Below are 71,346 nucleotides of genomic sequence, written 5' to 3'. Positions count from 1 at the left end.
TGTTCGACCGGGCCGTCACCTGCGTGGCTTTCTCCAAGTCGGTGAGTTCACCGCTGATTCTCAACAGGCGGGTCGCCGCCCGAAAGCAGGTCTTCTCTCATCTTCTTTGGCTCCGTCTTTCAGAACGGAGGCTCCTTCCTCTGCGCCGTGGACGACGCCAACGACCACATCTTGTCAGTCTGGAACTGGCAGAAGGAGAAGCAGCTGGCCGACGTCAAGGTCTGCTCGCCCTGCCCGTGGTTTTCTCACGCGTTGGGTCAGTAATCGGGTGGAAGCACACACTGAACGCGCCGTGTGTCTGCAGTGCTCCAATGAGTCGGTCCTGGCCGCCGTGTTTCACCCCACGGACGCCAACCTGATCGTCACGTGTGGAAAATCTCACATCAACTTCTGGACCATGGAGGGAAACACTCTGACCAAGAGGCAGGGCCTGTTCGAGGTGCGAGCGTGAACTTGTGAACTTATGAACACATGAACGCAGTGGATCCAGGAGCACATCCTTCATATTCTGTTTTTTTTTTTTTTTTTTGTTCCCTTCAGAAACACGAGAAACCAAAGTACGTGTTGTGCGTGGCCTTCTCTGAGGATGGAGACGCCATCACCGGAGACTCCAGCGGGAACATCTACGTCTGGGCCAAAGGTCCGTCTCCAAGGCCCAGTCTGAGCGTTCCGTTTTCACTCTTTCATCTGAGACGTCAGCCCGCATCACGGGACGGTTCAGTCATAATCCAGGACTGAGACCCGAACCGAGCAGCAGGTGGCAGCGTTGCTCCAAAGCAAGAGACGAGCCAAGCCTCACTGTTCCCGCTTTGCTGCTGAAATGCCATGAAGATGAAAACACACAGTAATTCTGCTGAAACCTTTCGTTCTGAGAAGCAAATACTTTTTTTTCTAACTTCCAAGATCTGAAAGTTCTTAAATCATACTGTGTTTTGAATATTCATAACGCTAAACTCCTGCTGCCCACTGGAACAGCTGGTACAGGTGAAAGCTCCGTCTGCTTTCTGGGAGTTTTTTCCAGACATCATAAAACAATATAAGTAATGCTGTCAATCGATTAAAAAAATGTAAAAAAAAAAAAGTAAAAAAATGTAACTAATTAATCACAACTTTGACCATAGTTAATCGCGATTAATCGTGCAATTTGTGAGTTTGTAACCAACACAGAAAATCACCAAAACATAAATGTCCACAAGAGGATATTTGTAACACTTTCAAGCTTCTAATGAAGAATCTAATTCTCATAATGCAAAACAATGTCCCGTAATGCACCAGTACTGAACAGGAATGGAAAAATGTCCCATAATGCACTTGTACAAAAAGAATGTCACATTATGCACCTGTGCTGCACAGGGATGGAAAAATGTCCCATAATGCACCAGTACTGCACAGGGATGAAATTACCTCTCAATGACAGTAAAATGAGTTTTGTCTCCGAGCCAACTGCTGACCTTAATTCTGTGGTTAATCATGACTTACAAAAAATTAATCTTTGACACTCCTCCATGAATTAATCGCGATTTAATGCGATTAAAATCGACGGCACTAAATATAAGACAAGAGTCTTAAACCTTAATGACTAAAAGAGCCGTTTTTGTGATTTTTTTTTTTTTTTTTTTTTTTTTTTTTCCCACCAATTCAAATTTACCTGGAGTCATGTTGCATTTATAAGGTTTCAATTAGAGTTTAGGAAGGCAAACATCTCATTGGATATTCTGCTGTTTTTGTGCCTGATTTTAGCAGCTTCATGTTTCTTTTCCAGCATTTTTCAGACAATTTTGACAATTTAGAAAAGAATGCTTAAGTTTATAGCTATTAAAATAAGAGTTCTTAGTGCCTGTCCTCAAAGTCTTTGTGCTGAAATATCCTGAATACTCACTTACAAATCCATTAAGCTGTATTTTGTGTTTGTTCTGAAATGTCTGGACCTGTACAGTGGGAGGAGTCAGTGGGACGGTGCTGCATTCACCTCCTGGCGTCTGTTTCCGCTCAGGTGGGAACCGCATCTCTCAGGTGGTGTCGGGGGCCCACGAGGGGGGCATCTTCTCCATCTGCGTCCTGAAGAACGGCACCATGGTGTCCGGAGGGGGGAAAGACCGCAAGGTGGTGCTGTGGGACAAGTACAGGAAGCAGTCCGAGATGGAGGTACGAACACCGGGCCAGTCAGATCCCCAGCCTCCTCTGAGTCTGTCTGATCGTGTGTGTGTGTGTGTGCGTGTGCGTGTGCGTGTGTGTGTCCAGGTGGGAGACTCGTTCGGGCCCGTCCGGGCTCTGACTGAAGGAATATCTGGAGAACTCTTCATTGGAACCACGAAGAACGCCATCCTGAGAGCCGCCTTCCCCGACACGCTCACTCCCATCGTCCAGGTAGGACCCTCGGGACACAGCGGAGTCGAACCCGGCGTCCTCCGCGGTGCCGGTCTGACGCCGACGCCTTGCAGGGCCACACGGACGAGCTGTGGGGTCTGGACGTCCACCCCTCCCTGGAGCAGTTCGTCACCTGCGCTCAGGACAAGCAGGTCCACCTCTGGGACACCAGCTCCCATCAGCCCCTCTGGAGCAAGACCATCGAGGTGAGGACCGCCGGAGGAGACGCGGCGCCCGGCGGGAGAAGGGGGCGGGGCATAACCAGCTGAACGACCTGATGATCAATGAGTGTTAATGTTCCAGGACCCGGGGAGGTCTGCAGGCTTCCATCCCAGCGGCGCTGTCTTGGCTGTGGGGACCATGACCGGGAGGTCGGTCTCTGGACTGTCACACACACACACACACACACACACAAGCTGGCATAATGAGGCACTCAGCAGCATTTTAACTCTTTAAGGACATTCATGAAGCAGAGTTACATTTGTTCAAGTGTCAAAACGTCCTTATTTTCACTATAAAAGATATTAAAACACACTGCTAACCAAAATCACACGTTTCACTACTTTTTTTAATCTTCTGAAGCCCTAAAGTTTCATCGATGGCTTTTGCTTCCACATAATGAGCACGACTGTCCTGCAGAATTTAAATAGAAAAAACATGGAAAGTGCTGCAAGTGTGGCTTTCTGAAAGTGTTTATGGTAGTTTATCATATGTCTAAGCTAAACGTATCAATGAAGTGAAACCAACTGGACAAAAAGATGAATTATTTGATAAACAAGCTGCTTACAGGCTTGTTTGAAGTCGAGATGTACTGTTTCACTGGAATGTGTGTGTGTGTGTGTGTGTGTGTTGCAGATGGTTGGTGCTGGACACTGACACCCGGGATCTTGTTTCTATGCACACGGACGGGAACGAGATCATTTCCAATGTGAAGTACTCTCCAGGTGAGGCGTGGGCCGCTGCCCTCCGCCCCCCCCCCCCCCCCCCCAGCCTCTCTTAACTCTGCTCTTGTTTCGTCTGCAGATGGAAACTTCCTGGCCGTCGCTTCCCATGACAACTTTGTTTACATCTACGCCGTGACGGAGAGCGGCCGGAAGTACAGCCGCGTGGGGAAATGCACCGTAAGAACGCACACGTTGACACACACACGTTGACACACACATTCACCCCATCGCTGCAGTCAGGAGGGTTCGGTGTTCCTGTCGTATCTTCTGCTCTGGTGGACTCGGTTCCGTTCCAGGCAGATCTCTGAGACTTCCTGTCAGTAACCCGTCCTCCTCCTGACCCGGGTGCTTTCTGCGTCCTCAGGGACACTCCAGCTTCGTCACACACCTGGACTGGTCCGTCTGCAGTCAGTACCTGGTCACCAACTCAGGAGACTATGAGATCCTCTTCTGTAAGACGGAATCTGGACACTTCACGCTCTGAGTGCAGCATTTGGACGCTTTCTGACCGATCGGCTGAAATAGGTGACGTTCGGGTGGAATCTTATCGTTTCAGGGGAGGCGTCCAACGGCAAACACGTGACCAACATGGACACGGTGCGCAACCTGGAGTGGGCCACGTCCACGTGCACCCTGGGCTTCAGCACCTTCGGTGGGTTCACTTCACTGACGGCTCTGTTTCGTCCGAGGCTGCTGAGACGAGCGGCGCCAGATTCCACACTCTGGTCTCACAGAACTCTGGTGCTCAGATTAAAAGGAGTGAAATAAAAGCATTGAAACTGCTCAGTGCACTGTGGCCTCCAGGGGGCGCCACAGAATCAAGAACAAAACTGTGGTTATTCAAATGACTTGATGTTGATTGATGTACACCATTTATTCACTTATTGACAGGATTTTTCAGTCCACCATGTGAATTTGATCACATGTTATAGATTAAAAACAATATTTTATTTTTTAAGTGCATGGATTCACCTTGAAGGAGGGCGCCATATTGGATTTAGGGTGGCTCTGCTGCTAGAATAAGCGAGTGTGGAGAGGACGAAACATCCATCAGAGCCGGAGAAGCGCTCTGCTTCAGCTAGTTGAAGTTCGGAGAGAAAACGCAGGAAAAAAGAACGGCAAAATGTCCAGTTTCAATACGCAGTGTGAGCGATGGCAGCAGGAAGCTCAGATCAAATTAGAGTCGACGTTTCACGCTCATATCTCATCTAAAGTTCATAAAGATGCATCACTGAGACACATCTGCAGAGAAAAAAGGCCAAATTGATCAAAATATACTTTATTCCTCAGAATGCTGCTTGTTTTCAGAGGCTCAGGCAGATTCTTCCTCTTCACGCGACTCATCCCAACACGGCTAACGGTGCTGCTGCATTGAAACAGTAGAGATTGTCTTTTGCTTCAGTTCACGGCTTCATTACAGGTTTTCCTCTGACGACTGGGCCTCAGGCTGAAACAGGCCACCGCTGAATATTAATGTGACACTCGCTCTCCTGCTGCCTTCCTCTCTCTTCCTGTGCGTCTCCCAGGAATCTGGCCAGATGGAGCAGACGGCACGGACATCAACGCCGTGTGCAGGTCACATGACGGAGCCCTGCTGGCGTCCGCCGACGACTTCGGCAAAGTGCACTTGTTTTCCTTCCCCTGCTCTCAGCCGAGGGTAGGTCTCACACCTCGTCACCTGAGCACATGCAAACAGCAGACAGAGAAGGATCCAGACGTCATTAACTCCCCCCCCTCCCCCCCCCAGGCTCCGAGTCACGAGTACGGCGGCCACAGCAGTCACGTGACCAACGTTGCCTTCCTGCACGACAACAGCCGCCTGATCTCCACCGGCGGGAAAGACACCAGCATCCTGCAGTGGGTGGTGGCCTAGACGGTGCTCGGCGACCCCCCCCCCCCCCCCCCCCCCCCCCCCCCCCCGTGCCTACCTGTGACCCCTGGCATGACCCCCGCCGGCCCGCAGACGTCCCGTCACACTGGATGAAATGAGGAGAAGCGTCCTGCTGTTTGCTGTAGATCATAGAGGAAATGAGTTTTTCTGTCACAGGAAGCGGCGCCGCTCCACACCGTGAGACCTGCGACTCTAGCGTTAGTATTGACCGTGCCTAAACTATTTATTTCAACTCCCTTTAACCGGGAATTCCATCTATTTTACACGACAGGCTTGTTGGTTTCTGAATGCATGTCACGTCGTCGAGTATTATCTATTTTACACTCAATGGTTTGAATAAAATGTTGAATTCAGTCATCAGGCTCGTAATGGAAGTACGAATTCACTCCACAACTCGGACATCTAAGATTCCTGGAAGCATGAAAACTGCGAAACACTGAGTTGTTTTCAGGTGGACCTTCAGCAGAATGTAACGCATGTTTGTCGTCACAGAACAAAGTGATTGTATTAGAATTCCTAAAATAGGTGGGATTCCCTCCTCTTAAAAAAAAAAAAATAACAGAGACTGGCTGGACTCCTGTTTGCCTTCTTATCGCTGTCCTCCGTCAGCTGCCCTCCGTCAGCTGCCCTCCAGACTCCTCCGGTGCTCGGCCCCTCGCCACTTCCCCTCCTGCTCCCCGGCTGCCGTGTTTCTGATTGTAACCCCGCTGTAACGTCCTCAGAACGAGCCGCCGCCGCTGTAGATGCCGTTCGTGTCGCAGATGTCTCTAGAGTAAATCTATATAATATGCAGTATATCCGAGTGGCTGTGTTATTTTAATATTGAACAGTAATCATGATGGACGTGGTCGTTGGTGTGGCGCTTTTAGCGACGAGTAGCTGCTTCGCCTTCTGTTTTGTTAATAAAGTTTTTACCCAACTGCTGAGAGGGATGTCCGTGGTTTTTATTCCAGCTGGACCAAACACACACCAGGCAGCAGAGAGAGACGGCGGTCAGCCGAGTAGGGAGAGGACAGAGTGGATGTGTGTGAATGAGAAAGCAGAGGACGAGTCGGAGCCTCCCAGATGGAGGGAAAATGGATTTTTCCCGATGACAGTCCGCATTAATGTGATGGATGGAGGGGAGTTAGTTCACTTCTATTCTCCTGAGGAGGCCGCTACTACCTGCTACTGTCCGCTGATAAATACGATCCTGCGTCGCTTTTTACAATAAATACACGTGTTAGTCAAACGGGCAGGAGCGTGTGGCGGTCGATACTCATAACAGGAAGTCTGTCTCAGGCTCAAACGTCCGTACAGAAGAAGAAAAGTCTCCAGAACAGCAGAGGAAGACAGGGAGGAAAGTGGTTTGAGTTTTTTTTTTTTTTAATTTTTACATCTGTTAAAGGTAAATTAGTGACTCTAAATTACCTCGAGCATCTTTAGGCATGACTGTCTCTCTGTCCTTAATCATGGGATAAAATACAGAAGCTTTTCTAAATTTAGCAGCATCCGTAAACCTTTTGATGAATGCCTATCATCTCTTCTTCAGTTTCAGGATATCGGTTAATCTGAGGATGCTACATCGCTGAATTATCCCCAGACAGCAGTGTGAGAGAGCACGTCCACACCCAGCCTGTGGAAGTGTCTCTCAGCCGTCGGTTCGGCAGCGGTCTCTGGGCTCACATGAAGCCCTCCCAGTCTGTTGATTCTCTGCTCCTCACTGTCTTCTGACGGCGTGAAGACAAACCACACAGAATAATTACGGTACATTCACACTCTGGGCTCTGTCAGCCTCTGCTTTCCTTTCAGCTTTCTCTCTTCAACATCAGTGCGGCGGCCGTTATTACAGAAGAATTCAGTGGATCAGAATAATCACTGTCAAAAGGAGAACGTGTATTTGCACATTAAAACATTTCAGTTTGTATTCAGACCACTGCGGAACTCTCAAACATCAGTTCTTTAATAATCCCTCCAGTTTTAATCTGTTCAATCCACAGAAATAGAACATCAACAGAAACAAACAGGAGTGTGGACTTTGTCTCACGTCCCCGCTCCGCCTCTTCGTCAGTAATAATGAAATCCTCCAGGGAATTCACTCTTTTTCTGCAGTTCAAACGGAACATGCATGATGGGAACGCTCTGTTTATTTTAAATTCATGTTCATTTCAGTCTCGGTTGTGTATTTTTCAGAGTTTCACAATAATAAAAACAGCAGTATAATGAAGGCTGGTATTGAATTCGCTTCCAGTACAGTTACATAACGGACGCTGTCCGGCCGGCGCGGCGCGCTCAGGGGTCTGCGACGTCCTCCAGTCTCAGGTTGATGGTTCAATCCCCAACAAGTTGCTCCCAGTGGTTCATGGTCACCTTCCCTTCCTTATTTCTTCCAAACTAACATTATTCACTAAACTGATCCATGAAAAATGTTGTGTCCTGTTGAAACATGTTTCCATTGGTTCACGTTTAGCTTTTTGGTGTTATTTACAGATATGAACTCTGTCTCTAGGTTCAGGCTCCCCATGTTTCTCCCTGATCTGATGCGTGTCGCCTGAGCCTGATTGAGTGACTGCCTTCACCTGCTGGCTTTTGGTTAATATTGAAGCTTTTCTTGTGTCTCTTGTTTTCCTCAGCTGTGCTTCAGCGTTGGTTGTTGTTGCTGTGATTTCTCTGTATTCTGTGATTTTCTCTGATATTTGTCTGGATAGCCTCGTTTTGTCGGCTGCTTGCTCCACCTTCTCTTTCCCCACCGCTTCTCATAAAGCAACATCCTGTAACGCAACCAGTGGTTTCTGACCCAATGATTCCTGACAGTGACATTTCGTCGACATTCTGATTTATGGTCTGTTTTCCTCTTTAAAGCAGATTTCATGATATATTGTTGAAGGATTAAGCACAATCCTGAATGTAAACAAAATTAAGATAACATTTACGGTGATTTTTATGTGCATGATGCTGATGTGCACCAATTCATTCATTCGTGTTCTGCACCAAATGAACTGTGGGAGAAAGCTCATGTGCACAGGGAGAACCAGCAGATCCAGCAGATCTTAACCTGGACTATAACTGAGTACCTTCTCAAAATTAGAATGCCTTGAAATAGGAAAAAAAAAACAAAAAACAATTCCTCTTGCACAAGCTTGAAGTCTCTTTTGTGTTGAAAGCAGAGGGGAAGTGTGTGTCATCAGACTGCTCTCCTGAGTGTGAGGGAGGAGAGTTTACAGCGGGGCGGCATCTGGAGTTTCCCTGTAATCAACCTGCATTGTGTGAGACGCTGCCTACAAGACAAAACTACTGTTCACTCTGAGCAGTGCAGCTTGTAAGAAGCTTTAGAGTCTCCTCCTCTGTAACGCCATCGCCCATAAAGCTCGAGGTTTGATAAAACACAGAAAACAAGGAGAAAGTAAATCTTTACAGTCATCAGATGGACAGAGAGATTTTTTGATGTTGAAGTTTGTATTTGACAGAATTCAGTACATCTAACAAACATTTTTCACTGTTTGTAAATGTCAAATTTTCATTCTGCATTTGTTTCAGGGCTTTTCTGAACATATTGCTGCAAGTTATTTAAATTGGGAGATAGAACAACATGTTAGGTGTCTGAGCAAATAATTCCACTTTATTCAAGGTGCAGAGACGTTAAAGTCGAGGACGTCTGGGTGAATTGGAGAAATGATCAAGTGGCCGCTTCGTCACTCTGCAACATTCACATCGTTCCATTATTGCAACAAAACGGAGTGACGAGCAGATGTCGCACTAACGAAATACTGGAGATGATTTAAGTTTGGGCTGATGGGAAGAAAAAAAAACTTCTGGAAATGCGGCAAACCTTGGTGTTTTTTCTGGTCGTGGATGAGCCGTGAGAACGAGAAAATGGCCCGAATGGTTCCCAGGGACAATTAATAGGAAAACACAGGATGGAAGATTCTGTCAGTCTGGAGTCCCAAAATGTACAACCCTGAGGCCACACACACACACACACACACACACACACACGTCCTGTTTCTCTGCTTAAATGTTGCTTTAATTAAACTCAAAGTAGTTATTGACCATGACCTTTCTTATCTCTAAAAAAAAAATCACAAATTGACACAAGATTTTATGTTCTTGCAACACGACATTAAAATACAAACACTTTATTGTTGTGAGAGCGAACCAATAAAGAAGAGGATGTGCCGCGGTTTCTCACTGTATTGAAGTCCAGAACTACACATTTACACACAAACACACAGTGAAGCAGTTTATCCTGTGGCCGGTTGGGCGGCCCTCAGCAGTAAAACTTTACGGTTCATCAGGGTATACGCTAACATCAAATTTAACTGGATTACCGTACTTAGTTCAAGAAATTCTGTTGGAAAACTCTGGAGGAAGAAACCATTCAACCAATCAACCAACATCAAACAAACCAATTAATCATCAATCTATCTATCTAGCTAGCTAGCTAGCTAGCTAACTAACTGAATCACTACCAACTGAACAAACCTGCAAAGACAAACAAACTCATCCACAATCAAACTAACCAACTAATCATTCATCCAAGCGACCAATGTGAATGTCATTGTCACCTTCATCTATATAACGTATTTAAAGAGGCCTATATGGCCAGCCAAAGTGCTTCACAGCACAAACAACCAATCAATCCACCAACCAACCGACAGATGTTCCAAATCGCCATCCCAACTCATTAACAATCAGCCAGACCAATACATTCTTAAATAACAGACCAACCCAATACCCAACAGACAAAACCTCCAAATTAAAGCTCCAACAGAGAAACTAACAGAACCAACACCACCAACACCAAACCACAAATTACTCCGCTTATTGTCCTGGATAAAAGCCAAACAACATGAATCTTTCACCAGCAAATCTGTGTGCAGACGCTCCACTGACATTTCTTCTGTTTTTCTGCTGCCCACCATGATACCTCTGATGACTGATGGTTCACAGTACATTTTTTATATCCTCCCACTCAGCACACTGCACACAAACTCCGTGGAAAGTCAGTTTTTTACCGATTCAAAGCTTCTGTGAGTTGTGCTCTTTTTTAGAGAAAACATGCTGCCCGAAGAGGCTGAAATAACCAACAAGCTGTGGAGCAGCGTACAAAAACCTTCAGCATTTCATGTTATATAACTGAAAGCAAATGACTTTCTGGATTTTAATAAAATCTTCATGTACAATGGCTGAACTTGACGGTTCAGTATCTTCAAACTGATGTTTCTCAGGACGCTGCCAGCATTCAATGCTATTCATCTGTATGTTTAAGTTAAGACACTGAAGCGTCTGCCAGATGTTCTGTTCTGAATAAAGAAAATATCAAACCAGAATCCAAACATAGTCTGAATATCACATCAGACCCAGACACAACACAGAGAAAGAAGAAATAGTAACAGAAAAATGACAAGTATCTGTGGTGCTCCAGATCAGGGTCGCAAAAAGTGAGAAAAAGACAAATAAACCGATCTTAACGATCTTAAAACTGCAGTTCCCCCTGGAGCCAGAGGAGGCAGACTTGAGATTAAGAGTGAACAACATGGTGGAAGTGCTAGAAAAGTCTGAAACGTTTCCTCCAACTGTACCTTTTTCTCTTTATTAACCTCTGATCTACTCATCGTCAGTGCTGACAACCTTCTTCTTTTTTTCTAGGAACTCTTCTATTCTTTGCATCTGGTCAGGATCTCAATTTAGAGGAGCGCCCTCTGGTGGAATTGACATATTGAATAAAAGATGGCGTTGACATTTTACACTGTTTGGAGTACATGGATGGATGATTCTGTTTACATTGAGAATAAATGAGTGTTTAAGACTTAATACAGCATCTAATTCTCAAAAGCCTCAACAGAGTTTAAAAAAAACCTAAAGACGGAGACGTGAAGCTACTGGCTCTCTGGTTCAAGTGGACGAAGCTTCAGACGGAGGGAGAGGAGGAGAGGAAGAGTTCAGAGAAAAGGTCAGGAATGTAGATTGTGTGGAACAGGCTATTCTCTGGACCGCCGGGGGTCCGGGCTGCCGCTGCGTCCCGCCGGTCCACGTGTTGACGTTCAGGGCGTCGCTGAATAGCTGCGGTTTGTCTGCTGCTCGTCCTGCAGAGCAGCAAAACAACTGGAGTCCATGTCGTTCGGTATTCAGCATGAGACCTCTGGAGTCCTGAAGCCCCCTGAACTCATGCCAAGATGCTAACAGAAAGAATGCTAACAAGCTATGTATGGATTGTTTTTATTATATTTATACTTTTTCTTAAAATATAGCTCAAGATGATGCAATTTATGTTTGGGTTTGAATCTTTACAGGTGCGCAAAGTGAAGATTTGTGAAAATCTGCATGATTTCTTAGAATTACAAGACATTGCAGCACCTCCAGAAAATACATAAGTAGCTTTGATATTTCTACCATTTTCTCACAAGGTGAGAATTTCCACTGGATGTATAAAAACTGTGTTCTAACCTAACAAAATCTTTCATCAATATTTGATAGATGTACTCCGTTTTATGAAAGTCATGCTGTCCAGCTGTCTTTCGGTACCTGTATTTATGCACATCAGCACCAAAGCTAAGATTTAACTCTGGAACAAGTTGGAAAAAGCAGAGTGACCATCTGACTGATTAAAGCCACCGTACTTATCAGAGGATAACGTTTGATGCAGATGACGATGTGATGTTATTCAGCCTCAGAGTGGCTTCAGGTCAGAGTTTGATCTCCTCATGGCGCCTCACTTTGTCTTGGCGAGCGGTAGAGAGGCTCCGCCTGTCTCAGCAGAGCAGCTACATGCTGTTGGATGTGTTGCATGTGGAGAAACCACCTGCTGATGTTCACACATAAAGCAACACGACGCCACAGCGAGCTGAAAAGAACATGTGGAAAACCGAAGCAGGAACATTCAACATGCAGGTTTTACATAACTGAGGCACGTTTGAAGAAACTAGAAGGTTCTCAAAGGGAAACAAGCTCATAGCCAGGTGTCCAGGGTGAATCAGGAAGTTCATCCAGTCTGGAAACTTCAGCTGAATCAAGCATGTCAGTGTTGAGAACAGTCCTCCCATGTATTCTTCATGAGGAGTTACTAGACTGTGTCCAGAATAAGGTGTCTGTTCATGTGTAACAGTCACCTCAAGTTAGTTTCACAGAGAAAACCCAACAAGCAGAGGCGACAGAAAAGGAAAAACTCTCTTTTAACAGGAAGAAACCTGAGAGGTTGGTGATCGCTGCGAGGAGAACTTTACTTCTAACAGTCAGGATTTATTCTTTGGAGAAGCTGACAGTCTTTGTAGCTCACAGTTGAGGTGTGATTGAGCACACAGCTGCCGGCCTCCTCCACATTTCACACATCCTCACACCAAACGCCTGCTGGAGTTCAGTCTGAGAAACGGGAAAATACAGAGACATCCGTTTTCAGATGAAAACTGCGGCGTCTGACCGAGCCGACGGATCAGCTGCTGCCAGAAACACCAGAAACGAGCCGCACAGCGCTGCCCGCTGCCAAACGGCTTCTCTAACAGCGGAGAGGGAAATCCCTCATATTCACTCTCAGGTTCAAGCTCAACTGACCGCTGGAAGATGTAGTACTGGAATCTGAGGGGAGGTGATGTTTCATTTAATTTTGCATTTTCATCATCTTTTGATCTTTCCATTCAGTGTTAATTCTGCAAATTGTGACACAATTTTGTCATTTCACCTTAACTTTGGGTAGCATGCAGAAAAAGAAACAAAAAACAAAAGAAAAGGTTAAGCAGTCATTTAGAGGAGGCAGCTGTCAGTACAGAGAAGAGCCCTGATTTAACCCAACACACCACCAGGGGGCACAAGTAAGGTCTGAAAACCTGCTCCTTCTGTGAGTTACTTTAGTTTTTACTGTTCGTCATGAACAGCTGGCATTTCATTTTCCTACAGAATAAGAAAAGACAATAAGATTTCAGTGGAATACAAAAGAAATGCTTATTAATGCCAGAGGGAACTTCTTTAATATACTCATTCTCAGTAAGTCTTCTTTTTTGCCGTTGTGCAAATTTTAAATATATCAACATATATCTTGGTGGTTTAGTTTACGCAAGAAAAAAGTACCAATTGTGACAATTATAAACTTTTTATTTACTAAAATACAGCTTAAAAGTGGTGAATAGTGAGAATTCCTCATGGTAATTCATGTTAGTCACATTAGTGTGAGCAATACTTAAGTATGAGTAAAGTTACATCCTTCAAGAAGTATATAAGTAAATGGGTTTATAATTTATTACTAATTTATCATTACTTTTTGTCTTTTATTATTATTATATTGACAATAAGTCAATAAACACAACAATGTCTATCTATAGCCTACATAAATAAAATATAGTTACTTCTTAATTGTATGTATTTATTAGTAAAAAGGAAGTTAATGTAGTTGGGGCAGTGGGACAGTCGTAATGGTTCTTTGGTTTCAGTGTTTTAACTGAGAGAAAGTGAGGCTGACATGCAGAGGAAGCGAGAGTCATCAAGTCATGCAGAAAGACCCCCCTCCCCCCCCCATCTCCCCCCCTCTCTCTCCCCCCTCCCTCCCTCTCTCTCTCTCCCTCTCTCTCTTCATGCATGCATGTGTGTATGGTGTATGGGTGTGTGCGCGCTCCCTCCCGTGTGCGCGCCCCCGGTATCTCTGTTTCTCTCGCTTGTTTCTGTCCTCCCGTCGGAGGCTCGGAGCTTTAAGCGGACTCTCTGTGCGGATAGGAGCGCGGCTGAGCGGAGGAACCGGACCGTGAGTAGCTCCTTCTTTATTCTGCCTTTTCTTGGCTCCTGAGCGGAAGAAGCTTCACCTGCAGAAACGCGGCGCGTCGCGCGGAATCACTTCTCGTCACGTCGCGCGCATCATGAAACATCTGCTTGACCAGCCCAGCCTCTCCTGGACCTGGAGCCAGGTGGATCCAGGTGGATCCAGGTGGATCCAGAACTTCTGTCAGCCTCATTTATCTCCGGCTCAACTTTCAGTTTGTCTTTAACAGAAAATGCTGCTTCAGATTTAGACTTTTCTAGACAGCACGAGCTCCTAACACCTTCATATCTGATGCAGATCGCGTGAGCTGTGGTCATATTGAGTGTAATGACAGCAGATGGTGTTAATGGTATTGGCGCTTTGGGAAATGAGAGTGGCTCTAATTTCATTTCAGTTTAACAGTGATCCTAATTTACACCAGCTGGGAATGGGCTGGGTTCATTCCTGATAATTTCTCTTTTAATCACAGTTTTTTTTTTTTAACTTGGGGTAATGATCACACTTTTCCACCCTCATTCAATCTATCTATCTATCTATCTATCTATCTATCTATCTATCTATCTATCTATCTATCTCTGGATCCTGGGGTCAGCTCCTTCTCGGATTAAAACCAGCCTCCCTCACTCAGCTCCATGCTCTTCCTCTCTGCCGGTGAGGCTCCATAAACCTGTTTTGCGGTCTTTCTATCTCAACATCGCTCTCCTCTCCCCTCCTCTCCACCGCCGCCGCCGTTAACTTGTTGCAGGGATAAGTATGGAGCAGCCTGCGCAGATGGAAAAGCAGGCGGTGCTCTGCGTTTGTGCCCCGGCTCCCCGGCTATTGACCGCTCGCCATTAATAAACCATGAGGCACCAACAATGAAATCAACCACTGGCGTCTCTCGGAGCTCTCGGGCTGCTTCCAGCAGCAGAACGCCGCCTGTTTATCAGTTCGGCCGCCTTCTGCTTCGATTCTCTCAGGTCTGTTCGTCTGAAGTCAGAGTTTGTTGCATCGTTTTGGTGGAAACAGTCACATCTGGAGAATGACTCTGGAGGTAACTGGGCAGCTGTGGCTCGGTGGTACAGTGGGATGTTTCCCAGTCTGGGTTGGTGGTTCCAAAGTGTAGGATAAAGGCGAAGTTCTTTCACCACTTAGTGCTGAGTTTTTGGTGAGAAACTAAATGTTTACGGTTGATTTTCACCATTTGAATCGCGTTTTCCCTCAACTGTATTGTGATGCATTCAAGGCTTTCTGCTCCTTTTCCTTCGTTTTCTTCTAATTTTATGTTTCAAGTCTGAAACAGTCTGCAGAACATCATCTTATCCATCTGTGATTGGATTATCACACGATTGTTTTTTTTTTAATGGTCATTTTATTGCCGTTTCTGTAGTGTTGAGTGTTTTCTGTCACAAAGACATTTTGCCAGGGTGACATTCTGCAGGCTGCAGAGCCCATCTGGACAGCAAACCCACGAGCAACTCAGCGATCATCAGATATCTGGCATTTTGATACGATTTGCTTAATTTCTGCTGCTGATTCTGTGCTTTTTCAGTCAGGAGCAAATGAGAAATGATGCATTTTAGTGTTTTTGATCACAATTCTAAATGAATGAATGAATGAATGAATGCTGGGTGTGGATGGTTGTGGAGATTTCCGGATCAGATCTGAGGTGATCAGGTCTGTGGGGGGACGGAGACGCCAGGCTTTCACTGAGCTTTAATGTTCTCAATGAATCTTCTGCTCCTCTTTTCTTCTCCTACATTTTTAATATTAAAATCAATAGAACCTCATTTTCCGCCCGAGCCGCTCTCCGCCCGCGGGGAAGATGGATGGAGTCGGTGTTTCTTGGATTTTCATCCTGAACTTGCTTCAGCTTCTCCCTCAGCAGGGGGCCTCAGTGATACCACCGAGATGAAAACCTTTCTAAAAGTGGCTCCTGAACCACTTTTTTTAAAATGTGCGGCGCTATGATCATCTCTGCCGCTGCATCTTTTATTCCTCTTCAGGAGACCCCCCCCCCCCCCCCCCCCCCCCCCTCTGCCGCTGACCTGCTCCTGACCTTGCTGGAAAGATAATCTGTGCAGTTTTAGCTCCAACCTTGAAGGCAGGAGGATGACTGTGGTTTGCTGAGAGCCCCAGCTTTACTTACCTCTAGTTTCCACACACACACTCACACACACTCACGCACATGCAACAGCAGCAGCAGTCCTGCTCCAGAGAGACCATGCCTCCTCATTGTCTGGACCCAGAAGTCAGACGGCGGCGTGACCTTTAGGAGAATGCGTTGTTCACCCTTCCATGAAGCTGTGAGACGGTCGACTCCGGCCAATCACCAGCCTGAAGCGTCACTTCGGCAACAGTTTGATTCTCAGAACAATCCTCCGGATGTTTGTGGTGCTTTTTAAATGTCACCTGCTGAAGTCTGTCGCCTGATTGATTAGAAAAAAAACCGTGTTTTGATGGCAGGAGGGGCGCGGTGGAGCAGTGGTTGATATGAGTCAAACTTGAGGTAAAGACGCTGAGTCCTGCAGTGTGACGAGTTCTGGATAAACGCTGAACAAGACGACGACTTTCTTTAAACACAGCAGTATTGAAGGCTTTTGTTTGATACTGTAGCGGTGTTCTGGTGTCACACAGCGACCTCTAGTGGTTCCAGACGGTATTGACCAGGATGATTCCATACTGCAGTCACATGACGAGACAGCAACTGCAACAAATGTGATTCATCATCCAGGAAATGTGGTGTGTTTCAGATGTTTTTTATCGCGATAAGGATGAATTTGCACCAGGTGGTGCTGTTCCAGTGGTTCGATGAAGTAGTTAGAATATCCTGGTGTTCCTGTGTGGAGTTTGCATGTTCTCTCTGTCTGCGGAATCGTTTTTTTTTTTTTCTCCAAAGTTCTTTGGTTTCCTTCGTCACTTATTACATAAAGTGAGTTCACAGCGCTTTGAAAACAGACGTATGTCCAACATGTGGCAAGAAATCAGGAATCAGAAAACACACAATAAATGTCAGTGTTCCTGCGTTAAAACTAAAGTTAATGTGTGTGTCGCTGCCCTCTGAGGTCCGGTTCAGACCACGCTGGGTTGGATTTGCCTCCTGAAATAACTGCAGCTTGAAGTATGTTGTGCGTATCAGTCGACTGATAAGATTAAGGGAAGAAATCTTCCTTGGCCTATTCCCGGCCTCCGATTGGCTCTCGGCTGTGTGCGTTGGACCAACGGACGGATTCAAGTAGGACGCCAAACAACGAGGACAAGAAGCGGTTTGGAGTTTTGAAAGGACGGCGGATGAAAAGCAAAAGCAGCAGAAGAAAGGAACGATGGATGGATGGAGGGATGGAGGGAGGAGAGCGAGATTACCAAGAGGCCTTCGGAGGTGAATGAATGAGGAAGAGTCGGCAGCGATGCTGTAATTGCTCTCCAGAGAGGCGCTGATAAGCAGCACTTAAGAGCCTGTGTGGTTAAGTAATCACAATGATTAACGGCTACAGCGGAGGAGAACAACGCCGACGAGCTGACTGGCAGGCGGAGCGCCGCCGCAGCGCTCCGTCACGTTCCGCCGTAACATAAGACCCCCGCCGGGTCGCCTCGCCACCCCCCCCTCCGCTCCCCGCCCTTTGTGTGAGCAGAATTTACCTCTGCAGTTTGTTTTCAGGGAGGGTTCCAGTCGCTCTGTGAAACGTGAACCTGTGTGACGGCAGCAGGTCGTCCCTGCCCGAACCGCAAAGAAAACACAAGAGGATTTTTAGATAATTAACTAAATATTCAGTGTATGAGAGTAGATGTCAGTGAGTAGATGTGAATCGGTACACACCCCACAAAACAAAGACTCAAATACAATCCTGTAAATGCGAGGTCTCCCTGTGCGGGCAGGAGTTTTTCCTTATCAGACTCCACTCCAATGATTTTGTGTCCTTAGTTGCTAAAATGGATGAATTTACCCCAGAGTTAAAGATAAAACTGTCACCTAGGTCTGATTGCTTTATTTCGGCTACCGTTTACATATTGACATGTCCAGAGCAAACGTGTGGAGCGTTATCACAGTTACTGAGCGGACTTCTGTTTTTATGCCTGTTGGTTTAGCCGGCGTTGACGTGCGCACACAGAGCGCTGTTATAAACACGCAAGATAAAGAACGGCGGGGAAGAAACACGGTGCTGGAACAAGCAGAACGTGATAAAAACAGCGTGTTTGATGAACTGCAGTCAGATCGTCCCACGGCTGAAACACACGAGCGAGGATCTGATTTCTGTCACACGCCGACGGCCGGCTAGAGGAGTTCTGGGATTTAATACAGTTTGACCATCATTCAGTAGAAAACAGCCTCGAGACAAACCTGGTTTGAAGCTGCAGTTTATAAAAAAAAAACCTGTGAATGAAGTGATATTATGATTCAAGGATGTGTGGAAATGAAAGTCCAGGTTTTTCACAAACCCCAGAGGTGACGAGCAGCTGAGGCTCTGAAGACATTCGAAGCAGATAAATTTGTTATAGACTCGCGTTTTTTGGTTTTTTTCAGAATAGCGGTTGCCTGCAGGCCGGACTTCTTCCCTGTCAGTGAAACGTGAGCCTGAAGCCTCACGGCTCATATAATTGGATAATTGTTCTGCAGAGGACAGGTGTCAGTCCTGAATCAGCAGGATGACTCACACACACACACACACACACACACACACACACACACACACACACACACACACACAGATTGCGACGCAATCTTTTTGCGGACTTTTCATTTACACTTGAACAGCTGAATGATCATATCTTAAGACCAGACTTCATTGTAAGATATTTTTTGTTGTTATTTTGCTTCAGATCGTGACTTTGTGTTGCATTATCTCCTGGACTGGCTATTTTTTCCGGGGATGTAGCATTAAAGTGTTATTTGAGCGATCCTCTTTCACTCATGACGTTGTTCTCTAAACAAACTAAAAGCTCAATCTTGTTCGGTGCTTCTGCAATTAGCACGCTTTATGCAAGATCTCAGCCTTTGCTTGATTGTATCTTTTATGTTTCTTTTAAAATGCAGGACCACAAACACACACACACACACACACACACACACACACACACACACACACACACACACACACACACACACACACACACACACCCAGAGCAGTCCTGTGCTGCATGTTTAATTGGAGGTCTCTCAGGAAAGTGCTGTTTTTGTGCTTCGTTGGAGGCGACCGCTTTTGTTTCCTCTGAGTGAAGAGCTGGTTTACATCGACGCCTCCTGGCAACCTTTTGCTCAGTTCCTTCTCTAAACGAGGAGAAAATTTGTTTTCCTGAGAATCGGCGACTTCCGCAGCACCTCAGAAGGCCACTGCAGGGTTTAGAATTGTTGCAGTAATGCTGCAGTAATGAGGGTTGTTTTAAAACAACATCAGTCTTGTGAATTTTTACTTTTCCAGGATTTAACTCAAATGACTGTGATGAATTAAAAAATGCCAAATATTTTCAGATTGCGAATAAAAGAAGAAGGAATAAGTCAGCATCATGAAATCCTCTGACATTTTGTACAAGAAACAGACTTTAAAGTTACAAGACTGCTGCATGTTTCTAAAATGAAAACTGCTGTTGTGTTTTGGATGTTCCTCTACACGACAACGGCGCTCTGAGCCTCTGAAAACACGATTTTGAAAACAGTTCCCTTGGTGGAACTTTTTTTTTTTTTTTTTTCAGCATTTCTGAAGTTTCTGCTTCAACGTTTTCAAAACGTTGCTGCGTAAATGCTAAACTTTTGTTAACAGCAACTGCAAAAACGATGTGTCTAAGTCAGCGGGGTGGCAGAGACAGCAGCTCTGCAGCTTGACGGCTGGAGAAGAGAGTTAACTGAAACAAACAGTTCAGCTTTCTAAAGGTGTCGCTTAATTCTGTCATGCCAGCGCAGACGAAGTTAGTCGAGTAAAATAGTCCACATTTTTCCCTCCGTGTCTCCACAGTGGTGCTTATGTGAGCTACACACACACACACACACACACACACACACACACACACACACACACACACACACACACACTTGCGTAGCGAGGAAGTTTCAGCCTGAAACAGATCAGGAAATGAAAAAGACGGGATCAGAAGAGCCGTGAAGAAATGAAAGGAGCAAAAGAACAAGAGTGTTTCAGTGACATGATGAACTGTGTGTGTGTGTGTGTGTGTGTGTGTGTGTGTGTGTGTGTGTGTGTGTGTGTGTGTGTGTGTGTGTGTGTGTGTGTGTGTGTGTAAAACAGGGCAAACAGTGTTTTCAGGCAGACAGGAGTGACCTCATCATGCCTTGGGTGCATTTAGGCGCGGCGTCAGACACACACACACACACACACACACACACACACACACACACACAGAGTCTCCGGCGTGCAGACAGCAGCACCTGTGTCCAGCATTAGAGCCGTTCTGAGGGTCGATAACATCCAGCTCTCTGTGTTCTTTCCCATTAAACCTTCATCCCTCCATCCTCTCCTCTTCTCTTCTTCTCTTTCCTTTTGCTCATGCTCTATGAGGTTTGTTCCAGTTTTTCCAGTGTGTAAACTGACCTCGTGTGTTTCTATCGATCCAGCTGCAGCCCTGCTCCACCCGTCCTCCTCTCACATTATCTCTTTCCACTTCGTGTCGTCTGTTTCGTGCTGTGGAGGTGTAGCCACCTCTCTTCACTCTCAGATAATCAATGCCTGTCATCTGATTCCCTCCTCCGATCTCCGTCCAGCGGCCCGGCTTCGTCTCAGTCCAGACACACAGCTCCTCTAGAAACCATCACACACATGTCACATAAAAACTAAGACTTTCTTTCTTGATTGGTTTTGTCTGGTGTGTGGGTGGAAGCTGCTTCAGGTGACGGTTGTGACGCTGGAGCTGGGATGCAGAGTCCAGGTCGCCCATGGCTCTGAACCTCGGGTTCTGGCTGCTTTGTTTCACTGGCGTTTCCTTCTCAAGTCCTCAAAAGCATCAATGGAACCAAAACAGGGACGGATTCAGCAGCTGCGCCTTGTTTCTCTCCTCAAACGTTCTCAGAAATGCTTCTCACGGAACTCTCTCAGTAATGAAAAGAGGAGGTTTGGGAGCCAGCAGCCCTGTTGGTCTGGTGTGAACCAGAAGAGATGTGATGGTCGTGAACGAGTCGGTCCTTTGAACGGCTCTTTCAAAGCGAACCGGTTCCCGGCAGCCTGCGAGCTGTTCGTACGTTCAGACTGTCGGCGCTGCCTGACCGGCTGAGGACGTCTCTGAGCCCGAGGTGTGCACAGACAGCATTCACGTAAACGCCGCTGGCAAACGCGCAGACGGTGTTTTGGACAAACTGGTTCCTGTTAACTGGTGAAACAAACACACACACACACACACACACACACACACACACACACATATGTTGAATCGATGGGAAATTTAGCACAAAGTTGTAAATGTGCTGCTACTTTGTCGCCAACTTCTCTCCATTGTTCAAATCCCACACTAACAGGATAGAACACGGCGTTTCCATGGCGACCAGATATGTTGACACGCAGGGCGGCACGGTTACGTGTTCGCAGACCGGAGGTGTTTTGATTCACGCAGTATTGTTATACAGAGTGATTAAACCTCTCCTCCATGAGCCATCTACTGCATTATGGGATTTATGTGAATTTCTGGAATCGTCCACATTCTGGGCTCAGACCTGCGGGAACGTCAGCCCCGCCGGAGCCAGAGGGCGATAAACCACCACACTTCTGTGCAACTCATGCAATTTATGTAGAATTTACATTTATTTGTATGTTTCCGATCCAGTTGAAAATAAATAAACTAGCAATATGAGTGAGTTCTTCAGGCAGACAGAAAAATAAGAATATTAGCACCCACTTCCTAAGTATCAAGAAAAGTCTCTTTTATCATTTATTTATTTCCCATCAACCCACATTTTAGCCAGATAATAAAGATTATTTTTGTTTGTGAAGACGAGCAGAGCTCTGGTTTCAAGCGGGATTCATGCGATCCGTGCAGTAAAACATGAGAATTCATTTTCAATTGATTCATTTCTCACGCAGGCCGGTCAGACGTCGGGTCTGTTTTGGGCTGTAAGTCATGACAAAAGTGTGTATTTTTTGCTGGATACACACTGATTGACGCAGCGAGTCTCTGTGGTGAAACGGTGCTGCGGCGCTGCTGCCGTGCACATCTGGGAGGAACTGCGGACCACAGCGCACTGCAAATAATTATAAATAGGTTATCACTCATAACAAGAGCGGCGAGCGCTCAGCGGTGCAGCGAGGAAGAAAGAAGTAAAGGTCACTGATACAGTCGCAGGGAAAACGCTGCATTTATGCAGAATATATCTTACCAAGACAACCAAGACACCAAGACAGTCATTCAAAGGTTTAATGGCTCCAGAGGAAAAAAGAAAAAAGGATTGTTTCTGGCTTCTGTAAACATTGACAGTTTTCAGAGACAGACAGGGAGCTTTTAATTTGTGGTAACTTGTTTTTTCCATTTCAGCTCCCGGCTTCAGCCTGACTGCAGCCGGACTGTTTGTTTTCTGTCAAGTTCAAAATATACCAAACGATACTCAGATATTAGTTTTTCTTTGGTTTACACAGACTCTTTCCAGACTCTGACTTCTCCAGTTTAGAGATCAGATTCCTTTTCATTTGTCTGGACTGATTTGAGGGTCTGTGACACTTTGACCGACTGCATAAACCAACTAAAATAAAACCAGGAGTCACAGTATGAGTGCAGGATGTGAGAAAACGCTTTCAAACAAATACGAGTGAATTTGTCCTGATAGGGCTCCGCCTTGTATTGTTGTTATTATATTATGAAGAATGATGCTTCAGTGCTCTGTGTGCTCTGACAGGGCCAAGAGAAAGAGCACTGTTACTCAGAAAAATACAAATATTTGTATCTGTTACTCAGCTGAAGCAGAAGTTTCAGAAGTTTTATGAAAACTTGGACCAGGAGTCATTTTCAAGACGCAGGTTTCGTCTGCTAATCCTGAAATGAGGGAAACTCAGAGATTTCAGTTTGACAGAGGGAGGTAACTGAAGCCAGAGAGTAAGGATTACTCTCACCTGGTAACTGAACCTGCGTCAGTTACTGCGGGAACAGACTCTCTGGATCTAACCTGCTCTCTTGACGTTACTCCCAGGTGTCTCCGGTTTCAAACATGTTTTTATATTTCATATTGAGCTGCTGCCCAGTCTGCTTCTCCCCGTCCGTTTGAACCTGAATTAAATAAACTAACAGCCTCCAATTCACGCAGTTTTCGCTTCTAACATCAGGACGACCTTTAAACCGACGCTTTGACCCCAGCAGCAATGTTCCCCCTCTTTTTACAGCTGCAGCGTGTTGCACTACTTTATTAAAACATATTCAAATATACCATAGCAGTAAAATGAAAACCCCTCCCTCCTTCCCGTTGCCATGGTGACTCGTGAAAAACTGGCTCTATTGATGCTATCTTTCTAAAGTTGTGACGCTGAACTATTCAGAGTTGATCAGACTAATCCAGATCAGCTGTTCTGGAACCGAACAGTCAGATTCCTGTCTCAGAATTCAGACTGAGACGCGGAGTTTGTTGAACCTGCTTGGTGAAACGGTGTTACTCAACACCATTAACAAGAATAGAACCGACCAATCAGAAGAGACCAGACAAAACAGGATGTGGCACGGGAAGCAGCCGCATCCTGGAAGAGCAAACACACACACACACACACACACGACTGAAGACTTTTACACGCCGAGGAGCCCCACTGCTATCGTACTTGACATTAATGTGAACTGTGACCCGATGCAGACTCGAACCTGAACACCAGCAGGGAGGAGGTTCTAAAAACATCCTCGCCTCTCACTGCTGTTCAACATTAAACTTCTTTCTGGCGGCGTTTTGTGGGTGTGGCTTCCTCCTGAGTGTGTTTGGGGCAGTTTCTCTTACCCATCAACACTCATAGTCTTACACATTCACCCACGGGTCTGTGTGTGTGTGTGTACACCTCTGACACACACACACACACACACACACACACACGCGCGAGCCCCGGTGGGTTAATCTGGCCGGCCGCCCTCAGAAATGAGCGGAGGCTTTCTGCAGCCTGTCATTAGAGGTGCTGACGCCTCCTCATGGTGGAACAGCAGCGCTCAAGGACTCGGTGTGCAAATCACCGTGACCGACTCCAAAAAAGGTTCACTCTCTCGCCGGAGCCGGGCTGTGAGTACAAAAGAAGTGCCAGTGTTTTAATACACTGGAAAAAAAAGGTTTCGGTTTCTTTTTACCCTCTCAGCTTTATCAGACACAACCTGGAAAAAAAAAAAAAAGAGTTAAAGTTTGACCTTGAGGCCAAATATTCCACTTAAAGTGACTGATGGGAAGGACTGTGGTCACACAATAGACCAAAATAACTGCATGTGTAGTTTGAGCGGTAAACAATAATAGGAGGAAATACCAGCTCTTCGAACAATTAAACAGGTAAAAATGAGATGTGCTCTGGGTTTAGTGGTGGAAGATGAACTGCTCAGGGCACCGTGAGGCAAACGAAGCAGGTCGCTGTCTCTCCGGTCGTCAAAAGACAGTTTCAAACAGTCCTGAGGATCCAGTGTGTGAAAATAATTGCTTTTGTGTTCATTAGACTGCAGCGCAGCACCTTTTTCAAACAGGAAGTCTTGTCAGTCGACCATCATTGATGCAATCCCATCATCCCTGAATTCATCGCCATCTGCAGCTTCGTGGTGGATAAAAGTCCTGAAGCACAGATCCCCAGAAAGCATTTCACCGCAGTAGAAACGCTTCAAGTTACCTTCTGGTGTTTGTTTTTTCTCTGAGTACGCCTGAGAACGCACCGCTGGCGAAGCGGATTGATTCACGTCTCGCTGTTGTTTTGTGTAAAGTCCAGTCCATTGCCTTTTCAGATTGGCTGTAAAAACACGGAGCTAAGCGTCCGCTGCACGCCGTCCTGTGCGTCGGCTGCGGGAGTCAGCAAGATGCACACTCAGCAGTCGAGCAGTAACGAGCGCTGGGCGATCCGATCGCAGTCACATTTGCCCATTAGAGCTCGGAGCGGGACACGTCTCAGAACGTGTGGCACTTTTATTGGAGTCATCAATTTCCCTCGCAGGGCGCCCGGTTCGAGCCCACGTGGGCCCTGCAACACGCTCCGCTGCACGGCCGCCCGAGCATGAAACGAACAGGCGGGATTAAGTACCTGCGGCCTCCGTCCCTGGCCCGCCGCCTGCTCCCTCTCAGATAGCCCTCTTCTCTCTGCTGCGCCTTTTATTCTCCCCTCAGAGGAGAGCCACTGTCAGGTAGGCTGCTGAAATCAGCACTGAGGGTTTTTCCTGTGGACGCTCTGCAGCGGGAGAAGAGACGGCATTAAATTGCTTCTGCAAGGTCTGCCGTGAAGGCGTGACATGATCACATAAATCTCTAAAAGAACCTCGACGCAGCACCGCTGGACCAAAACCAAACAGCGTTTCTTATCTATAATTCATCTTTAGTTTTCATGTATGCAATTTTAGTAGGCTAATTATTTAGATATAAGGAACTTAAAATGTACATTCACTTCATCAAAAAAAAAAAAAACCCTCCAGAATTAGATTCTGTGAAAGCAATTAAAGGAAAGACGGAAGAGGAAAAGGAAGCTTCAGATTTGCAGGTTGATTTATTAACCAAAAACTCCACAAAGGATCAAAGCTGCTGTTATTGTGTCCATTAAATTCCCTCATCGGGCTCCTCTTTGTTTCACTTGTGTTTCTGTAAACAAGCCCTGCGTGTAAATGCAGCTTTTTGATTGAGTCTGTACTTCCTGGAGACGTATTTAGAAAGAGGAAGTGGGAGACATGAAAGCGGGGCTGACCTCCCGAGTGCCTGAGGAAAAGTGCCGCGAGCTTCTCAGCCTGAAACTGAAACTCCCAAAATTCCAGGGATTCCTCGTTGTCATGTGAAATCGCTGAAGGGGGGGAGAGACGTTCACACCCTGAACTCGGTGAGATAAGACGTTTCCTGGCATGAAAAAAGAGATTTGTGACAAGTCAAAGTCAGTGTTGCTTGATTTTGTTGAGATGATTGATGTTTTTATGTTGAAAAGGGACAATTTTATCACCTTTTTTAGCCAAAGTCAAAGTGAGCTGTATTCATCCATCCATCCCTCGCAGTCCGCTGCCAGAGTCCTGGAGCGACCTGGGAGCCTACTCCCGGTCGGCCTTCCCAGGTGACCCTCTGATGAGAGGTCACCGGGTCACATCCTCCTCCTCCTCTCGACGTGGAGGAGTCGCGCCTGCGGAGGAAACTCATTTCAGCCGTTTGTATCCTGGACCCGGAGTTCACGGCCGTTAGGTGAGGGTGGGGATGTAGATGTAAACACGTTTCAGGAATCTTTCCAGCTCTAAATGCTGGAATACCAGTGCAGCTGGTCTGTTTAATAGACCTGTAATGGTGTCGCTTTACACTCACGTTTAATTGGAGGATAGAAATAGCTCTCAACAGGACTTGAGGGCTAAAACACACACACACACACACACACGGAGCCAGGTGAGGTGGCCGCATGAGGCCAGCGGCTCCTCGGGCTCCAGTCTCGTGACTCAGCCGTGCAGCTGATGGTGCGCTGGAAGCTGTTATCATGCGGTGGCCGCGCTCCGTGTTGTTGCTCTCCTGCTCGCCGCTGCTGCTCTCAGCAGCTCTGTCATCTTGTCCGACATGCGCGGCGGCGGCGGCGGCGGCGGACGCCGTGTTCGGGCGCTGCCGTAACACGGAGACATCCTGTCCTGATTATTATTTTCGTGCGTTCGGCTCGTTCGCGGTTTGCCGAGGCTCTCATTGGTGACCTGCTGTGGGAGAAGTGACACACACACACACACACACACACACACACACACACACACACACACACACACACACACACTCTATCCACCTGTTTTCCACCAGCATGCTGGACTGTCACCACTCGTTCTCCAGTGTGATCTTTTCGGTGTTTCACTTCGTCAGTAGGTTGTGAAAACGTCTCCTCCGATTCCAGAGCAGCAGGACGGGCCGGAGCGCGTCTCTCGGTTCCTACGGTCGCGTTGAAGTAAACAGATCCCGACCGGCTGCTGTCACCTTGCTGTTGACCAGCGCCGGCCGGAGTGACGCACGGCGAGCAGCGATTTCCTGCTGAGCTCTACAAATCGCAGTGCGTGGCAGGCGTGTTCTGGTCCCAGCGGCGGCTGACATCCAGGTCGCGGCGCTGACTCACGGCCGGCCGGCCGGGACGCCGTCGGATGCCGCGGCAGGGCGCTTCGCTCCAGAGATACAACAACAACAAAAAGTGATTAGCTTGCTGGAGACTGAGCCGTTCTAATAATACAGTCTGGTTCGTTGGGTCCAGATATACCCGATCGTTTCGGGCTAATCTCATCTGAGGTCACTGTCTGAGGCGACTCACCCCTAACTGGGTTAGGCGCTTGATGGATCGCCGTCATAACTGGAGCTGGGAGAGGCGTCCGCAGCGCCGGTGACGGCCGTCCGTCAGCACTTCCTGTCACAGAATTCAAACTCGGATCAACACGTAAATGATGTCATCTGTAGAGTCTGTTATTGATTCACTGAAACATGTTGAAACAGGAAGTTGCTGGTGAGCTTGGTTTTGGATTCATAACAGCCGTTCGATCAGCCTGCTGTGGTTTCCTCAAGTTGAATTAGTTAATATAACAGTGAAGAGTTTGGGACGTGTGGTTTGTGTCTCTCTCACTATAATCGCAACAATATAATCATTAATGTTCTGCTATTTTAGGAGTTCTGGAGGCAGAAAGGCCTCTTCAGTGTAGAAGATGTGCGTAAGTGGCGCTTGAGGTTTTGTTTGGACTTATATAAGTGGCTTTACTTCGTTTGGTGGAGGAGATTTGAGGGCTTGTTCAGACCGAGTGTTTCCAGCGATCGTTTGATTGGACTGTGGATGTGATCCAGGCGGGGGTTTCCTCATTTCGCTCCAGTGACAACAAGTTTCTTCCTGCCTCAACAAACGAGCATTACCTCATTTAAGATAAGTAAACTTTGTCCGTGTTTTAAAGGGAAGGAAAAGTGCGAGTGTGTGACTGAAAATCCTAAAATTGCTTTAAAAATAAAAACAAAAAACGTGGAACTCAATCCAGTCCTGGCTGGTGCAAATTAGGGGCCAAGAGAAAGAGCACTGTGACAATCAAGCTTCTCTGCACTCAGGATAATGGAGCTCCATGGCAGAAACTGTCTAGTTGGAGACTTTGAGGCTCTGCTGTTTTTCCTGAAGCTCCTCTCTGCACCCGGAGCGCCGACGCCGACACCGCCGGTCGGTTTTCATGTGATACAGCAGATAATCTGAGCTCGCCACAGGTGGCGTGTTTACACGGCCAAACGAAGCCGGCGAACGCCGAGACGGTCGCAGGAATCTCTGTTCATCAGGCCTCAGGCCAGCCGGCTGTGAGAGACAGGAGGAAAACACATGAACTCAGCTGGAGTGTTTGTAAAGCTGCGCTCTGAAAAGTCTCGTTTGGACTGAGTGAGAGGATCGAACGTGACTGATGATGAGTGAAAAAATAGGATTTGAGTCCATAGTAATTAAAAGGAAAAAGATTTAACATATATGAACACTTTAATTATGGTACGGCATTTGTATTTTCTTCATACAAATACAGAAAACCTACAATAAATAAGTTCTTAAACCAAAAACAAGATTATTTTAGCTCAACACAGACTGTTAAAGTGTGATTTGACCAACAGTTTTTACATCTGGATTTTAAAAAACAGACTTTAAATTTCCTGAGAATGCACTTTTACTACGTTTACGCTTTTTTTTTTTAAAGCAACACGCACACTTAAAACCAGACCTTAAATAGTTTAAAACTCTCATACCTCAGGGTGCTAAGTCAAGAACGACCTGCTGGAAACTCGTTTTCAGACTTAGAAACTTGTTTAAACATTCAGAAAGAAAAACTAAACTGGGAGATGATCTGATAGAAAAAAGGCAGTAAATAAAAGTCAAGGTGAGCCCGTTCAGGAAACGCTTCTCAGCACAACAACATAAGAAAAAGGAAATCGTTATAAATTCATCGTTTCAGACATTGTAAATCACATTGGACAAAACCTTTATTAACAAATCATACACAATACTTTTAGGCTGATTTGAGTTATTTAGCTACTTTGAAGCAGGCTTTTTTCTGGATTCTTCACAGAAACAGCATCTTATAATTTAAGCTTAGAAATAACTGAAGCGTCATTTGTGGGCAAATCTGCAGCGACACAGTGGACAAAGAGCCAAACGCCAAATCCAGCGTAGCACATTTTCCTTCATATTCACAGATTTGATGTGACTACTGAAGGCTGTTTGTGTTTCTGTTGTGCTGCTGTGTTCCTCAGTCATACGCTTAGAAGGCTTTTTATCTTTTTACAATGACTCACTTGTGTGAAATAGAGTAAGAAATGTAGGACAGCAAAAACAACGTCAGCCATCTGGAGGCTTCAAGCACCAACAGCCCAACTCATGACATTATTTCTTGAAATTGAGCTCCATGTTGTGTTTTGCAGGGTGTGTATTTGCAAGATATTAGGACTATATCTCATGTTTTCGCTGTTATTATAAGACAAGGGCTGAGAAAAAAAACACGTGTTTTTATTGTTTGTGCTTTTTCTTTTTATTTGTAATATCCAGCTTTTTCAGCTCCATCCTGCTCTTCCTCCCTCAGCCTTCCTCACATATGCTTCATCTAGTCTACTTTCAGTCTCTCCATCGCTCTTCCTTCTCTCCCTGCATCCCTCTGTTTACGTCCCACACGTCTCTGTTCGGCTCTGCTGAATGAAAGCAGATCTTGTTTTAAACACTGTGTTCCTGTTTCACTTCCTCTTCCAGACGGTCCTTCGTGTTAAATTGGTTTCATCCTCGAGGATATAAAAGTTTCCACGCAGTCCTGAAGCTTCCTTGATAAGACTCAGGAGATCTGCTCAGAGTTTGCATGTTCTCCCTGTGCAGACGGCTGGATGGATGGATTCCTTTGGTTATTTTGCAGCAGGACACGCCGGAAGGTTAAGAAGGTGGTTTATACGAGCGCACTTGAAATAACGAGGCTATTTCCTCTCAGAACAAAGTATGAACACCCATTTGAAGAGATCGCCGTTGACCTCTCTGAAAGGTCAAATATGGCCGCGCACTGACGGAAGCAGCAGATCTAGACAAACGCAGAAACACACAGCGAAAGAGCTCAGCACTGGAATCGCTGTGCTCTGCTCTCCTCTCACTGCTTTCAGTGTGTGTGTGCGTGTGTGTGTGTGTGCGTGCGCCGTGGGGCTTCTCTGACCCACGCTGCCGCTTTTCCCACCGCACTTATGGGAGCTGACACCAGGCTGTCCTCCCTCCTGTTTACAGCTCATCACGACAGTCCGGCTCCTCTGGGACGCCGGGCTCGAACTCAGAGCCGCCGGGACGGACGTGCAGCCAAAGCGTCGCCTCTGCGGCACGTATCAATTACTAATGCTGATTTAAAACTTCTAATGTGAGCTGAGTGTTTGTAGAAGAAACACATTTTTTGTAACTTCTGCAGAGAGCAGACTCGAACCAGGGATTTACTGAATGTGAGGTGACGGGGCAAATCACTGCCCCACAAACGCCACATGTGAGGCCGAACACACGTGAGGAGAAAGTCTGCTTTAGTAGTGAAGTCTAATATTTCACAGCTTTATCGTGGCAGCAGTATTTGTCTTGGGCAGGAGTTGGGTCTTTTGTCAGGGACAGAAATGCCTCCTTATCTCCCAGCTTTGTGACTGCATCGTGATCTTTACAGCTTGTCAACAGCGGACAATGAGAAAGTCTCCTGTAAAGCTGTTCAACCTGTTTTTCTTTCCCATGACAATTATTAGTGAGAGTAAAAAAGTGAAACCTGCACCGCCGTGGTCACGTCGACGCTGAAGGAGCCGGGTGCCACACATCCGTAGGTTTCCTGTTAAATGCTTTTTCTGTGTTCTGAGGGTTTTACACTGCATGTGGATCAGGATCAGGATCTCACCCGGAGAGGATGAGAGGTGCATTAAGGTGTGGTTCATGTCGGCGCAGTACCTCCGGGTTTCACTCGCTGGATCCGTCGGGGCAGTTGTGTGGATGAACGTACAGCTTTAAAGGGGCTGTATCATGCTTTTTTAGCGAGTCCAAACCCTAGAAATGGCATTAACATGGTAATAGTTTATTTTTGGCGCTAAGGGAAAGTAATTTTGTGTTGAAATAAAAGATTTTCTGGGGCTAGTTCTGAAATCCGGAAGAGAAAACGCTCCGTTTCACTGAAAATCCCGCCTCTCCCCCTGTGGACTTTGACTGACAGCTACTTCAACCAATCAGCGCTTCAAAACAAATACGCTAGCCAGCTTTAGCTCTTTAGCTCTAGCTTCTCTACACGCAAAAACGTATTTTCCTGTTAGAAACTCACCAAGCGCAGACCCTTCAGACCCTTCAGACCCTTCAGACTCTTGCTCCTGCTTGACTGTTGCTTTCAGACGATGGTTAAAGTTTATCTCCATAATCAGAGTTAGAAAAAAGCGGCGACGCTGATTGCCGAGGGCCTGCGGGAGGGGGAGGGGCTCAGGGGAGCCATCTTCACCATGTGACGTGAACGTGGGAAACAGAGCGTTTTCACGGGTGCGGGAGGGGCTGCCTCTCTGAGCAGCACAACAACGAGGAAAGCTCAAACATGCAGGCACGAAGGAAAAAAAAAACACTTTGGGGTGTTTTTGGTGAGTACATAACTATATAACAAGGTTAAAACATACAAAAAGTGAATTTTGCATGATACAGCCCCTTTAAGATCCCGTTTACTTTTTACCCATAAGGAAAGAAGGTTTTCCCCTTGCTGAGATGTTTCGGCTGCTTCTTCAGTCCTCCCCAGTCCGTCATCAGTAAATTCTCCTCTAAAGTGAGGAACGATGAAATGAAGAGGATCCATCCAGATGTTGGTACAGCTGTGTGTCGCTTAGAGAGACGCGGGATCGACAGTCGCTCAGGTGGAGCTGCAGATTTTAATGGTGATGAACGGTTTCTTGTTTCCTGTTGGGGAGGTGGCACCGAGAGCAGGAGAGCGGTGGAACGATCGATCTGTTTTCCTTCGCATTGGGGAATTTTACACAAAAACAAACACATAAACACAGAGATATGAAGACTGGTTGTGACTATAACGCAGGATTGACTTACTGTGGGAAAACAGTGTCATCATTAAACTTCATGACTGCTTTGAGTCCCGCCTGACGTCTGCCATGAGATGTGGAGGTACTCTCTGCTCGAACAGTTCTCCCTGTTAGCACATCCAGACCTCTCAGGACATGTTGACAAACTCCAGGAATAACATTTTGTGGGCCTCATCTCGATGCCGAAGCGTGTGATGTCCAGGAAACGTGCAGCGCTGGACCCTGTTGTGTAACTGCGAGACGCGGGGCAGCGCATTCCCAGATGCAGCGGACTGTAAACTGATCCCCGACTCCAGCCGTTCCCGATGTGATTGAGATTGTTTTACAGCGTAGTGCTGCCGGGAGATAAACCTCTGGGCAGCCCTCGTTAGCGGTGACGGACGCCGCTCGGGTTTCATGGGGCCAGACTGGGCCGATCGGAGAGGCGTCCTGTTGCAAGCGGAGCTCAGACTGACTGCCTGGGTGTAAACAGCCTGCAGAGCCGACACAATCCGCAGCGCTCCCAGCAGGTTTTAAAGGGATACTTCAACTTTTTGGCAAATTGGCCCATTTAGCGCAATTCCTTAGTCATTTGGAACAGCATACTTACTTTTTTTGTGAGGACGAGCTGTTGTTTATTCAGAGGTGAGTCGGGGAAGGTTTTCGGGACGGACACAATGGAAGTGGATGGTATTTTTGGTTCCCCCTCGTCAAACTCATCAAATACACAATCCAACAACCCCAAAACACTTTGGTGGACAGGTTATAATCCGCACATTCACTACGCTGTGAAATATTAATGCGAATTGCGAGATTGAGTTGTTTATGCGAAGATTGCTAAGACAGAACTACTTACTAAACATGGCGTCTGGGCGTAGTGATTTCAAAAGAAAAAGTAGTTCCCAGTATTTGCATCAGTGTCGTAACGCTACAATATTATTTGTTGGTGTTCCACAGCGTAGTGAATGTGCGAATTATAACGTGTCCACCAAAGTGTTTTGGGGCTGTTGGATTCTGTATTTGATGAGTTTGACGAGGGGGAAGCAAAAATACCATCCACTTCCATTGTGTCCGTCCTGAAAACCTTCCCCGACTCACCTCTGAATAAACAACAGCTCGCCCTCACAAAAAAAGTAAGTATGCTGTTCGAAATGAGTAAGGAATTGCGCTAAATGGGCCAATTTGCCAAAATGCTGAAGTATCCCTTTAACGTTCAGGCCGTCTCCAACAGGTCTGGAAATCCACGTGTGGAAGACTTCATCAGATTCAGTCTGTCTTCTGGCTTTACTGCAGTGTGCAGTTTGACCGCTGCTGTGGTCTGGAAGAGTTCATGTCACCACCTATTGATAATTTCATGAAATTATTGATAACAGTTCCATTAAAGATAACAGTTCATAACACACACACTGGTAGAACCTGAACCCTCTACAGTGTGGAAAACCCAGTTTTTCACCTTTTCATCTTATGTCTCCCACAGTCTAAATTTGTTAGTAGGTTGGGAAAAAAAAAAAAGGAGGGAAAACGTATTTATATTCCCATGAATTTCTGTTGCATAATGATAAGCTGATAAGTCGACCTAATTTGGATTTGGACCGTGAAGCAGATCTGGGAATATTGAGTCCCTCGGTAGAATTTTTGGCATCGATCTTTGACACTGAGTGATGCTTTGCCAAGGAGATGGAAATACAACAGCGTTCATGCTATTACAAGACTCATAAAGACACTTTGGCTCCAGTAATGACCAGATCAATCCACAGCGGACCACCACTGGCTGTTTGATGAGGGGGGAATACCTGTTTCCAGACGGAGAAAATCCCCCTTCTGCCTGATGCTTTTACCCGATGGGAGTGTGACTTCTGTCCAGGCCGGGTTCGAGTCGATGCCTTCGGTCTGGACAGTCGACATTCGCCAGTCTGTTTGTGTCTCAAAGGAAAGTTTTGCTCCTCTTATCATTTTCACTAAAGATGTTTCTTTCAACGAAGGCATTCCTTGAAAAAGCTCTACTGCAGAAGTTTGTTAAAAAAAGAGAAAAGAGAGGAATTGGCTGCACTGTAGCTACTCTGGAAAGAAATGGTTTTGGGTCAAAGAAACGATGTAGAAAACCCAGTTCTTCACCTTTTTCTGTCCTGATAATTGATCATGTTTGTTCATCTTTTGTCTCCTGCTTCCTAAAATCAAAAAAAGAAAGAAAAAACAGATGAATTCACTCACATGACAATGCTAAGTGGACTTCATCTGGACCATGAAGCAGATCTGGGAGTTTTGATCCCTTGGACGGAATTTTGCCGTCTTTCTTGACGCTGACTGATGCCTTGCCAAACAAATGGAAACACAACAATATCCGTGTTATTATAAGACTCATAGCGACACTTTGGCTCCAGCAGTGACCAAATCAATCCACAGCGGACCACCGCTGGCTTTCTGATTCATGGTTTGCCTTTTTTCAGAAGCAGAATTCCCCCTCCTGCCTGATTCTTTCACCCGATGGGACCCGAGGACTTTCTGATTTTGCTTCAGCCGGGAAACAAATGTGCACAGATAAAGACACTTTGTTCCGTTTTGGTAAACTCATCTCACTCGGTCCTGAACTTTTATCGGCGCCGCCCGCCGAGGCAGACTTGAGCGTCAGGAGGAACTTCTCAGTGTTTGTGGAGTCAAGCTGTGCACACAGAGCATGTTGTGGAAGCGATTATCTCCCAGCTCAAAGAGCGATAAACTCAATCCAAACCCGGACAATAATTCTCCGTCCAAACCGCCCGAGGTGTCAGGAAGCACGCTTAGAGGCAGGTTCATCCAAAAGCAGCTGCTCCTGAAGCCATTTTTCTTCAGGTTGTCACTGTCTGTGCAGAACATTAAATCATCTCCTTCATTAGTCATGCAGTTATGTTGAGTGTGGTGATGAATTCCAACACTTAAGTAGATGATGTTCATTACTTTTCTCTCTTTTCCTTGATTTCTTCATCACATCTGCATCTGTACGTCCAACGAGCAGTAATTTGAAAACCTTCAACTGTTTATTTACCCCGGACCTTATACTCTGCATTTATAGATCAGATGTGTTTCTTTTCTTTTGGAGGGTCTCAGGTCTCTCTGGTTTGGTGTAGTTTCGTTTTTAGCCCATCATGCATGAGATATTATGTGAATATGAAGAAATGCTGCACTCCTTCTTTATTTGACCTTGATTTGCACAAACCAATAAAATGAAGCCAAACGTGAGGAGAGACTCACTGGTACCAACGTAAACATCAGAATAATGCCAAAGCTCTCATGTAAACCATGTGACGTCTGCAGGATGCTTTCTCAGTCAGACTCTTTGTCTTCTTGACACACTAGACAGTATTTTACAGAACATGTGGTTCGGAGGGGAAAGGGCAGAAGTGCAATTTGCTGACAGAAACCAGAGAGCAGTTTAATTAACTTTATATTGTTTTTGTTTTGTTTTTTTTGTGATGTTTCTTTGGTGGTCCGGGGAGGTTTGTCCTTGTTTGTCCGATGGCCGGTAAGCCGCCCCACCAGTGGTGGGAATGCTGGAGCTTCGGGGTCTCTGGTGTGCGACATGTGCTTTACTAGTCAGCGTCAGAGGAGGAGTCAGCGGCCCCTTAATTCATTTAATTCAGGAAGTGGATTTTCTCCTAATCCCATAAACTTGGAGGGAAAACAACATGAAATGACATCTGATTCATCTGCAGGACAGATACAAGCATTTTGGATTGGCGCTGGTGCAATTAGGCCACATTAATCCCTAATTATAGAAAAACTTCATTGTTTTTCAGCCAATAAATCTTTGCAGCGATGCCACGTGAAGCAGAGGTCAGTCCTCTGTAGGTGATGCTGGAAGTGCTGCAGACTTTAATCTGCTGCATACAGGAAAGTGGCTATATGCTGTGTAAACCTCACTGCTGCTAAAAGCATCGGGATCTCACACAGTTTGACGTCACGTAGTTAGCTTCTTGTCCCTGGAGATCCCCCACAGTGCGGACAACACATGATCAGCAGGCGGACTGCAGAACTGACACACGGGAAACCAGAAAAGCTGCGTACAGTCAGCAAGTGTCCCATAAAAAAAAAAAAAAAAACCCTAGCTTGAATCAGAAACATGCATGCTGAGGTCAGAGGTCAGAAACCTGCGATGACTGGTGGTCTCTTTCCGTCCCTGATGACCCTCCTGACATTAAGCTGTCCTCTGGTCTAATGAGTTCTTGGCTGCAGCTCAAGCTCGCGTCCTCACGCTGTTTTTCTCTGAGCTCTGAGCCGACGTGGAGGGAGAGCCGAAGGATCAAACCGCTCGGCCGGAAAATCTGGCAGTTTGCGGAAAGGAGCGGTTCTGCTGCACGCTGAGGTACCTGCAGCGTCGAGACGCATCGGCTCAGTCTAACGACGCTTCCATCAAACTTCACTGGCAGAAGAGGCTCGATTATCTGCTTCGTTCCTAGTGAAATAAAATCATTTATTAAATCAAAAATTAGAAGCAAAAACCCGCTTTTCCACTGAGCATTGAAACAAGCTAAAAGAAACGTTCTCCACTGACGATCCGGTCAAATACGGAGTCTGATCCGACAAGCCGGCCGTCACACACTCCATCCCCAGAAGTCACTGACGCTGATTTTATCGGCAAAAATAAAAACATCAGTCAAGTCGCTGCGTTCAGACATTAAAATCCTCTGGAGTCAGCGGTTTGGGGTCATTAAAAAAGGCAGAACATGCAATGTGAAAACAAACGTGTCCACTTTGCTGCTACTGAGGGGACTTGAGTCTGTTTATAGACTCGCGCTCTTGGCGTTTCGTCCTTGTGGGGACAAAAGTGGAGTTTTCATGCAAAGAGGGTCAGACGGAGGTGAGTGTTGGACAGTGACAGATGCGATTTAATAAAGTTTGCAGGAAATAAATGGAAGTCAATGTAGTGTGTGTGTGCGTGTGTGTGTGTGTGTGTGTCCTGGAAGTGAGTTACTGTGTACAGCCTGAAAGGTGTGTTGACATGTTTGACTGTGGAGCCGCTGCGTCTTCCTGCTTCCACTGTTTGACTGTCAGCAGAGATGTTTGGCAAACAGCCACCGAGTTCCAGTCAAAACACACACACACACTCACACACACACACACACACACACACACACACACACACACACACACTGTCCAGATCTTTGATGCAATATTCAGAAGTCATTACTCTCAATAATAGCATTTTTTTAGTGTCTTAACATTCTTTAAGTGTACAGAGCGACTTTAAGTTGTGAGATATCTTCATCAAGACAAACTTATTGTTTTATTATACTTGATTGGGAATCCCCGGGAGAGCATCCCACTCCTTCTGCCCCAGAGTGAGTCCCAGCTCCTTTCCCCGTTCTGTTATAGAGTTAAAGCCGTCTGTGCTGTTCTGCACCGTTTTCCATGAATAAGGAGTAAACAGAGGCCTGGTGACCTGACCTGGAAACAGCCAGGACGTGCTTAGAATATATTAATTTAATGACAAGTGGAAAAAAATCCGACTGTAGCTGGAATAAACCAGGATTCCTTGACAATCCCAAGACAGAATTGAATTCTAGAAGAATTCCTTATATTCCAGACTGAGAATCCCTGTTCTGACTCCTCAGTGTTGCTTCTATCTGTGCTTGATGTGACTTCATATGTTGCTTTATTATTTGATTATTATTCAGATTCAATACAAATCTAGCTATTACTGTAACTCCAACTAATTTTAAAGCATTTCTCTGCCCTTCTAGCCCGTAGGCCGATCGCTGTACAGCTGATGAAGCTTCACCGTTCAAATGAAAAGTGTTTCCTGTGATAGAAACTCAGGATCAACCCTTTTCATTCATGGAGGTGTCAGATTCAGCTGTGGTCTGAAATACTTTAACTTTTCACTCAAAAACATGGAGGTGAAGAAACCTGCAATTACTATTAGAAAACAGTGGAAATGAAAATGGAAGAACTCCCTTTTAACAGGAAGAGCCCCGCAGAACCGGACTGAGAGGCGGAGGCTTCCTGCGGTCGGGGTTAGAGGATAGACGGAGAGAAAAGGTTACGACCGAGACGGAGAGCAACGATCAACAAACAGACTGTCATCAATCCAGTGGCTGCGGACGCGATGGGGGCGGGAGCGCTGACCTCCAGCTTCCAGTTCAGACGTGATAGTGAAACATGGAACGAGGCTGAGTGAAGATCTCCCCCCAGCTTCCCTCCAACGTGGTCCAAAGTTGATAGTGCAGTGAGCTGGAATCCCTGCAGGTTGATCGCTTTAGCTTCAATAAAGCAGTGCAGGAAATCCATGGGATGAGGAACAGAAACGAATGGATCCGACCTGAAGAGATGAGGCTGCCGTCTTAATCCCATAAACCTGGATTTTAAACATGCACGGGCTTTATTTTAGCATCCATGTGCTTCATTGTGTTTGTGGAAGCGTGGCTGGAAACAACGGGCCGGGAGTGAGTCACGCCGCCTCCATTTCTCTGTACACAATACTAACAAGACAGGCGGCCACTCAATCAGCAAACAGCCCACAAAACTCCGAGAATAGAGACCCTCACAGCGTGAGACTTTCAAATCTGTTGCTCTGAAAATGTGTCATGAAGTGGGTTCTTACTTTTTATAGTCTGCTGTAATAAGACAGTGTTAACATTCTGCGGTGCGTCAGGATCAGGTCAGAGACGGTTTCAGTCATTAAATTCAGCCGCAGCGTCGGTTCGTAGGAGGAAGGTTCTCTATAAATAGCAGCCATTGAAAGGAAGCTCGTCTTCAGCGGGGGTTGAGAATTGTTGGCGTCCGGCGTCGTTTCCAGCGGCGGGCTGAACGTCGAGCTCAACAAGCTGACGGCGGCGGCGTTGCATGCGAACGCGACACGATAGAAATCTGCAGTTGAGCAAACCGCATTTCTATGAAGTGGACGGAGATAACGCAGCCTGAGAGACGCCCGGCTCTCTGTCCCGGAGCGAAACCGAACACCGCCGCTCGGGATGGACGCAGAGACAAAGGGCCAAAGTTCAGGAACCGAACTGGATTTACTGTTTTTAACATCAGACCCACAGACGGAGGAGAACACCAGCTCAGTTACACCAGTTAGGTGTTTGATAGCGATGAGAGGCGACACAGGTTACAACAGAGATCTGAGGCATTTCAGTAGAAATGTGTTTGATACGGCTGCTGATCGCCAAACTGCAGGTTTTTGGGAGATCACAGGCAGCCTGGTTGTTGTTTTCACAGCTGAGAATTCTCCGAGCGTGTGATCAGTCGTTGCCGGCACACAGTGTAACTACATGTGAAGAGCCGGGACGCGCTGGTGTGTGTTCTAACAGCTGCGCTGCGTGTTTCTTCATGACAAATGGGAAAAAGGAGCACGTTGGTCGTCTGTTTGTTGTTTCCTGGAAAGCACATGAATCCCGGAGCCGGACATGTTTACTGTCTCCACAGCTAAAGAACCAAAGGAGCTGAATCCTACGGAGGCCCCGAAGGGCCACAGCATGGTTTGTTTTCTGGCCTCTGGAAGCTGCAGCTGAGCTCACAACCCGTGTGGACCGAGTTACCAGCGCGCTGCGTTCCCGGCTCCTCACCTGCTCTTCCTCTGCGCTGCAGCCGATCCTCGCAGTGCCAGCAGTGATAACAGTGAGCTGTTGCTCAGAATCAATGCAAGGGAACCAACACTGCATGCAATCTAACTCCAAACTCTTTTTTTTTTGTTACTACAGGGAATAAAAAGCCCAAATAAGTGATTAAACTCTGGATCAAAAGCCCTACAGCCTATAACCCACAGCTGAGAATATTAAAAACAGCACCTAATGACATAAACTGGGAAAAATAGACTGTTTAGGTTTTTTTGTTGTTGTTTTTCTTTACTGACTTACTGTCTTAAAGCTTTATGTATGGAAAAACTACAGAAAAAAATCCTCCAAAAACTGTTAAAGGTTGAAATTTTAACATAACTAATGATCTGGATACTTAATTAGCCATTCGGTTGTTCATTGCTAACCCAGTCAGAGAGATATTTACAGTATTTCAGTGGAATTACTTTTGCATTATTTTGAAATTTTCCAGGTTATGTTAATTTTTTCAGTATTGAATTACCTTAAAGATAAAAAGAAAAGGAATGTATTAGAACAAACTCCCAAAAGAGCCACAACAGTGTTCCTGATGCACGGCAGAGGCATCGCTCTCCTCTGAGACACTAAAACCAAAATGAAAGTGCAAACCAAAACAAAGCCGAGCCGTTTCCTCCCTGAGCGTTTAAAGATCACTGACCTGATGAACGTCCCCATACCGAGGTGGAGATGTGTGTATCAACAGATTACGGCGGTGTTTTGTTCTCGCTTGTCGAAAATCTTGTTTCCCCAAACAACAGAAAGTTCTTTTTGTTAAAAAGGTCATTGTTGAATTGTACCCATTTAGCACGCTCAACCATGTCTGCTCACATTTTCTATGGAACAGGTTGGTTGAAAATCGCTGTTCCACACCAGCGCTCATCGTTATCGGCCTCCCGATCTGTTTTCTTCACAGATCTCTGAGCTGTGGTGCGAAGTGCCGACGGACAGCTTGAAGGCCTTCTCCAGACACTCCCAGCCGGGAAACGCACATTTAGCCAGCTGCCCGTGGATCAGCGAACAGGAGTCAGAACTCAGTACGGCTCGCTTTCCTTCACAGGCCTGCTGCTGGGTTGTTTTGATTTCTAAAACATGACAGTGAGTCTTAAAGTCGCTCACACTGCGAAGCTGTTCGCCAGATTTCAGGATGCAAAGCTTTGTTGATGATCGTTTTGGAATTTTCTACTCATCAAAAGCATTTCAGGAGTTATTTAATGGGAGGTTTGCGTGTCAGCGGTGTCAGGATGGGAGGAACAGGTTAATGAGTCGGACTGATTATCCTGCTGATGCCAGTATTGAAACAGATTTCCATGATAAGCTCAGTGTATCGCCACAGTTCAGACCGGCTGACCTCCCTTCGAGCAGCGCTCTCTCCCCCTCATGATTGGCTATTAAATTTCCGAAGCACATTTGCGTGTCCCATAAAGATAAGCCTTTTCCATTTACCACAGAACGTGTAATCTTCTGCTACTGACCTCCTCTCTGCTGAATGAGTTATGCTGTGAATGCATCACCGCCGCCACAGTGCAGCTTCTTTTAAAGGACGCACCAACGTGTCAGGTAGGGGTGTAACGGTACACAAAAGCCACGGTACGGTACGTACCTCGGTGTAAGGGTCACGGTTCGGTACGTTTTTCGGTACAGTGGGGAAAAAGTCAAAAAAGCTCACAAATGTACCAGAACATTTTTCCCAAGCTTTCCCACGCGACACATTATTGGTCCAGTTTACATGGTGTTTTTTCAATCCGATTGTAAACAATAGTATTAAACGAGTGTATTCATGTACAGCATACAAAGCATCCACCATGAATCCTCGTTTACAAGGACCCTGTGACATGCGCACAACGTCTCACGAGGAACTTGCAGGTCTTCCTCTCTGCAGCAGCAGTCCTCAGCGCCAAGCAGAGAATTTTTATCTGCTGATATCTGCTCAAATAATGTCCCAAAATCTCCATGATACGCTGCTGAAGGAGCGGCTGCTCCCCTGACCGGAGCACCGCCGCGCCGAGCAGCACGTCTCGGTGTGAGCTCTGCGCCGCATGCCGATGTTTCGAATTAACTGGTGCCCGTGTTAACTTGTGACCAATAATGACTGAAATATCTAGTCGTTCTGGCGAACGTCGGTTATCGACAGTTCCGGTGAGTGTATACGTTTAAAGTCTTTTGTGAGTCTTACTTTAACAACTGCTGTAATGAGCCTGTGTTTACACAGACCTCCGCCGTCATTCGTTAACACGGGAACCAGTTAATCCATAACACCAGCCGGCGATCGCTCGTATTCTGCTATGGAGCTCTTTATACAACTCGCTGTTGCGCGATTTGGTTCCATCTCGCCTCTCCAATGTTTTTATGTCGGGGTTTTGTATTAAAAAAGTGTTTTTCCACCACCGTGGTGTTCTCTGCTGGTTTTTTGACTGTGCTGCTTCCTGTTTACTGGCACGTCACACGTCACTCCGTATGAGGGAACGCACGCAGAACAAATACTCTCCCGTTTAATCCGCTCCGCCGCACGCTGCAGCTCTCATTCCGCTTGTACTTTCTTCTTTGTTTGTTCATGTTTGGACCTGCTTGTTGTACTTCTTCTTCTTCTGTGATAATGGTGGTTGCCGGCAGCTTTTAGGTTCATTACCGCCATCTAAGGTTGGATTTTTTTTTTTTTTTTTACTCACTGGTGTATTCGTCATGTGATTGTGTGTGCCGAACCGTGACCCCCGTACCTTGACGGTACAGGACGAATACAAATACCGTTACACTCCTAGTGTCAGGAGACTGGTGGCAACATGGAAGCAACAACTGCAAAATTAGCTGCAACTTTAAACCAATTATCACCACGTAAGCTTAAAATGTTCAATACCAAGGCAACTTTCTTAACCTGGAATCAAATACGAACCGGAAACATGAATTCAAAAGTTGCATCATGAATGAAAATACAGCAACACAAATATCAAAACCATGATGCGAATCGCGTGATTTTGTGAATGCTGTTGTGTTACTGTTGTCACTAATTTCCCCCGACGAGCGATTCTGACTGTTCCTTCAGGCGAGAAAACCTTCCTGGAGGTATGAAAACAATCTGAATAAGCCGAAGAGAGGCGGTTCTCTCGGCTGAACAACATGTTTGAGCGTAGAGATTGGAAGCACATGTGGACCGGTATCAGCCTCACATACCGAGGCGATCCAAGATGTATAAACAGAGTCTGGACTCCGGGCGGACGGCAGTAACTGTCCTCCCTGCGGCTCACCCGGCTGCACGTGTGGGTTCAGGTTGGAGGCTTATGTAATGCCGATCGTATGTCCCGGACTCTCCGTTTTGCACACGATGCGAGGTCCGCAGAGCCGGCCGGACTCGTCAGCGTGTCTGGTGTCGTCAGGCCAGATGTTAGAGGGTCTCCAGATGAAGTCCCGCCTCTTCCTGTCCCCACGGTCACTTTGGTCCTCAGTCAGCGAATCAAATGAAGCGATTCATTTGTTGTTGTTTTTTACATGTACATTTTTTATAATTTGATTTAAAGACTAATATCTGCATTTTGTTTCGGTGTTATTTTTATCTTGCAGATGTTAAATGGACGGCGCGTCGGCTTCAGAGAGCTTCAGCTCTGGACAGTCACCCCTGGATTTTAATGCCAACCCCTGTGAGGAGCTTTGTGTGGCACTGGGACCTTAACACACACACGCACACACACGCTGATGTTGAGCCTCATCCCTCAGTCGGTAGAACTGGCAGACCTCTAATCTCTGAAAGATTGATGAGGTCTTGTCCAGGCGCAGGAGGCCTGGCACGGCGTCGATAAGGCAGCTTTCATTTCACCACATTTCATCCGTCTCCTCCTTTACTCCACGCCGAGGAGCCCCGGGGGGGGGACGCCAGCGCTGGCGGGGGGGCAGCTCTGAAGACTGAGAGGATTACGCCATGGTGTGAAGGACGCTGCTTCAAGAAGCCAGAGACCATGAATGTCCCTGCGAGCCCGGACCTGGTGGTCCCGTCTGACGGCTGTGTGGAAGCTGAGAGCCGCGGCGTCTCGCCGTCAACCTGCCGGAGCTGCGCCACGGCGAGGCTGCCGAGCTGAGAGTGGCTCAACACGCACACGTCTCGCACACACACGCACACGCACACACACACACACACCAGAGCCTCACGCAGGACAATGTGCAACATCTCCTTCTGTGATGTGGACAGTAAAGTGGACCAGTTCTTCCAGCCAACGCTCTACATCATAGTCATCATCCTGGGCCTGCCCACCAACTGCATGGCTCTGTGGGCCGCCTACATGCAGGTGAGGGCCACACACACACACACACACACACACACAAATCCATCCTGTCTGTTCCTCTACCCGTCTGCTGCGTTAGTGACAGAACTCTCCCTCATTTATTACCTCCACCAGGAGGTTATGTAATCACGTCGGTTTGTTGGTTTTTTGGTTGGTTTGTTAGCAACATTACGGAAAAAGTTATGCACGGATTGCAATGAAACTTTGTGGAAAGGTGGGTCTTGGGCTAACTTAGAATCCCTTAAGTTTTGGTGATGATCCGGATCACTGTCTGGATCCAGGAATTTTTTAAAGGATTCTTTGTCATTGAGAGATAGGGCAGTCTGTCACATAGTTGGGCATAACTCAACAGTAAATGACAAGGTGGCTTAGCAAAAAATGACAGTGTAAGTTCTTCAATGACTCTAAGAGATATCAGCTGCTGATCCAGATCAGGAAGTATTCCGGATACCAGGATCCAGAACAGACAAAAAATAGGGGGATTCCGGAGTGTCAGTCACTGTGAGGCAACACACTGAGATATGAACATGCAGCAAACAGCTTTCTCCCAGACATCGTTTGTGTTGGGGAGAACTAAAATGTTTTTTTAGTATATATGGTGTTCTTATGGTTGTTGGTGACTGACTTGAGCTGTGGCGGGGTCTGCACTCTCTGAGTGACAATTTCTAGTTTCCAACTCCTTTCGTTTTGTGTGTAAAATATTCCAACATGAGCCTGAAGAATAGACTCGATCTCTCTCTAATAATTTGGGCTGTTTAACCTGTAACAACATGCAAATTGCCCAACATCGAGTTGATACTGCAATAACATTTAATAGGTTATATCATTGATCGGTAATTTATTGGAGTCATATCAATAAATTCATTTGAAAAAATAACGGCTGCATCCAATAATCTAATAATATGTAAATAGGACTACATTTTTTGGGGTAAAATTAAAGATTTATTGGCAGATTTTGACAATTCAGACAAAATTAATTAGCTATTGACGGTTATTCCATTATTGTTTGCTACAAACACCTCCCAGCAACATGAAAAGCCTTAAGAACAGAAATCAGTGGGGTCTTTAATAATGTATTGTACGTCACAAAATTAATAGTCAAAAACACAGTGGCCCTCATTTATCAAACGGTAGTACGACGGTATATGGGCGTACGCCCGTCGTACGTCCATATGAAAGACGGGTTACTTATTTATCAATTTGATCGTGATCGTTCGGAAAGATGAAATCTCACGACAGCTCTGACATCGTGTACGCAAGTTTCAGTCAGTGCGGACTTGTGGTGCAGTGCAGAAAAACCTGGAGGAGCATGAAAATAATTATGAAGCACATCTCAAACATGGCATAAAGCACAAGCAGCACATATTCAGGACAGGTTAAAAATAAATAAAACATAAAATGATGCCCTTACGGAATATCTAATAAAATTCTTCCTTGTGGGATTAATAAAGGATATTTAACTTTCAATAAGTCCGCTGGTCCATCCTGCCATGGAGAGGAGGCAGTTTTAACAGTGCGCAAAGACGCACGCTGCTGCTGTGGAGCTGCTTCAGACGCTCAGACCCAGCGGGGGAAACACTGCTGTTCCTGTTCATCCCCGAAAATGTGTGTGACTTTATTTAGACAGTTTTACACTATATTGCATTGGCCGATAGAGTTACTTTTTGATGCGCTTGCGCCATGAGAGGAGCTGATGTGGGAACCAGCAGAGCCTCCACTGGGTCTGGAGTCTGGACGGAGGAGACCGGACCTTAAAGCTCGTGTCCGGAGTTTTGAAAGAGAGAGGTTTTTTTTTTTTAATCCAACGTCTCAGGTTCCGCCCTCCCTCTGCTTTCACGAGCGGCCAAGCCACGCCCCTTTAATTGTGCACGTGAGTTACCTGTCGGGTGAAAATGAGAGCCTCCGAGTCCTACAGCATCCTCCATGTTGAGCTGTTTACGGTGGATGTTCAGCAGACAGTGGATATATCCGAGGTAAGCGGGGCGGCTGCTGCGTAGCTAACTCAGCTCTGTCTGGGCGAGCGGCCGTGCTCTCTGGCTGCGGCACATTTTGATTGACAACACGAGAATGCGGAAGCTCGAAGTTTATTGGCTGACGCTGACCGGCGCTTTTTCGGATAACACGGGGGTCTATGAGACGAAGGCGGGGCTCATAAATACATTTTTATATTGCGTTATGCTAATATTATATTGTAGTATCGAACCAGACTGACACATTTAAGCTCTGTTGAAAAATTATACATATGTTGGAAACTAATGGAAACTCCGGACACGAGCTTTAAGAACCGCTACTGAAATGTAAATAAACTCTAAAGTTTATCAAATGATTTATTTAATGATGTGATGCCTGTAACCTAGAAAATAACATATGAACTAAAGGGAGAAAGTGGACGTTTAGTCAAACATTTTATTAAGATTTCTAAAAATATTTTTAAAAATGTTCTTTCATTTAAGCAGCACCGGCAGCGGATGGCACACACCGCCCTCAGTGGCCTGAGTCCCGGGTCCTGTTCTGTCCGAGCCCGAGGTAATTCTCGGCACCGGGTCCGGTGCTGGGTGTCTCGGTGGGACCATCCCCGCTGAGGGGAGGAGACCTGGCGGCGGTGCCGCTGCTGTCTCTGAGACATAATTAAACAAAACAATAAAACTGAGCTGTACAACATGAGTCAGCCTCATTTTTTGTAATATCAGGGTTAAATTAAATTAACGGATCTATAATCTGTTCAGACCTCAGCTGGTGTCCGTTCGTCCAGGTGACGCAGCTCACCGCTGCTGCGAGCTTCCTCCAGACAGCGTTTTTCCCTTTAATTTCAGTTTTTCTTCTTCCAAAGAGCTCCTCCTGATTTACCCCCATCTCAGACCTCAGAGGATTGATTTCCAGCTCCCAAAAGTTTCTTTTTTCGCCAAAATCGCTCCTTTTCCGTGTTTGACCTCAGTGGGCGCGGCTTCGGAACTATGAATATTTCAGGGCGTAACATTGTTAATAACGATCAAATTCAGTCGCCGCATTTATCAACACCCGATCACTCAAACGCTGAGATCGGCGAGATACGGAAGTTTCTGTAATGCCACGCGAGCCCCGTCGTACGATGAGCTCACCGCCCAGATATACACCCGTTTGAAAGATCGTTTGATAAATGAGGGCCAATGACTCAAAACAAAAATATTGAAATCTTAAAAACATTCATTCGACTGAAAACTTTAATGTGAATGGTTTAAACTAACCTCTGTGAGGTTTAATGTTGAGACATGGACTCACGTCTGCACCCAGAATAAAATCAGTGTCTGGCTTTACTTTAGAAATGTGCATCCTGAGTGATTCCTGTCATTTTCCCCCGGTGATCGGTTCAACGAGGCCCGCTTGATTCGAGATGCTTTCCCAAACATCGGCGGTTCCCACAGACTGCCAGCTTGCTTTGGCAGCAGCAGGACGGATTATAATTAACTTTTCGTTCAACCAAACTCATGTTTTTCAAGAGCAGATTCATTTCAGTGCGATTGTTTCCCATCAGAACTGCGTTTTGTGTGGTATTAATGTTAGTCACCAAATTAATGAACGTCACCTTCATCATCAGCTGAATCGAGTAACGGAACAGAATGTGTGTAGTTTTGTTATCTTCAGTGTTGAAACAGCTGTTTGCATTCAGATTAATGTAATCTGATGCACGGAGTTAATTTACATGCATTCTGGAGTTCTCACTTCACACTGAGCTGACAGGGAACTTACTGAACCACCCGACCCAGCCTTCATCTTTTCTCTCCATCCTCTTTTTTACCTTCCCGCAGGTTCGCCAACGCAACGAGCTGGGCATCTACCTGATCAACCTGTCAGTGGCCGACCTGCTCTACATTACCACGCTCCCCCTGTGGATCGACTACTTCCTGCAGCGTGATGACTGGATCCACGGTCAGGAGAGCTGCAAACTCTTCGGCTTCATCTTCTACACCAACATCTACGTCAGCATCGCCTTCCTGTGCTGCATCTCGCTGGACCGGTACCTGGCCGTGGCGTACCCGCTGCGCTTCGCAAAGGTCCGCCGGATCAAAACAGGTACGGAAGAGTGTTTTCCGACCGGGTGTAGTTTGCATGTTCCCCTCTCACCCCCCTCTCCCGCTCTGTGAGCAGCTGTCCTGGTCAGCGCCATGGTGTGGGTCATCGAGATCGTCGCCAACTCCGCTCCCCTCTTTCACGACGAGCTCTTCAAGGACCGCTTCAACCACACCTTCTGCTTTGAGAAGTACCCCATGCAGGACTGGGTGGCGGGCATGAACCTGTACAGGACCTTCCTGGGCTTCCTGGCTCCCTGGACGGCCATGCTGGTGGCCTACCGCGGGATCCTCGCCGCCGTGCGCTGCAACGTTTCCACGGAGCGTCAGGAAAAAGCCAAAATCCAGCGGCTGGCTCTGAGCCTGGTGCTTATAGTGCTGTTCTGCTTCGGGCCGTACCACATACTGCTCCTGGTCCGCAGCATCATGTTTCTGAGGCAGCCCTGCGACTGCAGCTCCGAGGAGACCCTGTTCGCGGCGTACCACGTGTCGCTGGCGCTGACCAGCCTGAACTGCGTCGCCGACCCCATTCTGTACTGTTTCGTCAACGAAGGCGCTCGGCACGACGTCGGCCGGGCGCTGTCGGCCTTGCTCTCCGCCGCCTGCCACAGGGGCTCCTCGTCCTCCCCGTCGCACGCCGACATGCTGAACGCCGGCTCGGTGACCATGGAAACGCCGCTGTCGGTCAAAAAGCAGCCCTGCGTTTACGCCGACGGAAGCAAGACCAGCAGCTACAAGACTGAGCTGGTGGCTCTGAAGGAGGAGTGTCTTCAGATGACCATCCTCAGCGTGAGGAAGTGACCTCCGCCTGGAGCAAAGCGACGGGTCCGAACTGCACAGGAGCCTCAGATGGGTCCTGGAAGTCCACTTGGTTCTGCCCCAGGGAGCCAAAACCAGCAGCTGTGGCCAACGAGCCTTCTCCAGCTGGAAAAACAACCAGAATGTCGGCAGGGTTAAAGACGTAAACCAAGTACACACTGATCAGCCATAATATTACCGCTGGGTGGAGTTCACTCTGACGTGGCGGGATGGAGATGTGGAGTCGGACTTGTTGGACTCGTTGCCTGCACCTTCAAGGCAAATAAATCTGGAATTGACCAAAACAACAACAAAAAAGGCAGAATTTGAAGTACAACACAGAAAATCTAAGAATAAAGCCCTCAAACTAAAGTTGTAGGGAGCCAGCTGTGGAAATGTCTCCCGCCACAATAAGAGTAAGATCTCTCAGCTGTCAAAACAAACACGATCATAAACAAATGTCTTCACATGTATTAAATCACTGGATCAAAGAGCGGTAAAGGAAGGTGATCTGATCTGATGAATTGTTTTTATCTATCAACAAGCACTTTGAGGTATTGAGTTGATCTGCAGATTCTCCAGATCTCAATACAATAAAGCCTGGCAGGGATGTGTTGGACGGACGAGTCTGATCGGTAGACGACTGAAGCAAGCGTCTTTCCTAATGTTAGCCAGGTCATAATGTTATGGCTGATCGGTTCTTGGTCCATGGTTCAACCCAGTAAAAGACCACCTAACGGCTGGTCGGCGGCAGTGAGTCCCAGATCGGCTTCAGCTCGGCGTCTCGGATTCGGTTCAGCCTTCATCACGCAGCGCCTCAAGCTAACGTTAGCATCTTGGTTTGGCTTCACCAGAAGGACTCTGGCCTCCGGACGGCACTGGGTCTCAGTCGAACGCCAGGAGACGGAGCGCCGGTGGACATAATGTTCTGCACCTCCACCCACAGGGGGTGGGGGTCTTTCTGAAGTGTGGGAATTCTGATGGCGAAGCCAGTGAGGATCTTTTTCAGCAGCTTGGATGTTTGTTGGAACGTGTTTGCTCTTAGAGGAATAGCTAAAGCGCTTTCCGCCCATAGCATGACTGAGTGTTCGTGGCTTGACAGGAAGCTGCATGGCACATGTTGTTAAAAGAAGAGAATGAACGGATCCTTGTGGTTAGATGTCGACGAAGCCTTATGAAGTACCTCAGCTTGTAAACTGTGACCGCAGGCTCGGAGCTAAAGTGTCTTCTGTCCCAATGTGAGCCATCACTTTTCTCATCAGTCTCCAGTCACTTACTGCAAATCGAGCTCAACCTTCATCAAATACTTTTCAAATCAATCCACTGTCTTGGCCTAAATTAGAGATTGGGGTATGTTTTTACACGTTCCAACCAGAAGTCATAGTTGAAAAAAAAAAGTCTAAAAATGACAGTTTTGTGGCAGTGTTTACTGAAGAAGTGTTGCAGACAAACATTTAAACCGTTGTGACTCCGCACTGTATGTTAAAGCCCAGAGTGGGCTGATGAAGTTTACATTTCTGTCAAAGAGAGGACTCTCCTCACTCAAGCTGTCCATCATTTCCCAAATCCTTCTCTGTAACATTCAGATTCATTTGCTCTCTTTGCAAGTGTCATTCTCTATACTTTTCAGATTTACATTTGTCTTTTCTAGATTTGCATTTTTTTTTTTTATACGCTTTCCCTTTTGTTGAAGCAGATACACTGGCTGCTATTTGTCGTTCTAAGGAAATAAATTCAGAAATATGTTCATGTCTTATGAAACAAATTAGCCTTGGGAAGTGAGGAAACATGCATTCGGCTGATTATTTCTGTGTTGTAACTCTGCTTCTTGGCAATAAATCGGATAATGTTGGAAAACCTGCTTGTTCTTCCTTTTGAATGGGTTTGAAAAAAGTTGCCATATTTCCTCTACTGATGCCAGTCGGCTCATTCTGCTGGTCGCTGCTGCCTGCTGTGTTCAGAAATACAGTTTATAAGAAGCGTGCATTTGTGGAATTGCAGTTATTAAAAACTTTCCAGATCGTCTCCAGCTTATTCTGTTCAGACTATTCTGTCAGGATTTAAAGTCATTAATGTTGACCGATCCTTCCTAAATTCGTTTCCTTCTGCTGCTCAAGTGAGGAAAAACTGCCACTCTGACTTTTTTATTTCACTGTTTTGATGAAGTGAAAATGAGTCACTGATGATTTGAGAAAACTGCCGTGGCAGCCAAACGGATGCGGTGAGTCAACGGCTTCGCTTGACTTCCCCTCGCCGCGTGGCGTCCTGGAAAGGCAAGTCGCCATTTGTGGAGGTTAAAGCAAGAGAGCAGCCACTTTTTAATGAATCTGGGGGGAGCAAGTGCAGATGTGGCGTGTAGAATTCATTCATTTTATTATAATCAAATTATATTTGTTCCACCGAGCAATGATGAAACTGATGGAATAACAAAGAGTCCCAAAAAAATTAATAAACCAAAAACAAGGCTGAGTAGTTGTTTACCAAGCAGGAAACATGTTTAAATAAACTGAAATCATATTGATTAAAAAGACAGAACTTGAAATAAACCTAAAGAACTTGAACATATGAAGAGTGAAAGTACAGCACTGCATAATAAGAAAAAGAATAAAAGATATTATGTGAATAAATCCCACAAAAGACAGTAAAAATATATCAACTAGAAGTACAAAAAATTGAATAATCAGTGAAACTTAGAGAATAGAAATAAAGAACAGAAAAAACTAGATACAAAAAAACTAAATTAAATAAATAAAAAATGAAAAAGTAAAACAGAGTAGAAAGGCGATTTAAAGGAACAAAAAATATATAAACTATAAAAATGTAAAAAATAGAATTATGTATATTTGTATATACAGGAAAATTTACAAAAAAATAAATTACATTGTTCAGTAAAAATATAAAGGCTGAAATTTTTAGAAAGGACATAATAAACAGTAAATATATATATATATATATATATATATATATATATATATATATATATATATATTTTTTTTTTTTTTTTTTTTTTTTACTGTTTATTATGTCCTTTCTAAAAATTTATACTAAAATTATACTAAAATTGCCAATATTCATAAGATATAAAAATGTGACACTGTTCATCAGTTGGAGACGATCAGCTGTTTTTTGTTGGTTAAAGTGCGTCAGGTGCGTCAGGTGGGTGTATTTCAGTCTGTTTGTCATTTCTCACCTCAGCAGCAGGTAGATAAAAACATTTACAGCCAAGCGGTTGTCACGTCCTCCCCGTGCTGCTCGTCTGGCTGATGCTCAACACATTCATGCTTCTGACAAACATGGTATCATTTTAAAGGTTTTAATGAGAATACACAAACTCATCCCACAAATGCACGTCCTCTATATGACAGGTGGCGGACGTTAAAATAGATAAATAGGGTTTCCAACTCTATCAGATTCCCAGGAAGCCTTCTTGAGTACATTTAAAGTCGGAAGGTGTCTGAAACTGACTGTTTTCTATTATTTCGCTCCCCGTGTGCCATGTTCATCACTCCTGATGTAAATACCACTGAAAATCTGCCTCGAATGAAGCCGCCATGTTTTCGCCATATGTCAGCTCCTTTATGGAGCTCTCAAAGCCCAGCGGAGGGGAAATGTTTATGTGCATATTTGTGATGATTTAACATAAATCAGATAAGAGTGAACCTTCTTCTCCCTATAATGGGAGCTCGCTTATAGAGGAAATCCAACAGAACACACTGTACATCACTTCTTTTCAGCATTTAGGGGAGAAAAACGATGAGGCAGCTTCAGTGAGAAAGCAGCTAAATAAAGCCCCATGCAGCCAAGAGTCAGTCTTCAAACTGAATGCTTTCCTGTGCAGAGTTCTGCAGCCTCACCAGAGCCTCTGTTTACATCTGGGCAGGATCAAGGCTCCAGCTCAGCACCGCATCGGTGTTTGTGTGTGTGTGTGTTGTGTGTCTGTAAGTCTGAGAGGAGGCAAGGCTTGATCACGTGTAATAAATGATGCATCTGAAGCTTTGGACAGAGTTGGTTTGTGTGTTTGGCAGCTCCAGACTTTTATTTTGAAATGCAGCTGTGTCACGGTGACAGCCTTTTGTTGTGTAAATGAATGAAGGCAAACACTTTACCCTGAAATGAATGACTCCAGTGTCAACGTGCAGACAGGTCTTCCAAACAGAAGCTAACAGTGTTTTAACGTTTGGTGAAATTGTGGGATTGACTGAAGTTAAATCTTGAGCTCAGGTTTTAATCCCAGGGAGACTGAGCAGGTCTGATCCAGGAGGATCGGGATCCTCTCAGTGCTTCAGATCACAGAACATCAAACATGCATCGAGATAAGAAACTTCCCACTCTGTGAATTATGAGAATTATCATCTTATTTTATGTGCTCGCAGGCTTGAACGCCTGGATTGGTGTTTGTTTTCCTGTTAGTTTTCTGTCTAGCTAAACTGTCAAGATCAAAGATGGCGGTTAAACTGCTCCTTTTTCCCACAGCGGCGGCACAAAGTCACCTTCCTCTCTCATCACTCTGTCCCTCACGCTAATGAAGCCCGTCCCGGACGGGCTGTAACGCTCCGCTCACATGAGCGTGGAGCCACATTCGCCGCTGACATTGCGCGTCCTTTTCACTGTTCATGGCAGGAAACCCTGAATTTATGAGGCGTCTTCATCAGAGGGGACATCGTCGCCATGCCACACAAGACGGAGCAGAAAGAAAGACGGAGAGAGGGAGAAGGAGTGGGATCAGGAGGTTCACGTGTGTTCCGCAGCATGTGAGGAGGAGAAAAACGCAGCACATGCCCTTAAAGAGGAGAGAGAGAGGACGTATGTGGCTGGGTCTCTGAGGGGACATTGTCTCTCGCCCGCTATGCTCCACTGCTCACCTCTGCCATAAGTCTATATATAGCGGCTCCAGAGGCCGTGCTGTCATTACCAGCGGCTCACCTGATTAAAAGTGTGATTTATGATCAGGTGAGGATACAGAGCCGCCCCCGGGACTCACACTCGCACGCCGCCGTGCCGTATTCCTGCTCTATATTTAATATTCAGGCTTATTTATGACCTCAGTCCAGAGAGAAACTCCGAACTTTATGACACTGATTGGAGATAAATTAGATTTATAAACCTTCTTTTTTCCTTCTCTCAGTGAGCAGAAACAAGATTTAACCACGTTAAGGTTTCATCCTCTGATCTCAAACGGCAGGAACGAGACGTCCAAACTGCACTTTGACATAAACACAGACAAAACAGAGTTTCTGAGGCGCTGATGGGAAAGTGTTGATTCCTCCTGCAGCTGAGGAGACGTGACCCCGGACTCATATTTAAGATGCTCTGATCTAATTAGACACTCATTCAGCTGTGTTTCCATCCTGGCAGAGGAAGCTGGTGACCACACACACACACACACACACACACACACACACACACACACACACACACACACACACACGAAGCTGCCTGCTGTTGCTTTTGGATGCAAACCTTTGTGAGTCCAAACAAAAGCCTTGATTCCTGATTGACACGTGTTTATGTTTTTCATTTTAATCTGTTTGAAGAGGCATTCTGGGTCAGAACGGAGATGTCAAAGGTCTTTTCATAGCAGCAGCAACAACAATGTAAACCAGACATGAGACTCCTCTCCACCTTCTGCAAGCAAATATTAGAATAGAATAGAAGAATAGAATAGACTTTATTGTCATTGCACGGGGGGGTACAACGAAATTACTTGGGAGCTCATATAAAGCTACAATTCACCTCGATTAAAAAGTCAAGGACAAGAAAACTTAGGAAAGACATCAGAGACAAAACAGAAAACAACACAGACATTAGGTAACAACAGAAAAAAAATACAAGGGCAGATATAATTGCATAACGCATCCACAAGATGCAAGAGTAATAAATAACAGTGTAACAGAGTGGTGATCATGCTGCATGAGGCACAAACTCTTAAAGTGCAAGGAGATAGTTGGGTGATTTAGTCCATGGGGGGGGGGGTTATGGGAGTCTGTTCATAAGTGAGTGTGCGTTTCTGTGTCCGTGGGTGTTTGCAATGCGTATGGCCCAGGGGAAGAAGCTGTTTGTCAGTCTGCTGGTGTGTGATTTTATTGACCTGTAGCGTCTGCCAGAGGGCAGAAGATCAAACAGGGAGTGGGCAGGGTGTGCAGGGTCTCCTGTGATGGCTTTAGTCCTCCTGAGGCAGCAGGATGTGGAGATGTGCTCCAGCGTGGGCAGGGTGCAGCCGATGATCTTTTGGGCAGTGTTTATGACCCTCTGCACCGCCTTCCTGTCCCCAACTGTGGAGCCTGCATACCACACACTCAGACAGTACGTTAGTACGCTCTCCACAGAGGAGTGATAGAAGGCCAGCAGCAGCTTTGTGCTCAGGTTGTTCTTCCTGAGCACACGGAGGAAATGTAGCCGCTGCTGTGCCTTTTTGACCATGGCTCTGATGTTGTCAGACCAGGAGTGGTCTGCGGAGATGTGGGTGCCCAGAAACCTGAAGGTGGTGACAGTCTCCACCTGTTCTCCATTTATGAGGAGGGGTGTGTGGACCTGTCTCGTCCTCCTGAAGTCCATGATCAGTTCTTTAGTTTTTAGGACATTCAGGGTCAGGTTATTTACTGAGCACCAGCGTGAGAGCTCCTCCACCTCGGCCCTGTACGCTGTCTCGTCCTCGCCTCGGATGAGTCCGACCACAGTGGTGTCATCCGCATACTTGATGATGCGGTTGGTTGGGTGGGTGGGAGAGCAGTCGTGGGTGTACAGGGCGTACAGAAGAGGGCTCAGAACACAGCCTTGGGGGGAACCAGTGCTGAGTGTGATTGTGGATGAGTGGTGGGGACCGAGTCTCACAGACTGTGGGCGTCCAGTCAGGAAGTTTTTAATCCAGTGACAGGTGAGGAGGGGGACTTGTAGTTTGAGCAGTTTGGTGGTGAGGATGTCTGGGATGATGGTGTTAAGTGCTGAGCTATAGTCCACGAAGAGCATCCTCACGTAGCTGTTCTTGTTCTCCAGGTGGCTCAGCGCTGTGTGGAGTGTGATGGCGATGGCATCCTCAGTAGACCTGTTTGGCCTGTAGGCAAACTGGTGAGGGTCGAGCGAGGGGGGGAGGCAGTCTCTAATATGCTGGGAGACTGATCGCTCGAAGCACTTCATGACTACAGACGTCAGAGCGATGGGTCTGTAGTCATTTAGGTTGGCTATGACCGGTTTTTTGGGGATGGGGACAATAATGGAGGCCTTCAGACATGTGGGGACAGTGGCATGTGTCAGAGAAAGATTGAAAAGTCTGGTGAGTACCTCTGTCAGTTGGTCTGCACATGCCTTGATCACTGCCCCAGGGATCCCATCAGGACCAGCAGCTTTTCTGGGGTTCACCGCTCTCAGGTTATTCCTCACCTCATGCTCCTGGAGAGAGAGAGGAGGATTGCTGGAACCGGGGGGGAGAGGGGTCAGTGACTGCTGATGGGAGGAGTTGGTGGTCTCGAACCGAGCAAAGAAACTGTTTAGCTCCTCTGCCAGTGTGCTGCTGTTGCTGCTGGAGGATGTAGAAGGGGGGTTACCTTTGTAGTTGGTTAGGGCCTGGATGCCCCTCCACATCTGACGCGGGTTGTTGTCCGTCAGATAACCCTCCATTTTCCTCCTGTAGGACTCCTTGGCCTGTTTGATGCCCCTCCTCAGATCGGCTCTTGCGATGCTGTAGAGAGCTCTGTCCCCCGCCCTGTAGGCTGAGTCACGAGCTCTGATCAGGGTCTGGACTTCCGTTGTCATCCAGGGTTTCCTGTTTGGAAAGACCCGGATGCGTCTGTCCTCTGTGACGTTCTCTACACAACACCTGATGTAGAAGAGAACAGACTCGGTATATGTGTCCAAGTCCTGATCTTCAAAAATATTCCAGTCTGTGTGTTCAAAACAGTCCCTCAGTTGGTCTAGAGCATTTCCAGGCCAGGCTTTAATGGTCACTGTGGACGGTTTAGTTTGCCTTCTGAGGGGGGTGTAGGCAGGGAAGAGAAGCAGAGAGAGGTGGTCAGATTGTCCGAGGTGGGGGAGGGGGGTCGCCCTGTATGCATGTTTAATGTTCGAATAAACATGATCCAGAGTGTTTTCTCCTCTAGTTGCACACTTGACGTGCTGGTGGAATTTGGGGAGTACAGTCTTGAGCTGTGCTTTATTGAAATCCCCAGCAACGATATGTACACCATCTGGATGAGCCCTCTGTTGTTCGGAGATCATGAGCTGAAGCTGGCCGAGTGCCGTGCTAACGTTAGCATCGGGGGGTATATATACCGCGGTGATGGTGGCTACCGTTATCTCCCGTGGCAACTGGAAGGGACGACACTGCACGGACATGGCCTCTAGATCCGGTGAGCAGTAGGTGTCTGTCACTCTGCTGTCCGAGCACCAGTCCTCAAGCACATAAACACAGAGCCCTCCACCTATGCTCTTACCGGAGGCTTTGGTCCGGTCGTGGCGGTGGATGGTGCGGCCTGCTAGCAAATATTACAAATATTAGTAGTGAAAGGACAAAAGTCGCTCACTTTTCAATCACACAGCTTCTTTTATTATAAATAATGTGTGTGACAGTTTTGCTCCGCCACTATTTATCCGTCTGGAAGTTGAAGATTAATTTTTTTCTTGAATATCTGTGATATAAACCTTCAGTAAACCTCGATAAGCAGTACCGGATTACAGTACATATAAGTAATACGATATTAAAGGTTTCTTCACACACCAAAATAACCACTGTAGTTATTGTTGTTGTGTATATATTATTTTTCTAATTGGATAATCAATGCATTTTCTACTACTAGTACTAAAAACGATTAATGATATTAGTAATAATGTGGATAACAAACAAATATTACCTTACAGTCATTTACAAAAAGCCCAAAGAAAGTAGATCAGAAAATTGTGCAGCTCCTGAGTGATCAGAAACAAACCAAAAAAAATACTGGTGGTTACATAATAAAAGTCCAACTTTGACGGTGATTATGTTTGAACATGTCCATTAAAATGAGTCACATCTCTAATTCTCTAACATTTGTTGCGAGTCTTTTTGAATTAAATCTATTGGACACATCAAGAACGGCAGAGCCGCAGAAATCAGCCGGTCCTCAGTCCCAGCTTAAGTTCTCCACATGAAAGATACTTCCTGGTTTTTCATGATAAGAGTGTGATCAGGTTCATTTCAGCAGCTGAACCAGGTGAGACACACACACACACACACACACACACACACACACACACACACACACACACCTGTTGACGCCAGGCTCTCCAGTCATTCAGGAACCTCTCTGCATCGCATGACATTAAAAATAAAATCACGGCTTTATTATTCATATCCACAGCCAGAGCTCATTTGAAACACAAATCTGAAGCGGGTGAATCACGCAGAGCCTCTGGGTTCAAGACGTGGACTCACGGCAGGTCAAAGGTCACCCAGAGAACTGCAATGCAGATCTATCATTCATGGGAGATCTGCGAGTGTTCATCAAGACATGGGCCTTTAAACACGCAGTAAAGCAGATTTTAAATGAAGCCCACAGACACGGCAGTGACTTTATGATTCTGTCAAACACAGTTAGAGAAGTTAGTGAGCAGAGTCCTGAGCTGAGAGCAGGAAACAGCTGGACGCCAGACCCCCGAGCACATGTGGACTGCAGACACCCAGGGCCTTTTTTCAATCAGTGTGGGGAAGAGTCGAAAGAAATAGTTTCTCTTGCCATTGTCACGCTTAATGTTGTTATCTCCTTCATGAGACAACGCATTGTCATTCACCGTTCTTTCTTTGGAGCTATATTAGTGCGACACTTTTAAAAAACTTCAATTTTCAGTGGTGCTGAGGTGTATTTTTAAACCTCTTCCATGAGTCGTTCTTAAGATTTCTTATGTTCTTTTGGATATTCTGACTCTTTCCAAGTTTTCACAGTATTTACTGATATTTCTCCCTTCTACGTTTTCAATTTTGTTCACACCACATCATTAAAAAAGTAATGAATTTACCCAAACCTGCATAAAAGTCCGTTTAGCAGCTGCAGTAAGCCTTCCAAACCTAAAGGGGGCAGTGTAATGAGAATCACGAAGCCAGGCTAGCCAATCAAAAACCTGCAAAAAAACAAAACAAAACAAAACACAACACCCTAAATGGCACTATTTAGTGTCAGTTCCTTCAGCGACGGCTGCGAGAGAATCCCTGATGGAAGAGAGAATTTCTGATTGGAAATGTAAACAACTGTAAAAAGAAGCAGCGCCTTAACAGCAGCTAAACTGTAAACACACACAAATACACACATACTGCATGGGAGCAGCTGGTTAATATTATCACCTGATCACTCAGTAATGAAGTCAACACTGAGGCAGGAATACTGCCTACACAACAGCTGCCGTTTAATTTTCGGAGGCTGCATCGATTTTGAATTTCATGCAATATCACAAACAAAACCAAAGAGAAAATTATTGACTGTTTGAGCCGGCAGCAAGAAAACGGCCTTGCATGTGCAGAAAAGGCAGAGTGATACTCTTACAGAGAGGCAGCCACAACAGGAAGGAGAATAGAAACCTGCTGATTGCAGCTATATACAGACCGGAGTGGACATAAAGGTGAAATTGCCTCAGTGATTTACAGTTTTCATTGGCGTTATCGAGCGGTGACTCACAGATTCACTGGTGGACAGAAAGTACGCTGTGTGTGCAGAAGTCTTGTTTCTTTGTAAAGATCTGCAGTTTGAAGACCCCGTGCAGTGAAATATAGCCCCCTGTATGATATGTGTGAAAGTATTTTTTCCTTTTCCTCAGTTTCTGGTGACTCATCCTGAGCAACACGACAGAAAGAAACCATGCAGGAGCAAGAGAGAGAGATTTAACATTTTGCACAAAATACATAGAACTTTAGGAAATGTCTATATATATTCCTCTACAATATTTCCCTACCGCAGTAAATATTACCATTACCCTCCGATTTCTGTCACCACTCGCATCTCTTTCAGAAATGAGCAATTCCGGTTTTTAAAGCTGTGAATATCATCAGCTTATAACTTGTTCATCATTCTGCACAACAACATTGAATAAGCCTGACCTGATTTTTTTCTTTTCGTGGTACCTCGGTGTTCTTGTGACAGAGCTGAGGGCGAAATCCAGCCTGTTTCAGTGTGAGTACGAATGATTGTATTGTTTCTTAGTAATTCAGGTTCTCGTGAATAAGTGGTGTCATTGTCTCACGATCCTGTGACCTGGAAAACATATTTTAACGTCACAGGATTCTTCAGCTCGTCAACACCGTTTCTATGTCAAATGTGAACATTAGATTAAATAACTTAGAAAGCAGAGGCCGTCCTTGTTTCTGTGTTTAGCTTGTACTATATGGACTCACTATTGATAGTAAATGTGAAAAAACATTCTGTGTGGAGATGCAACAATCTTTGGAATATGTGTATTTGGGAAAAAAATTTCCTGTTTGATTCAACAGATGCATTTCAGCAATAAAATATATCCAAAAGTATTAGTTTTGCAATAGATAAATTATTGGTCAGAAATCTGGATATTTAGAAGGATCAATGTTCATCAGTAAGTCAGCCACATGCTGTGTAGACTCTTGTCTGGTCCAGTGTTGGTAGAAACGGTGAAGTGCATGAAAGATGAAGCACAATCTTGTGATCTTCATCCTTCAGGAAATCCAAAAAGTTATTTCAGATCACAATGGCGGGGTCTCATGGTGGTACAGTGGTAAGTGTGCTTACCTCACAGTGACAAGATCCAGGTTCAAATATCAGCTGAACCCTTCTGTGTGGAGTTTGTTTTGGAGTTTACTATAGGCCTAATGTTGAAATTTAGTTGAATAAATCTGTATGGGAAGTGGTTGTTGGTTTTTGATTTACAAGGTTTATGATTAAAAAATTTTCCCACACAAAAACAACTCTTGCTGACTGAATTAAAAAAGTAGAGCATTATTTATTTATTTATTTATTTATTTATTTATTTATTTGTGCCACGGTTAAGTTTTGTAAATACTATACTTATGCTTAACTGAAAATAAATAAAGAAATAAAAATCCGCTTTTCCGTAATCGTCACCCGGAACACCCAGAAGCCCCGCCTACCTCGCGGTGCATGTTGTGGGCGGGGCTTCAAATCACGCGCCAACCGGAAGTACGTGCAGCCTGGGGGAGAGTGACGTTGAGGACGCTAGTGTAAAGAGGAAACGAGTGTTGAGCCAGGGCAGTGATTCAGACGACGCGAGGCAGCCAGCTGTTAGTAGCAGAAAGGAGGAGCAAGGGATTAGAGTTTTGGTGAAGTTTAAGGAGGGCCATGATATTAGAACAGTAGGGCCGGTGGCTCTCTCTCGCTTTCTGCAGGAGAAAATTGGGGAAGTGATCAGGGCTAGAGTGCACTCGGATGGGGACTTAATGATAGTGTGTAAAAATGAAGCCCAACAGAACAAAGTCCTAAAATTAACAAGCATTTGTAAAAAACAAGTGTTGACTGCAAGGAAAAGGATGGGAGCAGGAGAGATCAGTAGAGGGGTGATATATGGTATTCCCCTTAATGAGGATCTCGGGAAACTTAAGGAGAGCATTCGGGGTGGACGTGTGGTTGGTCTGAAGAGGCTAAAAGCTTGGAGGGCTGGAGACAAAGTTGATAGTCTGTCAGTATTAGTGGAGTTTCAAGAGAGTGTACTTCCCAAATATGTGACTGTGGGATACTTAAATTACAGTGTGAGGATGTACGTCCCGCCGCCATTGCGATGCTTTAAATGCCAGAAATATGGCCATATAGCTGCTTACTGTAAAGGTACACAAACGTGTGGTCGATGTGGAGGGGAACATGACTATGGTACATGTGGAGCTGGGGTGCAAGAGAAATGTGTTAACTGTGGTGGGGCGCACAGTGTGGGATATCGAGATTGCCCTGTCAGAAAGAGAGCAGCTGAAATCCAGCACATTAGAGCAGAGGAAAAAGTGTCTTACGCTGAGGCAGCTAAGCGAGTGCCCAGTATGATGAACCAAGCACCAAGAGTGGGGAAAAGTACAGTTATAGATGCAGACTCACTGGTTGTTAAAAAGAAAGATTTCCTATATTTTATTGTTGAAGTTATTAATTGTACATCCCAAGCAAAACATCGGTCCGAAAAGACTGCTATTGTTGTTAAAAGTGCTGCGAGATATCTGGGTATTAAAGATGTCAGATGGGAAAGTATTTATGAAGAGCTTCAGAAGAGAGAGGAAGCCGAGAGGGCAGCCCTCCGATCACAGTCATCTTTGCAGGTGTCAGCGTCGCCTTTATCAGCTAAAACCTAAGCATTTACTTTTTGCAATGGAATGCTAGAAGTCTAATAGCAAATGGACAAGAATTCAAGAAATTTATTTTGGATCTCGAGATCAAGCCTGATGTAGTATGTATAGTGGAGACTTGGTTAAAACCACAATTGAACTTTGTTTTAAATGGATATGCATGCGAGCGGAGTGACAGGGTTGAGGGTAGTGGGGGTGGATGTGCTACTTTTATTAAAGAGGGGATCTCTTATAGAGTTTTGGGTAAGGGTGGTGGGCTCCCGTTGGAGTATTTAGTGGTTGAAGTGTGGTGCGATAAAGGGAGCCTTGTACTAGTAAATTTTTATAACCCTTGTAAGAGGCTGGATATTGAGACTTTAGAGCTGATCGAAGGGCAAGACAGTAGGGAAATAATCTGGTTGGGGGATTTTAACTCACATAACTCTCTGTGGGGAGGAGATAGAACAGATCACAATGGGTTGGTTTTAGAGGATCTTATGGATAGGAAGGGGTTGGTTTGTATGAATGATGGGTCACCTACGCGAGTGGGGCTGTCAATGCAGTCGGTGTTGGATCTAACCTTGGTAACTCAGTCTCTGGCAGACCAGGTAGTATGGGAAGTTTTAAATGAGACTACAATTGGAAGTGACCACTACCCTATTAGTTTTAAGCTTGGTAGTAGAAATTGCAGGGCAGCTATGGTTTTTTCTGAGAAATGGAATTTTAAAACAGCTGATTGGACTATGTTTACAGTTATGAGTGATAGAAATATGAGGCAAGTTGAAATAATAGATGACGTGGAGGTTTTTAGTGAAAATGTAAAAGAAGCGATAATTGATGCTGCAAAAGCGTCTATTAAGGAGTCAAGACCAGGAAACAGGAAATGGAAAATGGTCCCTTGGTGGACAGAAGATTGTACTCAAGCAATCAGAAGTAGAAACAGAGCTTTTAAGGACTTTAAGAACTGTCTGAGCTTTAATAAGTTTTTAGAATATAAAAGAGAGCAAGCCAAAGTAAGGAGTACAATTAGGAAAGTTAAAAAGGAGCATTGGCAGAGTTATTGTAGCACCATAGGGAGGCAAACCTCTATAAACGATGTATGGAGAGTTGTTAAAAAAATGGGTGGGGTGCAACAGTCTTGGAACTATCCTGTTTTGAAGAATGGAGAAAATGTAGCAGTAAGCGATGGCGATAAAGCGGCGCTGATGGTCAGAGCTTTTGCCAAGGTCCATAGTAGTGCTAATTTAATCCATGAGGAAAACTTGGGGAGAGAGATGACAAGGAATCATTACCAGCATCTTTTGGAAAATGTAGAGAGTATAGATGACAGTATGAATGCAATGTTTTCGCTCAGAGAGCTAAAAAAGGCTATAAATAAGGCAAAAGTTACAGCTCCAGGGAAAGACAGGATAAGTTATGCTATGCTAAAACATCTCAGTAATTCAGCGCTTAACATTCTGTTAGAGTTATTTAATAAGTCATGGGAGCAGGGGACAATCCCTAGAAGCTGGAAGCTAGCTGTTATCATTCCAATTAGGAAGCCAGGAAAGGACCCTACAGTAGCATCAAATTATAGACCAATTGCATTAACATCGCACCTTGGCAAGATTATGGAGAGAATGGTTGTCGAAAGAATAAATTTCTATGTAGAGTCTCGAAATCTGCTGGCTCCATTTCAAAGTGGGTTTAGGAAAGGACGGTCGACAATGGACTCAGTAATCAAGTTGGAGAATGACATAAGAAGAGCCCAAGCATGCAAAGAGGTGGTTGCTGCTGTCTTTTTTGATGTAGAAAAGGCCCATGATATGCTTTGGAAAGATGGTATATTAATCAAAATTCGCATGCTTGGGCTAGGTGGGAAAATTTACAATTGGATTAAAGATTTCCTTAGCAATAGAGAGATCCAAGTTAGAGTTAATGGTAGTCTGTCAGGGAGCGTCTTTGTAGAAAACGGTGTGCCTCAGGGTAGTGTTATTTCTCCCATTTTATTTTTAATTATGATAAATGATGTATATGAATCATTGGATTATACTATAGGTAAGTCATTGTTTGCAGATGATGGAGCTCTCTGGAAAAGGGGACGGAATGTTCAGTTCACAGTTAAAAGTTTGCAAAAAGCTATTGACACTGTTGAAGTATGGGCTGGGAAGTGGGGATTTAGGGTCTCAGTGGAAAAAACTAAGGTGGTGTTCTTCTCATTTAAGAAAGTTGATGAAAATTTTAAGTTTAAAATGTATGGCCGAGAGCTGGAGAGAGTAAACTGTATGAGATATCTAGGGATGCAGTTTGATTCTAAACTTACCTGGCGCAGCCATATTGAAAAGGTGGTGGGGAAATGTAAAAAAGTTATTAATATAATCAGGTGCTTGTGCAGCAAGGAATGGGGAGCAAATGTGACTTCAATGAAAAGGTTATATGACGGATTAATAAGGTCTGTTATTGATTATGGGTGTCTGGCGTATGGATCTGCAGCGAAGTCTGAGCTAAAGAAGCTAGAGGTCATTCAGGGTACTGCGCTTAGACTTTGTTCAGGGGCAATAAGATCTTCCCCAGTATGTGCGCTTCAGGTAGAAGTTGGTGAAATGCCTTTAGAACTGAGGCGATTAAAACTGTCATTGTTATATTATGTTCATTTGAAAGGACATAAAGAAGATCACCCAACAAAAAGTGTCCTCACACCAACGTGGAATCAGGAAAAGAGTAAAAGAGAGTCCTTTGGCGTCAGTGTGCAAAGGAAAGCACAGGAAGCTGGGGTTGGAAATATTGATTTTAGCCCATCAATAGTCCTTCCTCCGCACCCACCATGGCTGCTACCAGTTCCAGAAGTTGATATAACTTTACATGAAAAGATGAAGACTTATAAAGGAAACAGCGGTCAGTTGGCCTTGATGTATGTCGATAATTATTATGGATACGTACAAATTTTTACTGATGGGTCAAAGCAGCCAGACACAGGGAGGGTGTCAGTAGCATATGTGATCCCTGAATTTAATATTAAGTTTTCTGCAAGAGTTACCAATCAGTTATCAGTGTTCTCAGCAGAGCTTATAGCCATTATAATGGCATTACAATGGGTGGATGAAATTAGACCATTAAGAATTATAATATGCTCAGATTCACTCTCGGCACTAGAGAATCTCAAATCAGGTAATGCAAGTGAAAGGTACGATCTTGTATGTGAAATTCTGGTTCTGCTACAGAGCATCCAAAATGCAGGGTCACATGTTAAATTTGTTTGGGTACCAGCTCATGTCGGTCTGCCTGGAAATGAGCAAGTGGATAAAGTAGCTAAACGGGCTTTAAATTCAAGAGATATTTCTGTTCAGTGTAATATTGCAAAATCGGAGGCCAAGTCAATAATAAGGAACAAAGTTAAAGCACTGTGGCAAGTGAAATGGAACATGGGTGATAAGGGGAGAGACCTCTACAGTATTAGTCCTCAGGTTGGATCAGGTCACCAAGGTAGTAGATGCCGGAAGGAAGAGGTTATGCTTTCAAGGATTCGAATAGGGCACACAGGATTAAATAAAACGTTACATTTATTAGGAAAGCATAATACTGGGAAATGTGATGCTTGTAATGTATATGAAACAGTTGAACATGTATTAATGAGTTGTGCAAAATATAATGATGAGCGACTCCTTACCAAAAGGAAAATTGAGGACTCTGGAGAGATTTTTAGTCTGAGAAACATTTTGGCAAAAACATCAGATCACAAAGCTATAAAGTATTTGCTACAGTTCTTAAAAAATACAGGACTTGACAAGAGAATATAATTTTTTTTTTTTTTTTTTTTTTTAAGCTTGTATGCTGCACCCCTTTTCAAAAGATGTAAGCTGTAATGGCAATCGTTCACTATTAATTTGGAGGGTGGCGGTAGTGCGCTAGTCAGTCCGCATCCGCCGTTAAACCCAAAAAGAAGAAGAAGAAGAAGTACGTGCAGCCCTTTCCTCTACCTGACTTTTAAGCCTCCTGAAAGGCGACGCTCAGCCCCCGGACTGCGGTGAGTAAAGTGACTGTTCTGCCTCTTTTTCCGCAGCTTTATTGATGTTTGCAGCAAACGGCTGAACTTCGCTAAGTTTGGTTCATTCGTTTTTTTCTGAAACATTACAGAGAAGTTTTAACCTGAGCTTTTTGTAACTTTTGTTAAACTAAAAGCTTGGTGTCTATTACCTCTTAGCACTTCTTCTATGCCCGTTTTACATAATGATAAAAAAAATAATAAAAATAGATAAAATTTTTGGCCGTTTTATACCTTTCTTAGCACTTGAAACTAGTTTAGTTTGGTTGTTCTGTCAGTTTATTGTCACTGACAGACACAAGCAGCACAGAAAAGTCAGATAACTCTACACAAAATCACTAAACGAACTTAGTGCAGCTTCCTCCTTTAATGTCCCTGCATGTTTGGAGCCATGACAATTGTGAGCGGTTGACTAGATTTATTAAAGTTCTGTTTGGGAGCCTTGCAATAAAAGCAGAAAACAGCACTATATTACAGGAGTTAATGAAGTCAATAGAAAAGAAATAATACAACACAAATGGCCCAACAAGGTGTCACTAAATCAATGGTATTATTGCTTTGGGGTATTATGTAAAGGAAACCAACACACTTTATCACACCAAAGCCTTAGTCCGGTTTAAACAGCAGTGCTGCCTGCAGAGGATCTGAACATTCAGCAGTCGTGACCCAGAAGCCTCAGCCTCCTTCCAGTTTACTTAATGATGACTTTGGCAGATGTTCCCCTCAAACCCGCTGAGCTGGTGGTCCGTCCACGCATGAGCGCTTTGTTCTGATTGGTTGACTCCCAACAGGAAATAAGAAAATCAGCCCGAAGCATTAGGTCCTGTTCAGTCCCCGTGGTGGTGACAGTCTGAGTGTTCAGCTGCATCGACGCTGTAAATCTTTTAGAGGCCAGAGGGGGAACATGGGACTGTGATCTGTTAGTTCAATGTCAAGAATGAACCAGAAATGTAAAGATATCGAAAATCAAGGTGGAAACAGGGAGTTGGTAGCAAGAGAGTCACTCTGGAGTTGACGTTGGGCTCTAGGGCTTCGCAGTGACTGAGATTCAGATGAATAAAATTAGGCCAGTTTGATCAATATTTGTATTTTAGTTTCAAACTGATGGCACAAGGGTCACAATTATCCTCCATTGTTTCTGAAAACAGCAGATTAGCTTTATGAACCAGACGCCTGATTTTTTTTAAAACATTGGAAATGAAAATCATCTATGACGTAAACATAAATGATGCCTCTCAACATGATCAAGGAGAAATAAAAAGAGAGGTAAGTAAAGTTTTGATATCTATGTGTTTTGTATGGGAACAATACACCTTTCCTCCAGGTACTGAGTTTCCCTCAAACCGTCCAAAAACAGGATTTCGGTTCAGTTATTGACTCAAAGTTGCCAGTAAGTGTGAAGGTGAGTGTGTTTCTCCATCTCTCCCTGTTTGCCCTGCATCCACCCATCGTCAGCGGGGATTGCTCCGGCTCCCGCAGTCCTGAGATGGATAGAAAGCGGTTCGTGAGATGGATGGATGATGGTGACAACACCGAATAGATCCGCGCTCAACAGCGTCATTTGTCAAAACGACAGCGAGTCCTGCAGTCTGTCTCTGGACATTAAAAGATTTAGTGAGGAACTGTTGAGTTACTGTGACCTCTGCATTGGACGCAGCCTTTCTGCCAGGCCCTGCTTCAGTTCACCCAGTTCACACAATGAAAAACAATCCAGCGGCAAACCGAAACTTCTAATACCACTGAGCTGTCGCTTGGTGTGGAAAACCTTAACGTTGCTCCGTTGCAGTGTTTGCTTCAGACCAGTGGCTCGGTCGGTCGGGCTGTCCTCACACACATACACACACACACACACACACACACTGCGAAGCCGTGGGCACGGAGGGGAATGTCCAAAATAAACCATCTCATCTTCAGAAAACAAATATCAGCCATGCTGGAGCGGGACAGGAGGATTTCTCATCCCTTTTACTATTTACAAATAGTTACCCCTTCTATTTCTGTTCAGCCAGGACTTTCTGACCCCCGTTTCTCCTTTCTGGTTTATTTTCAAATCAAAATGATCTAATCCTTAAACCAATAAAAATCCAATTTTTTCAGCTTATGAGATAATTGTATCTTTTGGCCAACGAGGCACACAGTTTCATATTTCTGGATATTTTCAAACTTCCTTTTATATTCACTGTGTCTTAATTTGATCTTTTCTGCATTAGAAGAAGTGACTTTGTGAGATGATCAAATCAGATTTATCCTCATATTATGAGTCTTAATTGTTGGAATCAATAGGAAGACATGCAATCAAATGCTTTATAATAATAAAAAAGGATTTTTTTCTTCACCAGGATCTTTAAAATGTTCAGATATCAAACAGATGTCAGTCCAGCTCTGAGGCTTCATCCTCGACCGTGTACTGGATGTCATTTCTAGCTGGAGGACCTGAAACTGTCCCGATTGTGACGTGACTTTGAGGGTGAAGATTTTAATCTCCTTATAGAACAAATATGAGTTTTGTGTTTGTTTCTGCGCCGGACCAATAAGATGAAACTTTCTCACGGTACCCAGACTGGACCGATGTTAAACAAACAAACTGGTGTGGTAAAAGAATATCAGCTACGTGACCGTGGTGTTTACCTTACCTCCCACAGCCTGCCGACACATATTACTGCACCGTACACAACGTGGAGGGAGGACATTACAACTCAGATCACAGTGGGGGGGATGGACAGAAAGAGAGAGAAAAAAAACCCTCTTTATGTGGAAATATAGGATGAGGGAGAAGAGTGTTTCCAGATTTTTATCATGAGTAATATGATTACCTGATAATTATGACGAATCAGAATTTTCAGCATTTTTCTGCATGCTCTTTGCCTGTTCTAGATTTACATTTGTGGGATTTTTGTTGAGTTTTCCTCCCACAGTGTGAAAACATGAATTTAACTGAGCAAGAAAGCAGTGTATCAGAATGCTTGAGTAATATTTTGATAATAATTGATGAATCATTAAAAAAACTAAACTTCTGATTGAGATTCTACATTTTATCTTGAGGGAAATTAGTGAAATACAGAGAGATATAGTAGTTTTTTTGTGTGTGTCACCAGTGCCTGAATACATTACATTATTTATGAATTATCATCAGAATAAATAGTTAATAATGAAATGACAATCAGGTTGGAGCTCTTTTAACCAGTCGAAAGAAAACTGACATTTAGCTTTCAGAGAGCTCTGCAGCATTTTAAAGGTCAGTTTTATATAAAAAAAAATATATATATATATATGTTTTTAAAAAAACCTCTGACCTGTAATTGGTTTGGATCTTAAATCAGAGAAACACTTGTTGAATGAAATGTGTCTTGAATTCAGAGGATTTTTTTCCTGAAGTAGCTGGCAGTCAGGCTCTCTACTTTACTCCAGCCTGATGAAACTTGGACAGCAGCACCCTCTAGTGTCTGTCTAGCAAAACTACCCTTTTCATTCCGCATCCTTGATCTCAGAGCTGACCCTCGGTGGAGACAGAGAACCTCCTGCTCAGGTCACCCGCTTCATCATCATCTCTCAAATTAGCTTTTCATTTGATGAAAACGTCAAAGAATAACTCATTTAGACAGCATCTGTATTTGTCATTTTTTTGTTGTCGTTCTACAAAACGACGACTCTGCATTTCATCCATGGAGCTCCTGTATGTTTCAGTCCCGGTCATGATCTCCTCACTGCAGTCAGCTGTGGTGCAGCAGAGAAAGACCCGGAACATGCAGTTCAGGTTCCCTGCAGGACCAGGACTCAAACCTTTGGTTTTGGTTATAATGACTTTGGCCACTAGGGGTCGCAACACACATAACTTAGACTGGCCTGCAAGTGTTTGAATCTTTGTTTTTTTTATCACCTGGTGGGAAATGTAGTGTTGGAGAAGCAACAAAGATTCAGTAATAGTTTAATATTTTCGCATCTGCCATGTTGTGATGATATTGATCTGCGTTTTCTTCTTAGACTGGTAACACAGCAACACTTTGCTCACATAGGAAACGTATTTCAGTGGGAGTTTGACTTCAGATGAGTTCATGCGTCTTCCCGTCCACAGCAGCCTCCCTGCTGGGTTTCCAATCTGCTGCACCTCAGTGGGGGGTGAGAGGCGCCGTAACGTCACCGTGAGGCTGCCGCCTCCAACACGAAAAAGATCAGAAACACAGAACCACTCTGAGCCAGATGTGTCGGTCCATGAGGTGTGTGTGTGTGTGTGTGTGTGTGTGTGTGTGTGTGTGTGTGTGTGTGTGTGTGTGTGTGTGTGTGTGTGTGTGTGTGTTAGAGGGATGGCAGTCGGCGGCCAAACACATAGGTTCCCTTTTTTTAATCAGTTGAAAATGTGGAAAAGTCATTTTGCAATATGACGGTGAGCCTTTTCCCCCTGAATACTCCTGGTTAAAGAGTATTTCAGGTAATCCTGACCTGTAATCCCGCGTGTGCATTCAGAAGCACCATGTGTTTTTTTCTAAAAAATAGAATTAAATCTTGTCAGCCTGGGAACTTCGCACAATTAAAGGCCCACCTTATGGAAAATTCTGTGAACTCATTTGTTTGACTAATGAAAACAATTTGCCACTGTAGAGGTGAAGTGTTAAAAAGTTTGATTTTTCTGTTATTTCCTTTTTTGTGTGCTTATTTGAGTGAAAACAGGCGTATTGGACTTTTCTCTGCAGATTTTAGTATGTTTGGTAAAGTGGATATTTATTGTTTAACGTTCCCAGTCCGACAGAATTCCAAAGTTAATTTTGATTCATATTTTCATTCATTGTTACCAGAATACTCTTATTTATTGACATTATCAGAATGTTACTAGACAAACAAAGGAGCTTACTGTCTTCTCGCTCTCATGTCTCACGGTTTGGACGCTGCTCCCGCAGAGCCTCAGACCTGTGTTGTGTTGTATCGTGTTGTCCAGCACCAGGATTCAGGCCTCTGCCGTCACTCTTTCGGTTAATTGTTGACGTTTTGGCACATTTCTTCTAAAGTGTGCTTCCTTCCAGTTAATCTCCTGTCCTGTCGCCTCAGGTGTCCTGTTCCCCCACCCTCTTGTCTTCCTGTCTTAAAGTTACTGTTGTGTCTTCGTGCCGTTGTTGTTCAGGATCTTTAAAGGTGCTGTTTCACTAAGCTGCCATGCTTCTTTTTCTTGGTTTCCCTCTTTTGATCTTGACGTCTGATTTTTCTTTTTTGCCCCTATTTTTCTTCAGATTTCACTTTTTAAATCAACCTTTTATTTAACTTTAAAACTAATATAAATCTTGCTTTAATCGAGAAAACAGAGGCTATCCAGCATTCAGCTGAACAATGGACTTAAAGCTTTGTTTAACTTACAGTATAAAGACATGTTTCTATCTAGGCTGTAAAACAGATAATCT

General features: G+C 45.2%; 2 protein-coding genes and 1 long non-coding RNA gene across 6 annotated transcripts in view; 2 read left to right on the top strand and 1 right to left on the bottom strand.

The window, feature by feature from the left end:
* The window catches only part of eml2 (EMAP like 2), a 26,253-nt gene extending 21,055 nt beyond the window's left edge, over positions 1-5,198 (top strand). For all 4 annotated transcript variants that reach the window (XM_030108636.1, XM_030108637.1, XM_030108639.1 and 1 more), the window contains 14 exons: positions 1-41; positions 124-219; positions 305-439; positions 541-640; positions 1,994-2,145; positions 2,242-2,367; positions 2,442-2,573; positions 2,671-2,738; positions 3,223-3,311; positions 3,391-3,488; positions 3,676-3,763; positions 3,868-3,963; positions 4,838-4,968; positions 5,059-5,198. The exon at positions 1-41 is cut by the window's left edge and continues 70 nt beyond it. In XM_030108636.1, coding sequence (XP_029964496.1) covers positions 1-41; positions 124-219; positions 305-439; positions 541-640; positions 1,994-2,145; positions 2,242-2,367; positions 2,442-2,573; positions 2,671-2,738; positions 3,223-3,311; positions 3,391-3,488; positions 3,676-3,763; positions 3,868-3,963; positions 4,838-4,968; positions 5,059-5,184 — 1,478 coding nt within the window. In that variant the 3' untranslated portion in view covers positions 5,185-5,198. The remainder of the gene's footprint in view (positions 42-123; positions 220-304; positions 440-540; positions 641-1,993; positions 2,146-2,241; positions 2,368-2,441; positions 2,574-2,670; positions 2,739-3,222; positions 3,312-3,390; positions 3,489-3,675; positions 3,764-3,867; positions 3,964-4,837; positions 4,969-5,058) is intronic.
* Positions 5,199-13,797: 8,599 nt separating this feature from the next.
* Positions 13,798-50,559, top strand: gpr4 (G protein-coupled receptor 4). Its single transcript, XM_030109330.1, has 4 exons — positions 13,798-13,909; positions 43,133-43,851; positions 47,634-47,898; positions 47,974-50,559. Exons 2-4 carry the CDS (start codon positions 43,723-43,725, stop codon positions 48,693-48,695), a joined length of 1,116 nt encoding a protein of 371 aa, XP_029965190.1. The 5' UTR covers positions 13,798-13,909; positions 43,133-43,722; the 3' UTR covers positions 48,696-50,559.
* On the bottom strand, positions 25,550-30,972 carry LOC115401140 (uncharacterized). Its single transcript, XR_003932868.1, has 4 exons — positions 30,919-30,972; positions 26,773-27,375; positions 25,966-26,139; positions 25,550-25,865 (listed from the first exon to the last, which is right to left on the bottom strand). It is a non-coding gene; the product is annotated as an uncharacterized LOC115401140 (long non-coding RNA).
* Positions 50,560-71,346: the final 20,787 nt, after the last annotated feature.

Source organism: Salarias fasciatus, chromosome 14 (assembly GCF_902148845.1).
Source record: "Salarias fasciatus chromosome 14, fSalaFa1.1, whole genome shotgun sequence".
NCBI lineage: Eukaryota > Metazoa > Chordata > Actinopteri > Blenniiformes > Blenniidae > Salarias > Salarias fasciatus.
This window is presented reverse-complemented; position numbering and strand designations above follow the sequence as displayed.

Coding starts and splice junctions, on each gene's coding strand:
- gpr4 (XM_030109330.1), top strand. CDS start 43,723: ATGTGCAACATCTCCTTCTGTGATGTGGACAGTAAAGTGGACCAGTTC. Junction 43,852..47,633: donor TGTGGGCCGCCTACATGCAG/GTGAGGGCCACA, acceptor ACCTTCCCGCAG/GTTCGCCAACGCAACGAGCT. Junction 47,899..47,973: donor GGTCCGCCGGATCAAAACAG/GTACGGAAGAGT, acceptor CTCTGTGAGCAG/CTGTCCTGGTCAGCGCCATG.